The 70,665-nt window shown below is 54.0% G+C and overlaps 3 protein-coding genes and 2 long non-coding RNA genes across 5 annotated transcripts; 2 read left to right on the forward strand and 3 right to left on the reverse strand.

The window, feature by feature from the left end:
• The first annotated feature begins 10,150 nt into the window (after positions 1 to 10,150).
• On the forward strand, positions 10,151 to 11,553 carry LOC120642841. The gene is made up of 2 exons (XR_005662749.1): positions 10,151 to 10,420; positions 11,134 to 11,553. It is a non-coding gene; the product is annotated as an uncharacterized LOC120642841 (long non-coding RNA).
• A 160-nt stretch (positions 11,554 to 11,713) lies between these two features.
• Positions 11,714 to 12,415, reverse strand: LOC120642976. The gene has a single exon (XM_039919525.1). The coding sequence runs from the start codon at positions 12,413 to 12,415 to the stop codon at positions 11,714 to 11,716; it is 702 nt and encodes a 233-aa protein (XP_039775459.1).
• A 19,364-nt stretch (positions 12,416 to 31,779) lies between these two features.
• On the forward strand, positions 31,780 to 33,084 carry LOC120639488. Its single transcript, XR_005661443.1, has 2 exons — positions 31,780 to 31,960; positions 32,665 to 33,084. It is a non-coding gene; the product is annotated as an uncharacterized LOC120639488 (long non-coding RNA).
• Positions 33,085 to 33,244: 160 nt separating this feature from the next.
• LOC120642978 (protein jim lovell-like) lies at positions 33,245 to 33,946 on the reverse strand. Its single transcript, XM_039919526.1, has one exon. The coding sequence runs from the start codon at positions 33,944 to 33,946 to the stop codon at positions 33,245 to 33,247; it is 702 nt and encodes a 233-aa protein (XP_039775460.1).
• Positions 33,947 to 38,454: 4,508 nt separating this feature from the next.
• On the reverse strand, positions 38,455 to 39,054 carry LOC120642980 (predicted GPI-anchored protein 58). Its single transcript, XM_039919530.1, has one exon. It carries the CDS (start codon positions 39,052 to 39,054, stop codon positions 38,455 to 38,457), a length of 600 nt encoding a protein of 199 aa, XP_039775464.1.
• Between the last annotated feature and the right edge of the window lie 31,611 nt (positions 39,055 to 70,665).

The raw sequence follows: 70,665 nt of genomic DNA on the forward strand, positions 1-70,665 counted from the left end.
GAGCAACGTCGACGCGTTCCACCAGCTGTTGCACCACGCATCACAGGGCTTTCGCATCTTTCGTGCAACGCACGAAGATCCCATAGGAGTAGGTACCCCCATCAGGTCCGAACAGAACCCGGTAGAAGCTTCGAGAACGCGCGGACGCCCTGCGACCCCACGCGCACCTCTCCACTCGTCGATCACTACCCATAGAAAATTCAACGCTCCACTCTACTCCGCCAATCCTCCCGCGGCGGCCCAAATCCAACGCCTGAAGCTCGCGCCAACTCACTGATCCGCGCCCCGCCCCTCTCCACCAATCCCCTTCCAGCATTAAATACCTTTCGTGCGTTCCACGAAAGAGAATTTCGTAGCTACTATAAAATAAGACCAAACCCAAAAAAAAAGTCACATCACACACAAAATATCTGGGCGAAAGAGAGCGCGGCGGCGGCGGAAATGGCGGTGGCGGCGGAGAACGAGAGGACCATCGCCGGCCTCCAGGGAGCCCTCCGCCTCCTCGCGGAGCAGCCGACTCCGGTGGGCGTCAGCGTCAAGCTCGAGTCTGTCCTGGCCACCGACGCCCCTGCGCTCCACCACGTGCTTCGCAAGGGAGAGGCCGCCTTCAGCTGGAAGGTGGCCTCCATCCGGAGGCTCGAGCAGGTGTCCCAGGCATCCATCTGCCTCGATACGGTCGACGTCGCCGTCCTCCCCATGCTCGCGGCCGCCCCCGACAACCACCACGCCGCCCGCCTACTCCAGCGATGCGCCAATGACATCTACCACTTTGCGAGGAAGGTGGATGGGAAGAACGGCCCCTACAAGCTCGACGCCTGGAAGGTGCGCTAGGTCCTCGTCGACGCCAATATGGACCTCGTCAACAAGGAGCTGCCGATCGACGAGGAGAGGGTGGCAGCGATCCGCCAGGCGATGGACAGTTGGACACGCTGAAGCCCAAGGTGGTGGTCCTCGCCGACGATGAGCCTGGCAGCGGCAGCGGCGGCGGCGACATCAGCGACGCGACACCCAGCCAGAGGAACGTTGCGAGCCTCCAGGAGTGCCTGCTGATCTACGACGAGATCCCCACCACCAAGAAGGCCGTGGTCCACATCACCTCCGCCGACCTTCGCCAGGCCCCCAACCTTCTCCAGGTGCTCCGAAAGGGCGAGGGCATGCATGGCTGGGAGGTCCCGTCCATGGCAAAAGTCAACGCGCTCGCCAAGATCTCCATCGGCCTCGACATCGTCGACAACGCAATCCTACCGATGCTGGAGGTGGATCCGGTGGACCTCGTCGCCGGCCGCCTCCTCCGACGCTTCGGCCGCGACATCAGCCGCCATGCGCGTGAGATCGATGGCGACCAGGGCGCCTACCACCAGGCGGCCTCCATCGTCTCCAACATGCTGGTCCAGGCGAACGAAGACCTGAAGGGTGGAGTCGCCATCGGCGCGGAGAGCGTCGCCGCAGTACGTCACGCCATGGAGGGCCTGAGGGCGCTTCCGGTGGTCCTCCCCGTCGATGAGGCAGGCGGCGGCGGGGACGGCGGCGCGGATCTGTAGGCCAGTGGCGGCGGCCTGTTCCCGTTGTGAATGAGTAAGAATCTTTGGAAGCGCCATGGTGTAGTCGAGTAGATGAATCCGCCTGATCGAGTTCTGTGGATGAGTAGTACTAGTACTAGTTTTACTGGAGTAGTAGAAGCTGCGAATGAGAGGATCTTCCGATGGTGGTGTTGTTTCGTGCCTGATGTGAGGCAGTCATGTTTTTGCGTTTTCTGTCTTGCAAAGTTTAGTTTCCAGGGTGGCGATGATCACTGATGATCTCCTGATGAACAATTTGTAATGGCATCTGCAGTTAATGATCGATATCTATATGAGGTTGCTGTTATTCTGTTCTTTTGTATGATTGCATCTACATCTACCGTGCTTTTTCTTTATGAAATTGTGTTTATTGCCGGCTAGATCCGAAACTGATGATTGATCTTTGTGAAACGTGCTTGCTGATGATATTTAGTTCAAATTTGCATGTGTCTAGACTGGGGCAGGAAAGACTTATAGTAAATGTCCTTGAATTTATGGCATAATTACTAATCATGTCACTTCAGCTTTGCCCTTAAACATTTTTGTAATTTGGGGCCAAGCATCTTGCATTGCAATGAATAGAAAACTGGAATAGTACAGCAAGTTGTGGATGAGCTTTTTGTATGTTTGGATCATCAGCAAGCACGTGGACTGCGAATCTGTGAACGGTAACATACCGGCCTCATGCTAATTCAGAATCCACATTGCGGTTTCCCCCCCTTAAGTTGTTAGGTTTGCTGAATAGTAAAATAAGTTCATATGCAAAGTCTCAGGTGGAGATATATTTGGAAAAAGTGAGGTGAGTATTTGGTAGAGAATTTCTCATCCCTCTTTATAAATGATTTTTGAAGTGCTGCTATGGAGAGCATACACTTTTATCTGTTCTTATCTCAGGACCTTCTTGACTTGTCAAAAGACAACCTGCAGATCAACGAAAGTAAAACCCAAGGAATTTACATTTCTGGAGCAACAGAGGTCAGAATGAAGAACGCGACACCTTCCTTCCATTCTAGTTTTCTATGATATTCAGAAGGAAATACTTGTCATCAGGACCTCCATGCTTTCACTTCGATATTTGGTATATGTTCAATTACACCTGCAGATATCTATACTGAACTGTTAAGATGCATTAGAAAACCTTTCTGTAAGTCCTCTTGAGCTTACTTGGACTACCTTTCTATAAGAAAATGCTAATTTAGCTTCGTTGACTTGTCCAAATTACATCAAGGAATTGCCAACAGAGCTGTTGGGGGAACACACATCCTCTATTTGTCAATCTAGTGTCCTCAAGCAGTTATTCTAAAGTTGATATGGTATGCCAACCTTACATTTTCTCAGTACAATATTTTCTCAGATGAAAGGCACCCCAAACATTAGAGTTAATGTTTCTATGTGTGCATTTATCTATAGGACAAAAACTGATGTTCTTCCTGTTTTCTACTTGATGGTTTCCACAGACCATTGGCAACCACTTTTAACGCCATTTATAACCGTCAATATTCAGATTCCATATGCTGTTAATCAAGGCTGCATTAAGCTAGTCCCAATTCTTTGCTAAATACTTGGTCCTGTGCAAATTCAATTCTCCTTTCTTACTGGAAGGCTGATGTACTGTGCAACTGCTAATTGTCTCTAGTAGCCATTTTCCACATTCTGGAAACAGATGCTATAATGGAATAAATGGAACTGTAATTACTTATGGTCAGGTATATATTGCTTCATACACATGCACCCTGTACCCTTATTGGCCAGTTGTACACTTGTTTTACTGCACAGGATGTATATGTCTATCCACTTTTTTCCCCTCAGAGCAATGCTCATCATATTACAACTTCCTAATTTACTGTACAGTCATAATTTGCGTTGCTCCTATGATATGATCAATGTCTTAGTGATCAACTATTAAATTTCAAATTTGCTTGTGTCTAGACTAGGGCGGGAAAGACTTATAGTATGGAGGTAAATTAAATGTCCTTGAGCTTTAATTTATGGGATAATTACTGATCATGTCACTTCAGCCTTGACCTTACACATTTTTGTAATCTGGAATTGGAATGTAACATAGGGGCCAAGCATCTTCCATTGCAATGAACAGAAAACTAGCGAGTTGTGGATGAGCTTTTTGTATGTTTAGGATCATCAGCAAGCATGTGGACTGTGAAGCTGTCAATGTTAACATACCAGCCTCATGCTGATTTAGAATCCACATTGCTAGTTTTCCCCCCCTCCAGTTGTTAGGTTTGCTGAATAGTAAAATAAGTTCATTTGCCATGTCTCAGGTGGAGATATATTTGGAAAAAGTGAGGTGAGTATTTGGTAGAAAATTTCTCATGCCTCTTTAGAAATGTTTCTTGAAGTGCTGCTATGGAGAGCATACACTTTTAGCTGTTCTTATCTCAGGGACCTTCTTGACTTGTCCAAAGACAACCTGCAGATCAAGGAAAGTAAATCCCAAGTGATGCTATGGAGAGCATACACAAAAAGCTGCTCGTTTTTTATTTTTGAAGAGAAATATATTCAGGATTACAATATCATGTGTGTCGTGGTGTGCAAACCCACAGCCGGGTGGCGTATTGCACCCGCCTAAACCCAGAGGGTGAGTACTCGGGGATAGATAGGATTAGTCCAATCTAGATGCAAGAACACGATGAACACAGCAGGTTTAGAGTGGTTCGGGCCGCCGGAGCGTAATACCCTACGTCCACTGTGTGTTGTATTGCTTGTGCTCTCAAGAGATTGAGAACGGGATTGTTCGGAGTGAATCTGAGCTTGTGTTGTGTCTGACTTTCCTTGGCCTTAGAGAGTGTCGAGAGAGTCTGGAGTGTGCAGCGAGCGCCTCCCTTTTATATCTCAAAGGAGGCGCGTACATGGCTGTTGAGTACCCGACAGGTGGGCCCAACGATGTTGTATTTAATACGAATGGGCTAGCGCTATTATGGTGCTACGCCTGGGAAAGATTTTATTCCGGGATTTCCTTGCCTTGCCCGTGGGAATCTTCCGTCCGGGCATAGCCATGCCCTGTCTTGTCGAAACGGCGCCAGGGCGTAGCTTGCGGCGTAGCTTGCCGTAGCCTGCCGCGTAGCTGAACGGGCCGTGTAGCTTGCGGCATAGGCGGTATGATGAAAGGGTGTCGTGCCGTCGTATCCATTTAATGCGGCAGACGGGCTCTGCGCGGATGCGGCGCATGCGGCTGCACTGTGTACCTCGGTAATATGCGGTCTACAGTGAGGCCTGACAAAAGCTGCCCCGCGCGCCGCGGCGGCAGAGCACACCTCAACTATCCGCATTGAATGCGGTGGGTGGGCGAGTCTTCCAGCGGAAGACTCGCGCCCGCGCCTGCGCCTGCGCCTGCGGGACAAGTGGTGGGGGCGGACCCCGCCTCGGTGGTATATTGGTTCTACGCGCGTGGCAGGTCCGGACGGACGCGGGGAGGTCCCGGACCCATATGGGGGGTCCGACCCCTCGGCTGTTGGCACGGAGCTTCCCTTCCTCAGGGACACGTGACGTCACCGGACCCGTTCCCAGAGCGGGGAATGGGTCCGGGGCCGTTGGCCTGGTGAGGTAAGAGCCGTACCCCTGGGGCCCGGCTGCTCCGCCCCTGTTGGCCTGGTGAGGTAAGAGCCGTACCCCTGGGGCCCGGCTGCTCCGCCCCTTAGGGCGTAGTTATGGATGACTATGCGAGCCCTGTTTTACTACAGTAGGAGTGGGTATCCCTGCTACAGGGTACTGACAGTGGTCCCCGGGCCCACCTCGGGTGAGGCGACGAACCCGCAGTTGGGGCCACTATTGTGACCTAGCTCTGCATAACTTGAAGCCTCTAGTGTTAGACTGTGCGCGCTGCAGGAGTCTTGTCCGGCTTTGTCCATCCAATGGGTTCCTTACTGGCCCATCACGTTGCAACGGCTCACTGACTCAAGGCCCCCACGCACAGTGGTGTGCCTAGTCACGCGTATAACGCTCGGTACTACTGCCGCTGGGGTAAAAGGAATTCTTTTCCGCCAGTGCGGTTCCCAAAAGGTCTGACCCTGTCAGCGCTCGTACAGGCACGTCGGTTCGGCTTCCGCCTCGCTCCGTGTGCACGCGACGGTTCGAATCCCGCCTTTTCACACCTTCGTTTGTTACCCGCCTCTCCTGACAAGTGGGCCTGGGCCCCCTTGTCATGGACCGGGCGGCTAACACTAGGCGTGAGCGTCGCTTTGCATCCAACGACGGTTCCGGGGCGCACCATTTGGATCAAGCTTCATAAAGGGCCGAACCACATACCGCGGTTATTTTTCCGCATTCGCCTTCTTCCTTCCAAACCTTTGCGCCCCTTTGCCTTCGAGCCTCCTCGCCCCTTGCTCTTCTGCGCAGATTGTTCCTCGCCTCCATAGCAAGATGGCGTCCCTCGTTCGTCCCCGTCGTTTCCAAACCGAGGCGGAACTGAACGTGGTGCGCCGCCTGCTTGGGTGGAGTCCACAGGAGACTGCCTGGGGAATTCGAGCAGGCTCGGTTCCCCTCGGCGATCTGCGCGGCGGGGAATTTGTGCTGTTTATTTCGCACATTTCCACCGGGGTGGGGCTGCCGATATCTTCGTATTTCCTGCTGCTGCTGGAGGATTTCGGCCTCCAGCTCCAGCATCTCACGCCCCACTCCATCCTTCTGACGTCGATCTTCGTCCACCTATGCGAGATGTTCGTGGGGGTGCGGCCCTGCGTCATTCTCTTCGGCCACTTCTTCGTCCTGGTGAAGTCCGGGAAGAGCAAGGATGAAGTGGGGGCGTACTACTTCCAGACAAGGAGCGATCTGCAGATGCCCTACATCCCCGGGCTTACTGGCGGGAAGTGGGAGGATTGGCACAAGGAGTGGGTGATAGCCACCACCGAAGCCAACGAGCACCTCATCATGCCGACCGAGGGACCCGCCTCCGACCGCCAGTCCTGGAGGGCCAAGCCTTCCCTGCCGTCGGAGTTTGACCCCGTGCTGAGCAAGATCAGGACGCTGGCGGAGAGCGGCCTCACCTCGCTGCACGTGCTCGGGGACTTCTTGAAGCGCCGGATTGCCCCTCTGAAGCAGCGGCCGCGTCCTGCCTGGAGCTTCACCGGACTCCAAGACTGCAGCGATCTGACCCAGGAAGGCCTGGAGGTCGTGGTGCGGGCGGTGACAGGGGAGATCTTCGTCCCGGAGCAACTGATCCTCCCTCAGGGCGTCGTTCCCCTCTGCGAGGACTCAAGCCTAAGGGCTGCGGTGCATGCCACTCTGCCAACCCTCGACGACGGTGGGCTAGCAGCGCGCCAAACTGGGGGCGACCCGGACCGTGGGATCCGGATCCCCGGTGCGTCCGAGGAACAGGCCGTGCCGAGCACCGCAGGGTCTGGCCCTTCTGCCAAGGGCAAGCAGGCCGTGGCTGGTAGCTCCGCCGCGAGCGGTCCCAGCCAGGCCCGAAGCAGCTCCGGCGCATCGCCGGAGGAGGTGAGCCGGCGCAGGTTGCACCGTAGCGACGGGACCCCAGTTATGGAGCCCGCCGCAAAGTGTCAGAGGGCCGCTGAGGACGTGGGCCAGGGTAGCTCCCGGGCCCTCGACTCACGCGGGACCCCTGGTGTAGCTGCGCCGCCATCACCACCGCCGGGAGGTGCCTCTCCCCGGCAGCAGCAGCAGCAGCAACAACAACCTCCACCACCATCACCACCACAAGGGCAGCAGCAGCAGCCACGAGGTGCGCCTCCGCCGCTGCCACGGCAGCAGTGGTCGCCCAGCCTCCGTGGACGCTGGAGACCCGGCGCTTCGGGGTAAGTGTTCTTCTGTTCACTCCCCTTATTCCTGGTGCTTCGCTTTTTGCTGAAGAGCTTCTTCTCTTCGTTTGGCAGGGCCTCTCGCCCAGGCAGCTCTTCCGCCGCCGCTGGCTCATCAGCCTGGGTCCAGGCGACCGGTGCCTCGGCGGCAACGGCGGAAGCGACGGCGGATGTGGGGAGCTCGGGTGCGGCGACCTCCGCTAACCCGATGGTGCCCAACGCGGCGGCGGCAGATGTGCTAGTGCCAGGCGCAGCAACGTCCAACGCGGTGGCCCCCGAGGCCCCGGTTACGGTGGCAGACGCACCGACACCGGGCTTGGCGACGGCGAGCACCTCAGTACCCGAGGGACCAACGTCTGTGCCAGATGTCCCCACCCCAGCTCCCAACCTGAAGAGCTAGAGGTGGTCTCTGGTAGGCGGCTCTTACAAGGTCCCCCAGAGGAGGATGCGGTTCCCCTCCCCCGGGTGCTGGTCCGGGTCCGCAGACGATAGAAGAGGCGACCTCTACCACTGAGGCAGCATTCCGATGGGAGTGGACAGCTCTAGAGAGCGAGCGTCAGCGCCTCGGCGACTGGCACATCCGTCTGGAGGAGCGCACGAAGGTCGAGGCCTCTCGTGCTGCCTCCGCCCGGTCCGAGCTTGAGGCCGACCTTGAGTCCTACAGGAAAGGGCTCCGGAAGGTGTTCGACCGGGAGCTCGTGGTGGCGGGACGGGAGAAAGCCCTGGAGCTGCGGGAGCAGGCTATTGCCAAGAAGGAGGCCAGCCTTGCGGCTCAGGGATCCGAGCTCGAGTCTCGTAGCCAGGGACTCGAGGTCTGCAAGCAGGAGCTCGACAAACTCTCCGAGTCCCTGCATCAATGGAGCCAGGAGCTGCAGGAGACCGCCAGCCAGCAGGCTGTTGCCGAGATGGAGCTCGACGAGGAGAGGAAGTCCCTTGCACGGTGGGAATCCCTCACCATCAGCATGGAGTAGGTCCTTGCGTGCCAGCGCGAGTGTCTTAAGACCCTGAAGGAGTCAGCAGCGCGGAAGGAGGCCTCGCTCCAGGAGAAGGCCCTCCAGCTGGAGGTGGCTCAGGCGGCACTGGATGCCCAGGTACAGGAGGTGGTCTAGGAGGCAGCCCGGAAGCTGCAGGAGGACCAGTGCATGGGGGCCCAGCGAATCATCGACTGGATGGGCGAAGCAAGCTCAGCTCTGGTGCCACTTGGAATGAGTCCAATCCAAGCGGCAGAGCGGCCAGCTTCAATTGCTGACGCCCTCCCGGTGCTGAACTCTGCTTCAGAGAGATTCCGGCGCCTGGAGCCGATCCTCACTGGCCACCTTGAAGCCGAGGGCCGTGAGCTGTGCCGGATGGTGGCGGAGTATATTTTGACATGCCTCCGGAGCCACGACCCCGCCATCTCGCTAGCCCCCGTCGTCGATGGTCTAGTGGCGGAGACGGAAGCCTCCGCTCAGGAAAGCGTGCGGGAGGTCGTCGACTTTGTAGCTGCTTATTTCAAGCGGGAGCCTGCAGATTCTTGAGCTGGACCATCACAGCAGTAGAACTTTTGTTTTTTGTGTTATGTAAAAACATTGTACTTGTTGAAATTTTAATAGAAGAAATTTCAACTTAGCTGTTTGTCAGTTGCTCTGGTTGTGGTATGCAGCACCCCGGCGCCCTGGCTCCCTGGTAGATAGGTTTAGTTGTTAGAACATATCTGCCATCCGAGCCGAGAAGACGCTCCGGACCCCCCCCCCCCTATGAGGTTGAACAAGTGTTCTTGGGCATAAGTGTAGCACAGATTGTAAGTCAAACGAGCGACTTATTCCCTGAATAGCAGAAAAAACTACAGAGAGGAAAATCAAACTCGCTGGGATGGTAGTAACGATACTGCAACTTAGCTGTAGAATTCATTGGGTCCAAATTGTAGTTTACTTTGACTTTTTTGGTATATGCATTTTGCTATGTGTCTAGACATTATGTCTAGACACATAGCAAAATGTATGCACAAAAAAAGGTAAAGGAAATTACAATTTGAAACGGAGGGAGTAGAATTCAACTACAACATTACATAGTTTTTGCAGGATTGAAACTACAGGAAAACTGACTGTATCTTCATGCATCCAGGCCTTGTTTAGATTGCAAATATTTACAACTTCAGTTACTGTAGCACTTTCGTTTATATTTGGTAATTAGTGTCCAATTATGGACTAATTAAGCTCAAAAGCTTCGTCTCTTAAATTACAGACAAACTGTGCAATTAGTTAATTTTTTTACCTATATTTAATGCTCCATGCATGCTTCTATAAATTGATGTGATGGAGAGAGTGTGAAAAAATTTAGAATTTGGAACGGCGTGGGCCGCTCGAGAGCCGTTACGGCGTTCCTCGCGGGCCAGCTTGGACGCCCTGGACGCTGCGCCGCGGGGCCGTGCTGAGCAACGTCGACGCGTTCCACCAGCTGTTGCACCACGCATCACAGGGCTTTCGCATCTTTCGTGCAATGCACGAAGATCCCATAGGAGTAGGTACCCCCATCGGGTCCGAACAGAACCCGGTAGAAGCTTCGAGAACGCGCGGACGCCCCGCGGCCCCACGCGCACCTCTCCACTCGTCGATCACTACCCATAGAAAATTCAATGCTCCACTCTACTCCGTCAATCCTCCCGCGGCGGCCCAAATCACGCCTGAAGCTCGCGCCAACTCACTGATCCGCGCCTCGCCCCTCTCCACCAATCCCCTTCCAGCATTAGATACCTTTCGTGCGTTCCACGAAAGAGAATTTCGTGTAGCTACTATAAGATAAGACCAAACCCAAAAAGAAAGGTCACATCACACACAAAATATCTGGGCGAAAGAGAGCGGGAGGGTTCCACTTCAGAGAGAGAAAGAGCGAGAGAGAGAGCACGGCGGCGGCGGAAATGGCGGTGGCGGCGGAGAACGAGAGGACCATCGCCGGCCTCCAGGGAGCCCTCCGCCTCCTCGCGGAGCAGCCGACTCCGGTGGGCGTCAGCGTCAAGCTCGAGTCCGTCCTGGCCACCAACTTGCAGTAGTAGTTCAAACTGCACCTGATCCGGGTCCTGCACTATTGCTATCGCTAGAACACGAAGAGGAGGTACCGAGTGTTTTACTGTTTTAGCATTACGATTTGCCTTCTTAGTTTATTAGTTATTATCCTTCCTCTCCTGGGTCAACATATTATACTAGCTAGACGTCTAGACCTATTTTTTACAACAAATTTGCAGGCCACATTTGGCCTTTTCAACATTATGTCTTGTACTTAGCTTGATCCCAGCACAAGAACAGCAAAATTCACATTACTCATGACCTGTCCTTATCTTACACACACATAGTGGGATGCAGTGGCGGAGCGGTGAGCCAAAACCAAGGGGGGGGGGGGGGGGGGGGGGGGGGGGGGGGTGGTAGTTCGATCAGACTTCAGCCTTGATACCTATAGAGTTGTTCATCTAGAAAGGTTTGAACAAGTGCTGCTGCTTGTAGATAAATGGAGCAGGGGGGAGCTTATGTCGTATGTATGCATACAACCATGCAGCTGCGGCTTGGCAAGCAAGCATGTAGAAGCAAATCTTGAGAAAATTTCATGGGGCAAGGGAGGGCCGGAGCCCAGTTTAGCCTCCACTAGGCTCCGCCCCTGGTGGGATGATTGCAGCAGATCGAGCACCAAGTTTTGCTGACACTGCCAGTAGCAATATAACGTGATGGATTACAGCACATCAGATTTATTGCGAAGCGGGATTGTCCAGATGTAGTGTTTATAATCATCAAGAAAAATAACGTAATACTTGTATCCTGAATAACTGTACACAGGTGATGTCCACACATCGGAATGATCTAATTGGAAAGGGAAAAATGTTTGAGAAACTGAAGGAGCAAATGGCAGGCGAGGATGTTTTCGACATGAAGAACATGAATGCTTTTCAGATTTATTACAGCTAAAACCAAAAGTGTGCAGAACTTGAGAAGTGACTGGGTGGCCGGGGTGTCCCAGTCGCTGATGCCACAGGGACGTTGCCGAGGACGCATGAAGAGCTTCAGGATGTGGAAGACGGAGAGGGTAAAGATCGCCGTTGCTTTCACATCAGAGCATCTCCGCCATGGTAGGAAGAGCCTTGATGGAAAAACCAGAAGGGTCAAACTCGATTAAAACATTATTATCACGAGTTAAACGACGAACAGAAATCAAGTTCTTAATGAGAGAGGGTGAAACAAGAACGTCATTTAGATGAAGAGGATTGGTGGCAGTAGGAATGAGTGTTTGTGCTTGATGTGTGACAGGCATTTGAGCACCATTACCTACTGTGATGACTGAAGAAGATGGTTGAAGGTTGGAGAGAAGGAGGTTACCAGGAGAGGAAGACATATGCGACGTCGCGCCGGTGTCGAGGTACTAGTCGGAGGCGGTGGGAGGTTGGTGCGGGACGCCGGAGGATGGCAGCGCCGCGTAGAAGGCACTGGTGTCGAAGACATTGGAGGGGTGGGAGGCGGCCACCATCGCCTGCTGCGGCTGGAACGGTGGGCGAGCCCCCAGAACGCCGGCACCCGGGGCACGGAAAGGCATGGGCCAGGTCTGCACCATGCCTTGCCACGGATTGTAGCCCGCGGCCCACGGCGCGGACTGGGTGTTGGGGGTGTTGCCGTTGGCATTGGAGGGCGAGTTGCCGCCGCCGTTGTTCCGGTCGTGACGACGATCCGAGCGGTTGTTGGAGCGAGGGTTCCCGCCACCGTTGCCGTGGCCGGATCGGTTGTTGGAGCGCTGGGCGGGCGGGGCGGAGGACCCGTCCTTGGCACCGGAGGAGACCGAGCTGGAGGAGCCGCCGGAGTGGTCGCTGTGGGACGCGGTGAAGGCCTGCCCAGCCTCGTCATTGGAGTCGTGCTGGAAGCTAAGCTCCTCAAGGATGAGGAAGGAGCGGGTGCTTTGGAAGGTGTGCGGCGGGAACTTGGAGGTGATCACCGGCTTGACGTAGCGGTACCGGGGGTTGAGGCCGCGGAGAAGATTCAGCACCTGGCTCGGCTCGGAGACGGCGTAGCTGATGTCACGCAGCTGGTCAGCGATGCGCTTCAACTTGGTACAGTAGTCGTTCATCGACATGTTGCCTTGTTGGAGAGAGCGTAGCTCGGTTTCGAGGAAGCCGGCACGCTACAACTCATTGTCATGGAAGAGGGCCTCGACGGCGTGCCAGAGGGAGAAAGCGTCATGGTTGTCACGGCGCACGACGTCGTAGACGCCCTTGGAGACCGTTGTGAGGATCCAGTTGACGACGCAGGAATCAATCCGGCGCCACTCGCGATCGCGGACGTCGTTCGGCGTAGTGGTGTTGATGTGGTCCTCCAGCCCGAGCTTGCCGAGGGCGGACTCGAAGAAATGACGCCACTGACCGAAGTTGCCGTCGTCCATCTCAAGAATGATGGGAACATGGTGGCAGATGGAGATCCCTTGGATCTGGGAGGAGGTGGATGGAGCGACGGAGAAGCCGTCGTCGAAAGTAGAATCAGAGGCCGCGTGAGAAGAGGGAGCCATGGGAGCGGAAGCTGCATGTGCCGGAGAGAGGGTAGGATCGGCGGAGTCTGATACCATGTAGAATAGAATTGCTCAACTGGATGCTTGTATTGATCATATGAGTGTACATATATAGTATTACAACACAGGCCTTTGGCCAAGGCCGTTCAGGCGAGAACGAGCGAGTGCGCCTACGGAATGCTGAGTTTCCGGATGACCGCACGCAAGGAAAGTTACGGTCGACATGGCCCACCACGTGATCCCCCTCCCCCACCTGCTCCCTTCCTCCTCTATTTTTTTTTCTCTTTCTCATTCTGGATCTGGATCCAGGCGAGGTGCCCGGCGCCCGCCATCCAGCCCCACCTCCCGGCTGCCATCCTTTTCCACTGCACATGGTCTCCCCCGGATCTCGAGCATGGCGCCCCCTCCCACTTTTTCCTTTCTGCTCCTTCCTTTTCTGCTCCATGGCGAGTCGGCGGTGGGGCCGGGGCGGGAGGCGCGGCGAGAGCGCAGCTGTTGCGGACGCGTGGGCGCGGCGCGTACACACGGGTTGTTGAGATCCTACATGCCCGGGCGTTAGACTTGCTGCACTGGGTCCTGGATACACATCCGGTACCCATCCTGCAGGAGACGGATCCAGGAAAAATCGCGGCAGCGGTTCCTGGATGTCTGCCCCGGACGTACGGCAGCTCCGGTACGCGCCTCCCTGGGGCCCGCGCTCGTCCAGCTCCACCGCTCGAGGGAAAAGGCGAGGAGAGAGGAGGAGGTCCAGCCCCGGAGCTCCATGGCCGCCGCCTGCCCGTTGCCGTCGTCCAGCCCGCGCCCCTGTTCCAGCCACGACCGTCCCGGCGGCCTCGCTGCGCTCGGGAGCAGGACGACGTGCGGCCACGCGGATCCGGGAAGCCGCACGTGAGGGCGCCGCCGGACGAGGCCACCTCGGCCGGACGCGGCCACCTCCGCCGGAGCAAGGAGAGGCCGTGCGGTGGTGCTCCGGCCTTGTCCTTGAGCCCGGACTTGATGGCGCGCAGGAGGTCCGCGAGAAGCGCCGGGGAGATCTCGCCGATGAGGGACCGTCCTCGGTGACCACCTCGCCGGCCGCCGGCTGCGATTTGATTTGTGGGAGGACGCCGCCGGACCACCTCGAGCAGTCCACACTGTGGCCGTCCTCGCCTGCCGGTGGAGAGGAGGCGCTGGGGCGCCGTCGCGCGGGCCTCTGCCGCCGCGCCCGAGGCCGGCGACCTTGGAGGCGGAGCACCAGCGAGCTTGGAGGCGGAGGAGGTGGAGAAGAGGTCGTCCTCGGACCGCCGCGCGCACGCGACCCGTCGCCGCCACGGCCACGCGCAGGGAGGGGGAGGCGCCGGTGGAGAGCCGCCGTCGCGCTGCCCTGCCGCGGCCGCCGGTGGGGGAGAGAAGAGGGAGCTTCTCGCGCGGAGTCGTCGGCGTGGAGCGAGGAGGCAGGGAGAGGTGGTGCGGTCGAATGGATGGAGAGAGGGGGAAAAGTAAAAGAAAAAATGAAAAAAAATGACAAGTGGGCCCCATAGTTAATAGAGGATGAATATAAAAAATTGATGAGTGTGAAAGAATTAGATATAGGGAAGGGGATCTTGCTGACTAGGATGTATAAAAAATGGCGGATAGTCTTAGCCGTTGCGGAGCTATGTCCGCTGACAATGCAGCATAGAATATGCGAACGAATGACCATATGAACTTGGTTGCAGCACAACACTAGCGACATAGACACATAGCACAGATTAATAATCCTTGAGTTCATGGCCTAGTTTGACTGTATACAATTATACAAAGCTGACCTCTGGCCATCATTTTTTCCCTATAATAGTTCAGTAATACTCCTAGTTGGGAATCATAAAGGTTAGCAAGTGCTAAAAACATCCCATACATGATATCTTTTTTTTTTCTCCGACACATGTTAAGTTACCTCAGGAAGGTCTGGGATTGAACTCCTCATTATTTTACCAGCTCGAGATATTCCATCGCCATCTTGTTGACAGGGTGATCCCTTTCTTTTACCCCTTGATGAGGTATACCTGCAACAGAAACAAAAAAATGATGATAATGGTAGCCCAGATGGACACATGAACGAAATGTAAGGGGGAAAACAGCAGGAAAAGGCACACAAGCACTTTGGAGATCGACCAAAGAAACTAGAAAGTGAACAAAACATTGACCGAAGTAACCTAACGTTGAGGGCGAGCAGGCTGTTAGGAGGAAGAGGCTCACCCCGAGACCGGGCTCGGAGTTGCTGGCGACGCCGCTGCTGGTCGCGGAGGGCGGAGGTCAATGTTTCCTTGGAGCCGGGCGGAGGGCGGCGGCGCGTCGTATCTACTCCGGTGGTGTGGTGATGTGGGTGGCTGGCGTCTGCGGGCGATGGGCCGGGCCAAGTTGTGTTTTCCTCTTCCTTTCTTAAAACAAGATTTCTGAGCTCTAGATTCTAAAAATCCATGATTAGCCATTCTTTAAAATAATTTCTTTCTATAAATTTCTAGTTTTATAATATTCGAAAAAGTTCTCACGTCATTTAGCACTCCAACCGGTTGCAGCAGCCAGCAGGTCGGGAGGTAAAATAAGCATTGTTGCGATCTCGTGTTTCTAGTGACAACCAATCGTGGCCATTGATAAATTTGGGGACGGGCTTGGATTGGAGAGTCATGCGAGAGTGATAGTCGCCTCGCCTTGCCTCACTAATTTCTGTTTGTATATATATAGAAGGGGAGAGGTCGGCAAGACGGTTAGTTGGAAATTGGGATCCTGTCTTTCGTAGTTTTGTGCATGTGCTTATCGGTAGCATCAGCTACACGAGCAACTAGTTCTTGCAGAAGCTAACAGAGGAAAAGCCGAAAAGGGACAGAAGAAGAATCCCAACAAGAACGCAATTTGGGCTTTCGGCTTTAGGAAGAATCATCATTTCTTTTAGCTCCTGTCTCGCAAAAAGCAGAAATTAGCACGTGTGGTTTCTGGGATACCATGTGCAAACCGAGCTGAAAAAGGTATGTAAAAGGTATTTTCGTTTGAATCCATACAAAAAAGATATTATTTCTATAATGTGACAAGCGCTAATACACGATCATTTTGGTATTGAAACTTTACATAATTTTTTTTGAACCTTTTAACTTCTTCAAATGAAAAAACTCAAAACTAGAGAGTTGTAGATCTCGTCGAGAGCTATAATTTTCACATAGAAATCATCTTCATCCGACGTAGTATTGAGGAGTTATGATTTTTGGAAAATTCAGTCTTGTCGCGCCAAATAATTTGGCGCGACAAGACTTTTCCACGTCGCGACCAGAATGTGGTATCTTGCCTCGCCAATGTATGTGGCGCGACAATATGGTTTGGTCGCGCCATAGGACTCGGCGCTACCAAAAGGGATATGAGGTGCAAATATTTTTTGAGTGCGGTTATTTTTGACATATTGATTAAATAAGGATTAAAATTTAGAAAAAATCCAAGACCGGGCAGTGTCACTAGTAGTGTGTGTGTTTTTAAAAGAAATTTCCTTACTAATCCTTTCATCGCCGTTCACGTTATTCTTTGGTTGCCATTCTGTCAAATTTTCGTAGTCATGGTGTGCCACGACGGACGACCCCCGCACCCGCATGAATTGGCCAGCCAAATGATTATGTAATTCACAGAAAATAGAAGGGCTGACGTGCAAAAAGTCACAATCTTATCCCCAAACTCACGGACGTACTATTTTCCTTTGGGGGAAAAAAAATCGTTCGACGCCCCAGCGAGCGTCCGTAACCGCTCAAGCCGTCCCTTACAAGCGCCGCCGCCTGGGGGGGGGGGGGGGGGGGGGGGGGGGGGGGCCGCTGCCGCCCCTCTGGGCGCCGCGCGTAGCGCCGCCGCCCCTCCAGCCCTTTGCGCCGCCGCCTGGGCCGTGTGCAGCCGCCGTCGTCGAGGCCTCCTTCCTGCTGCACCGCGGCCGTCCATTGTGCGCCGTCGCCGGCCATCTCCAGGTCCTGGCGCCGCCGCCGGCCCCTTGGGCGCGCCACCGCCTAGCCACGGTGCCGGAGAGTGCCGCCACCTGCGCGCGTCCGCCGTTCGCCGCTATGGAGGGCCCAGGGGCGCGTGCTTTGCGTCCCCGTCGAGCACCGCCGTCGTGCGTCGTCGTGCGGTGTCGTGTGCCTCCATCCGTGCACCCCCGCTCTTCCCTGTCTCTCCCTTGGGGTGGCGATGCCGCCCCAGCGAGCGCCGGTCCAGGACCGGCCGCCGGGCACCACCGGCCGGAGGAGAGCCCTGCGCGGCGGTGTGCCGCGGGTGGGGTAGCGTCGGCCGTCTCCTGGTGCGCCGGCGTTGCGTGGACGGGCGGTGCCGAGGATGCCACCACTGATGGCGGTGGAGCGGCGGGCGCCGCCGCCAATGGCGTTCATGTGTGTGCACTGCGCCGCCGATGGTGGCCAAGCGAGCGTCGGCGAGGATCCGTTGTCGGCGGCCACCAACCAGAAGGGCGAAATCCTGTGTCCAATTGGAAGAATCGTAAGTTACTGGGTTAATTCTTACTCGTCGAAAGTGTAATCCTTCTTCCCGTTGCTCTTGCCGTGGTCCATTTCCGGCGGCCATCGTGTCTCTGTCTTCTCGGTGAGTTCACGTGGTCATCGAGTTCCCTTTGTCGCAGGAAATCGTGAGTTCTCCTTGCCCAGGGAGCGAGTTCGCCCCCGTTCCTATGTCGCTCAGCGTTCGTTGAGTGAATGCGTGCGTGATAACTTGTTGGAAGTGGAAGTGAATGGAATGGTTCAATTATCTTATTAATAGAGATCACTCTTTACATATAAGATCAAATGAGGTCAAAGGTACATGCCCCTTTGGTAAGGCCCTTCGTGAGTTGGTCTTTTCGAGGATTGGCCCTTTCGTGAAAGATAATCGCCCACCGACTAATTTTATTAACTATTACAGAAATTGATCACTAATTCTAATTTCTTCATAACAGTGTTTTCCTCTTCCTTTCTTAAAACAAGATTTCTGAGCTCTAGATTCTAAAAATCCATGATTAGCCATTCTTTTAAATAATTTCTTTCTATAAATTTCTAGTTTTATAATATTCAAAAAAGTTCTCACGTCATTTAGCATTCCAACCGGTTGCAGTAAGCCAGCAGGTCGGGAGGTAAAATAAGCATTGTTGCGATCTCGTGTTTCTAGTGACAACCAATCGTGGCCATTGATAAATTTGGGGACGGGCTTGGATTGGAGAGTCAAGCGAGAGTGATAGTCGCCTCGCCTTGCCTCCCTAATTTCTGTTTGTATATATATAGAAGGGGAGAGGTCGGCAAGGCGGTTAGTTGGGATCCTGTCTTTCGTAGTTTTGTGCATGTGCTTACCGGTAGCATCAGCTACACGAGCAACTAGCGCTTGCAGAAGCTAACAGAGGAAAAGCCGAAAAGGGGCAGAAGAAGAATCCCAACAAGAACGCAATTTGGGCTTTCGGCTTTAGGAAGAATCATCATTTCTTTTAGCTCCTGTCTCGCAAAAAGCAGAAATTAGCACGTGTGGTTTCTGGGATACCATGTGCAAACCGAGCTGAAAAAGGTATGTAAAAGGTATTTTCGTTTGAATCCATACAAAAAGGATATTATTTTTATAATGTGACAAGCGCTAATACACGATCATTTTGGTATTGAAACTTTACATAATTTTTTTGAACCTTTTAACTTCTTCAATAGAAAAAACTCAAAACTAGAGAGTTGTCGATCTCGTCGAGAGCTATAATTTTCACATAGAAATCATCTTCATCCGACGTAGTATTGAGGAGTTATGATTTTTGGAAAATTCAGTCTTGTCGCGCCAAATAATTTGACGCGACAAGACTTTTCCACATTGGAAACGACAACTAGAATGTCGTATCTTGCCGCGACAATGCATGTGGCACGACAATATGGTTTGGTCGTGCCATAGGACTTGGCGCGACCAAAGGGATATGAGGTGCAAATATTTTTTGAGTGCGGTTATTTTTGACATATTGATTAAATAAGGATTAAAATTTAGAAAAAAATCCTAGACCGGGCACCGGGCAGTGTCACTAGTAGTGTGTATGTTTTTAAAAGAAATTTCCTTACTAATCCTTTCATTGCCGTTCACGTTATTCTTTGGTTGCCATTCTGTCAAATTTTTGTAGTCATGGTGTGCCACGACTGATGACCCCCCGCACCCGCATGAATCGGCCGGCCAAATGAGCCCCCCCCCCCGGCTCCGCGAGCAAGATCAAGTCTGTGTCGTACTGTTGTCATAAAAAAAAGGCCAATTGTGCAACTGCCCCCTATTTTGAAGTCTAATTGCTCGTTTGCTCTTGTTTTTTTAACTTTGTTTGCCCTGTTTTTTCAAAACGAAGCTCCCGTATGCCTCTATTTCGGCACACCGTCACCTTTTAGTGATTAATGGATTAAAAAAATGTTTGAAAAAAAAGGAAAAACGAAAAAAAGACCATCCTACCCCTTATCCTCCCTGTTCTCTCTGTTACTCTCTCCCCAGACCCGACTCAGACGTTCTCGGTCGATTCCGTGCGGCGCACCCGTTACGGCGGCGCGGCTCCGCGCGTCGGGCGTGGAGGTCCGGGCGGCGCGGCTCCGCGTCGGGCAGGGCGGTCCGGGCGGCGTCGAGGCGCGCGACGGCGGCGCGTCGGGCGCGTGGCCGGTGCGGGCAAGGCAGTCCGGGAGTCGGGCGGCCCGGTCCGGGTGGCGCGGCTGCGGCAGCGCGGCGGGCCGGGCGCGCCAGGCGGCGTGAGTGGAATCGCGGCGGGCGGCGCCAAGCCCCGGGAAAAGCAGCTCCGGGATGGCGGCCAGTAGATTTGGAGGTAGGCCAGCGGGGATGCCAGGCAACGGAGGTGTCGTCGATGGGCGTGCCACGCCGCCGGCGCCTGCTGCTGCTTGGTCGGCCACCTTTTCTGCTGCTTCTTGGCTTGCGGCCACGGGCTTGGATGCTTGCTGGACGACTTGGAGCCTCGCCGCTTCCGAGGGATGCAGCGCCGCCGCTGCCATGGCGAAGGCGAACAACAGCGCGATGAGCTTGGACGAAGCCATGTCGAGTTGGAGGGCGATGCTATGGCGCTTTGCCTGGTTTGTGTGTTGGATTAGATGCATGATCACGTGGGTTTGCTCTTCAATTTATAGGCTGGATGGATAGCGTTGAGATAAAGAATCCAAACATTTATTGTAACGAGATTGGATTCTTAATAGCGCTTCTGATTAATCTGTCCTTCAATCAAAGGAGTCCAAGCAGTTTTGAGGATCTGTCTTTGTTTATCTTGTCTATCTAAGAGAAGAGAAACGATGTGCGGCAGCCGGCGTGGGCAGAAGGGGAATGACCTGCGCTTACTCCATGGTTGGATCGGCTCAGCGACAGACTGCTGCGACAAAGGTAGAGGAAGGGACTGACGAGCGGGGTCCACTTAGCAGTGAGAAAGGGTGAGAGTTTAGTGGGCATGACACATAGGGTCCACTTGATAGTGAGAGAGGGCATTTATGTCTTTTCAGCCAGTACTTAATACCGTTAAGTACGCTTCACAGAACAGGGGCAACTGGAGCTTTCGGTTTCAAAAAATAGGGGCAAACGTGTAAAATTTTTTAAAAAAAGGGCAAATGAGCAATTGGACTCTAGAACAGGGGCAGTTGCACAATTAGCCCCAAAAAAAACTCAGTGTCACGCAGAGATGCAAAACACTAGCAACATTAACTGATTTTGTGTCACACAGATGCTAGTGTAGCACTAGTAGTACGAACAACGGATACGTGAATCGAGCTTTGTTGCTTCTGCCACCAGCGGCAGGGAGTAGCAGCTAGCATCTCCATCCACCAGCAGGTGGTGGGCATGAAGAGGACCGGCTTGCCTTGCCGGTGTTCAAGTCCAGATCGTAGAACGACGAACGGCAAGCCCAGCCCAGAGGTACGTTGATTGATGTTCTCGCCACCGACCGGACCAGCCTTCCGCACAAGCCACCGCACCGTGTGCCGCAGCCTGCAGCCTTGTTTTGTTGTCCTTCATCCAGGTCGCGTACGGTGGTGGCCAGATCATGCACCGGGAACAGGACAGGGTCCAAGCCTCCTCCGCAGGTGCCCGAGCTCGCGGAGCGGGGCCACACGGCCCCAAGGCCGCAAGGCGACGGAGCCTGCCCCACTGTTGCAGGGCAGGTAGTACGGAGTACTAGTACTACAAGCTGGCCCTCTACGAGGAACGCCCACGTACGTTGCGGCGAGCAGCCCTCGATGATGGACAACACATGGGCTACAAGACCTCCTCCAAACGTCGTTACTGACGGGTTGCAATTAATAAGGAAGATAAATGGCCATGCACTCCGTGTAAGTTTTCTTTACTGCTGCTACTGGCGGGCAGTGCCGGCCCTAAGTTTTCACGCCCTCGGGCAACCTCATCTCGACGGCCCCTCTAAACTATACATAAAATCTTATAATATATGTTGGAGCTACTTTTTTATACAAAACAAAAAAATAATTCAGTGATATATATTTTAGATTTAACAGGTTTGATGATAATTATCATGGAACAATGTACACTCGTCGTGCGTCTGGCCTAGTCGTCGTCGTTGTGTGCAATCTAGCCGTGAACGTCACCGCAACCACCTCGTCGTCGGCCATCTTGAGCTCCGTCTCATGATCTCCGGTCACGATCTTGCGTTAGGGCATAAGGTATTGGGGCACGAGCGTGACTCCTTGCCTCCTGATCCTGGGAAAGAAAGAGACAACGTTTGGTTGCCTCCTTGATCTAGCCGCTGCCATCCCTGGTCCTCATTCGCTTCCTAATGGGCTGTCTTCATTAAGCATAATGACTATATGGTATGAGGGTTTATATACATAGTCTTGGGCCCCCTTGCCGCCTGGGCCCTCGGCCGTCGCCCCTCCTGGCCGGCGTTTTTTTATTTTTGTATTTTTCAAAATTGTTTTTTATATAAATATATTTTCGATTTCATAATTTACAGATTTATACCCCTACTGTCCGGCTGCGGGGCGGCCGGCCCCCTGCCGCCCTCCTGCCGAGCGGTAGGGACCTTGATAAAAATAAAATTTATTTTTAATCGCATTTTGACCCCTGGGGGAGGCTGCCGCCCGGCAGCCGGTACCCGCCGCCCGGTGGCGGGGCGGTAGGCCAGGCAGCCGCCCGGCAGGGGGCGGCAGGCCCCTCCCGCAGGTTAAACCTTGACTGTCAGTGCGACATTAGATGTGGTTTTAAATATTTTGGATAGAAATAAAAACCACGTCCATACACCTGTGGCCACCGGACGTCCAGGTAGAGACGTAGGGCCTCCAGACCGACACACCACCCTACAGACCACGTCCACGCACAGCGTAAAAGAGGTCGACAAGGCCGGGGTGGTTAGGAGGTGCTTCTAGTTGTTTCTGTATTTTTGTTATGTCGTCATGTTATACTTATTTCGTTCTCAAACATCACCTATTTCGTTCTCAGTTGCGTATGTGTATGAATTGCTAAGTTATACTTTTCATATTCATTTACTTTACTAACGGTTTTTATTTCTATCAAAAATATTTAAAACCACATCTAATGCCGCACTGCCGCACTGCCGGTCAAGGTTTAACCTGCGGGAAGGGCCTGCCGCCCCCTGCCGGGCGGCGGGTAGGCCTACCGCCCCGCCACCGGGCGGCGGGTACCTACCGCCTGGCTGCCGGGCGGCAGCCTCCCTCAGGGGCTAAAATACGATTAAAAATAAATTTTATTTACATTAAAGTCACTACCGCCCAGCAGGAGGGCGGCAGGGGGGCGGCCGCCCCGCAGCCAGGCGGTAGGGCTATAAATCTGTAAATTATGAAACCGAAAATATATTTCTGTAAAAAACGATTTTGAAAAATATAAAAAAAACGCCTCCTGGCCTCCCCTTAGGGCCGGCACTGCTGGCTGGGTCCATCTACCCACATGGCCACACGTCCACACAAGTGATATCGGATGATGGATGCTCGGTCAATCACGCGCGCGCTGGCGCAAGGCACGGCAAGCCACGCAAGTCCATAGCCCGACTTGTGCTTCACCGAAAGACCTGCCTTTGCTCGCTCTAAATATGTTTCTACCTCGACCTCTAAAATGCTCTTATTATCATTTGATTCTACATCAATTATATTTTCATAATATGTGTCACAAATCTTATCTGTATAGTTTTGGCCAAACTTAATTAAGATATTGAATTCTCCAAAATTCTTGAAAATGGCTTATAATGTAGAACGAAGGGAGTATTAAATTAAGTAGAGTGGTGTAGCATTAGGATTTGTCGTGTATCTTTCTCCTCTGGAGTCTGGATTAACCTGTTATACTTGGAACTATGTGTCCCATCGCATTTGTCGCCCGATCATGGTTCTGTGCTTTTATCAAGTTATTCCGAGCCTGCTTGGTTCTTGGCCACGGTTGGCCACGCCACGGTGTGGCGATAGCGGCAAGAAACCCCGCCACACTCGCCACGACCTCGCTACAATTACTACGTGCTACACGACAAACATCAGGAGCAAACGACAAGCAAAATAAAGTTTGTGACGGTCGGTACTTAGATGCCCGCAGTCATGTTCCTCTATTCTAATAGATATAGTAGCAAGATTCCCTCCTCTATATCTAATTCTTCCGCACTCATCCATCTTTTATATCATCTTCTATCCACTATGGGACCTACATGTCAAGATTTTTTTTTCTTTTTTTCCCCTTCTCCACCTTATCCATTCGCTGGCTCACCTTTTTCCCCTGCCTCCCTCTACGGCGGCGGAGGAGGCCCGGCCCCGGCCGCGGAGGAGGCCCGACCGAGTGGAGGCCGAGCTCGCGCGCGACCGCACGAAGGCGGAGCAACGACGCCTGCGATGGCAGCTCCAACGGCCGGCGGAGCCCCGCGCCCAGAGCAGAGGCGGCGACGTGGCTCGATTCACGGAGCAGCGGTGGTGCGGCGGCGTTTCGGCGAGCCTAGGCCGGTGGTGCCACGGCTGCAGCACTCGCGGCGGTGGAGCTTCGAGGCAGAGTGGCAATGGCATCCGCGCGCGCGGCGAGGCGCGAAGAAGAAGAAGAGGCCAGCGCGCAGAGGAGGAACGGGTAGCGCGGCAACGGCGTCCGTGCCGTCCACCGCGCTCACGCGCTCGCGGCCTGCGCCCGTGCGCCCGCGCGCCCATGTGGAGAGGCGGCTCGCGCGCGGAGGAGGAAGGGGTAGCGGGCGGGCCTGGCGATGGCGCGCTTGGCGGCCCCGACCACCTCCTCGACGAGTTCCTCCCCGGTGTGGTTGCGGCGTGGCGGGCGGGCCGGCGCCTGTCTCCTCCTCTGCTTAGATGAGAACTAAGCGACAACCTCCACGTGTGTGGTAGCTGAACTTGAGGCGTGACGTTGTGGTTGCAAGCCAAACACGCCCTACATGCCATGTTAGAACCTTTGAACATTATTCCTTGCGCAAAATACACCAACTTCGATCTTTAAGTGTTTCTTATGACTAAGACATGCAAATCATTGTCCCTGACATTAACCCTGGGCAAAATACCCGATACCCATTACCCGTACCCGAATTACCCGAACCCGGACCCGAATTACCGAACTCGAGGTACCCGAATTATACACAAATTACAGGTCAAATTATGTATAAATTGCTACTAAAATCGTGAATAGTATATTGGGTAGCTACTACAGGATAAGACCAAATCCAAAAAGAAAGGTCACATCACACACAAAATATCTGGGCGAAAGAGAGCGCGGCGGCAGCGGAAATGGCGGTGGCGGCGGAGAACGAGAGGACCATCGCCGGCCTCCAGGGAGCCCTCCGCCTCCTCGCGGAGCAGCCGACTCCGGTGGGCGTCAGCGTCAAGCTCGAGTCCGTCCTGGCCACCGACGCCCCTGCGCTCCACCACGTGCTTCGCAAGGGAGAGGCCGCCTTCAGCTGGAAGGTGGCCTCCATCCGGAGGCTCGAGCAGGTGTCCCAGGCATCCATCTGCCTCGATACGGTCGACGTCGCCGTCCTCCCCATGCTCGCGGCCGCCCCCGACAACCACCGCGCCGCCCGCCTACTCCAGCGATGCGCCAATGACATCTACCACTTTGCGAGGAAGGTGGATGGGAAGAACGGCCCCTACAAGCTCGACGCCTGGAAGGTGCGCAAGGTCCTCGTCGACGCCAATATGGACCTCGTCAACAAGGAGCTGCCGATCGACGAGGAGAGGGTGGCAGAGATCCGCCAGGCGATGGACAGTTGGACACGCTGAAGCCCAAGGTGGTGGTCCTCGCCGACGATGAGCTTGGCAGCGGCAGCGGCGGCGGCGACATCAGCGACGCGACACCCAGCCAGAGGAACGTTGCGAGCCTCCAGGAGTGCCTGCTGATCTACGACGAGATCCCCACCACCAAGAAGGCCGTGGTCCACATCACCTCCGCCGACCTTCGCCAGGCCCCCAACCTTCTCCAGGTGCTCCGAAAGGGCGAGGGCATGCATGGCTGGGAGGTCCCGTCCATGGCAAAGGTCAACGCGCTCGCCAAGATCTCCATCGGCCTCGACATCGTCGACAACGCAATCCTACCGATGCTCGAGGTGGATCCGGTGGACCTCGTCGCCGGCCGCCTCCTCCGACGCTTCGGCCGCGACATCAGCCGCCATGCGCGTGAGATCGATGGCGACCAGGGCGCCTACCACCAGGCGGCCTCCATCGTCTCCAACATGCTGGTCCAGGCGAACGAAGACCTGAAGGGTGGAGTCGCCATCGGCGGGGAGAGCGTCGCCGCAGTACGTCACGCCATGGAGGGCCTGAGGGCGCTTCCGGTGGTCCTCCCCGTCGACGAGGCAGGCGGCGGCGGGGACGGCGGCGCGGATCTGTAGGCCAGTGGCGGCGGCCTGTTCCCGTTGTGAATGAGTAAGAATCTTTGGAAGCGCCATGGTGTAGTCGAGTAGATGAATCCGCCTGATCGAGTTCTGTGGATGAGTAGTACTAGTACTAGTTTTACTGGAGTAGTAGAAGCTGCGAATGAGAGGATCTTCCGATGGTGGTGTTGTTTCGTGCCTGATGTGAGGCAGTCATGTTTTTGCGTTTTCTGTCTTGCAAAGTTTAGTTTCCAGGGTGGCGATGATCACTGATGATCTCCTGATGAACAATTTGTAATGGCATCTGCAGTTAATGATCGATATCTATATGAGGTTGCTGTTATTCTGTTCTTTTGTATGATTGCATCTACATCTACCGTGCTTTTTCTTTATGAAATTGTGTTTATTGCCGGCTAGATCCGAAACTGATGATTGATCTTTGTGAAACGTGCTTGCTGATGATATTTAGTTCAAATTTGCATGTGTCTAGACTGGGGCAGGAAAGACTTATAGTAAATGTCCTTGAATTTATGGCATAATTACTAATCATGTCACTTCAGCTTTGCCCTTAAACATTTTTGTAATTTGGGGCCAAGCATCTTGCATTGCAATGAATAGAAAACTGGAATAGTACAGCAAGTTGTGGATGAGCTTTTTGTATGTTTGGATCATCAGCAAGCACGTGGACTGCGAATCTGTGAACGGTAACATACCGGCCTCATGCTAATTCAGAATCCACATTGCGGTTTCCCCCCCTTAAGTTGTTAGGTTTGCTGAATAGTAAAATAAGTTCATATGCAAAGTCTCAGGTAATATGCGGTCTACAGTGAGGCCTGACAAAAGCTGCCCCGCGCACCGCGGCGGCAGAGCACACCTCAACTATCCGCATTGAATGCGGTGGGTGGGCGAGTCTTCCAGCTGCGGGACAAGTGGTGCCCCCGGACCCCGCCTCGGTGGTATATTGGTTCTACGCGCGTGGCAGGTCCGGACGGACGCGGGGAGGTCCCGGACCCATATGGGGGGTCCGACCCCTCGGCTGTTGGCACGGAGCTTCCCTTTCTCAGGGACACGTGACGTCACCGGACCCGTTCCCAGAGCGGGGAATGGGTCCGGGGCCGTTGGCCTGGTGAGGTAAGAGCCGTACCCCTGGGGCCCGGCTGCTCCGCCCCTGTTGGCCTGGTGAGGTAAGAGCCGTACCCCTGGGGCCCGGCTGCTCCGCCCCTTAGGGCGTAGTTATGGATGACTATGCGAGCCCTGTTTTACTACAGTAGGAGTGGGTATCCCTGCTACAGGGTACTGACAGTGGCCCCCGGGCCCACCTCGGGTGAGGCGACGAACCCGCAGTTGGGGCCACTATTGTGACCTAGCTCTGCATAACTTGATGCCTCTAGTGTTAGACTGTGCGCGCTGCAGGAGTCTTGTCCGGCTTTGTCCATCCACTGGGTTCCTTACTGGCCCATCACGTCGCAACGGCTCACTGACTCAAGGCCCCCACGCACAGTGGTGTGCCTAGTCACGCGTATAACGCTCGGTACTACTGCCGCTGGGGTAAAAGGAATTCTTTTCCGCCAGCGCGGTTCCCAAAAGGTCTGACCCTGTCAGCGCTCGTACAGGCACGTCGGTTCGGCTTCCGCCTCGCTCCGTGTGCACGCGACGGTTCGAATCCCGCCTTTTCACACCTTCGTTTGTTACCCGCCTCTCCTGACAGGTGGGCCTGGGCCCCCTTGTCATGGACCGGGCGGCTAACACTAGGCGTGAGCGTCGCTTTGCATCCAGCGACGGTTCCGGGGCGCACCTTTTGGATCAAGCTTCATAAAGGGCCGAACCACATACCGCGGTTATTTTTCCGCATTCGCCTTCTTCCTTCCAAACCTTTGCGCCCCTTTGCCTTCGAGCCTCCTCGCCCCTTGCTCTTCTGCGCAGATTGTTCCTCGCCTCCATAGCAAGATGGCGTCCCTCGTTCGTCCCCGTCGTTTCCAAACCGAGGCGGAACTGAACGTGGTGCGCCGCCTGCTTGGGTGGAGTCCACAGGAGACTGCCTGGGGAATTCGAGCAGGCTCGGTTCCCCTCGGCGATCTGCGCGGCGGGGAATTTGTGCTGTTTATTTCGCACATTTCCACCGGGGTGGGGCTGCCGATATCTTCGTATTTCCTGCTGCTGCTGGAGGAGGATTTCGGCCTCCAGCTCCAGCATCTCACGCCCCACTCCATCCTTCTGACGTCGATCTTCGTCCACCTATGCGAGATGTTCGTGGGGGTGCGGCCCTGCGTCATTCTCTTCGGCCACTTCTTCGTCCTGGTGAAGTCCGAGAAGAGCAAGGATGAAGTGGGGGCGTACTACTTCCAGACAAGGAGCGATCTGCAGATGCCCTACATCCCCGGGCTTACTGGCGGGAAGTGGGAGGATTGGCACAAGGAGTGGGTGATCGCCACCACCGAAGCCAACGAGCACCTCATCATGCCGACCGAGGGACCCGCCTCCGACCGCCAGTCCTGGAGGGCCAAGCCTTCCCTGCCGTCGGAGTTTGACCCCGTGCTGAGCAAGATCAGGACGCTAGCGGAGAGCGGCCTCACCTCGCTGCACGTGCTCGGGGACTTCTTGAAGCGCCGGATCGCCCCTCTGAAGCAGCGGCCGCGTCCTGCCTGGAGCTTCACCGGACTCCAAGACTGCAGCGATCTGACCCAGGAAGGCCTGGAGGTCGTGGTGCGGGCGGTGACAGGGGAGATCTTCGTCTCGGAGCAACTGATCCTCCCTCAGGGCGTCGTTCCCCTCTGCGAGGACTCAAGCCTAAGGGCTGCGGTGCAGGCCACTCTGCCAACCCTCGACGACGGTGGGCTAGCAGCGCGCCAAACTGGGGGCGACCCGGACCGTGGGATCCGGATCCCCGGTGCGTCCGAGGAACAGGCCGTGTCGAGCACCGCAGGGTCTGGCCCTTCTGCCAAGGGCAAGCAGGCCGTGGCTGGTAGCTCCGCCGCGAGCGGTCCCAGCCAGGCCCGAAGCAGCTCCGGCGCATCGCCGGAGGAGGTGAGCCGGCGCAGGTTGCACCGTAGCGACGGGACCCCAGTTATGGAGCCCGCCGCAAAGCGTCAGAGGGCCGCTGAGGACGTGGGCCAGGGTAGCTCCCGGGCCCTCGGCTCACGCGGGACCCCTGGTGTAGCTGCGCCGCCATCACCACCGCCGGGAGGTGCCTCTCCCCGACAGCAGCAGCAGCAGCAACAACAACCTCCACCACCATCACCACCACAAGGGCAGCAGCAGCCACGAGGTGCGCCTCCGCCGCTGCCACGGCAGCAGTGGTCGCCCAGCCTCCGTGGACGCTGGAGACCCGGCGCTTCGGGGTAAGTGTTCTTCTGTTCACTCCCCTTATTCCTGGTGCTTCGCTTTTTGCTGAAGAGCTTCTTCTCTTCGTTTGGCAGGGCCTCTCGCCCAGGCAGCTCTTCCGCCGCCGCTGGCTCATCAGCCTGGGTCCAGGCGACCGGTGCCTCGGCGGCAACGGCGGAAGCGACGGCGGATGTGGGGAGCTCGGGTGCGGCGACCTCCGCTAACCCGATGGTGCCCAACGCGGCGGCGGCAGATGCGCTAGTGCCAGGCGCAGCAACGTCCAACGCGGTGGCCCCCGAGGCCCCGGTTACGGTGGCAGACGCACCGACACTGGGCTTGGCGACGGCGAGCACCTCAGTACCCGAGGGACCAACGTCTGTGCCAGATGTCTCCACCCCAGCTCCCAACCTGAAGAGCTAGAGGTGGTCTCTGGTAGGCGGCTCTTACAAGGTCCCCCAGAGGAGGATGCGGTTCCCCTCCCCCGGGTGCTGGTCCGGGTCCGCAGACGATAGAAGAGGCGACCTCTACCACTGAGGCAGCATTCCGATGGGAGTGGACAGCTCTAGAGAGCGAGCGTCAGCGCCTCGGCGACTGGCACATCCGTCTGGAGGAGCGCACGAAGGTCGAGGCCTCCCGTGCTGCCTCCGCCCGGTCCGAGCTTGAGGCCGACCTTGAGTCCTACAGGAAAGGGCTCCGGAAGGTGTTCGACCGGGAGCTCGTGGTGGCGGGACGGGAGAAAGCCCTGGAGCTGCGGGAGCAGGCTATTGCCAAGAAGGAGGCCAGCCTTGCGGCTCAGGGATCCGAGCTCGAGTCTCGCAGCCAGGGACTCGAGGTCTGCAAGCAGGAGCTCGACAAACTCTCCGAGTCCCTGCATCAATGGAGCCAGGAGCTGCAGGAGACCGCCAGCCAGCAGGCTGTTGCCGAGATGGAGCTCGACGAGGAGAGGAAGTCCCTTGCACGGCGGGAATCCCTCACCATCAGCATGGAGTAGGCCCTTGCGTGCCAGCGCGAGTGTCTTAAGACCCTGAAGGAGTCAGCGGCGCGGAAGGAGGCCTCGCTCCAGGAGAAGCCCCTCCAGCTGGAGGTGGCTCAGGCGGCACTGGATGCCCAGGTACAGGAGGTGGTCTAGGAGGCAGCCCGGAAGCTGCAGGAGGACCAGTGCATGGGGGCCCAGCGAATCATCGACTGGATGGGCGAAGCAAGCTCAGCTCTGGTGCCACTTGGAATGAGTCCAATCCAAGCGGCGGAGCGGCCAGCTTCAATTGCTGACGCCCTCCCGGTGCTGAACTCTGCTTCAGAGAGATTCCGGCGCCTGGAGCCGATCCTCACTGGCCACCTTGAAGCCGAGGGCCGTGAGCTGTGCCGGATGGTGGCGGAGTATATTTTGACATGCCTCCGGAGCCATGACCCCGCCATCTCGCTAGCCCCCGTCGTCGATGGTCCAGTGGCGGAGACGGAAGCCTCCGCTCAGGAAAGCGTGCGGGAGGTCGTCGACTTTGTAGCTGCTTATTTCAAGCGGGAGCCTGCAGATTCCTGAGCTGGACCATCACAGCAGTAGAACTTTTGTTTTTTGTTGAAACATTGTATGCAGCACCCCGGCGCCCTGGCTCCCTGGTAGATAGGTTTAGTTGTTAGAACCTATCTGCCATCCAAGCCGAGAAGACACTCCGGACCCCCCTATGAGGTTGAACAAGTGTTCTTGGGCATAAGTGTAGCACAGATTGTAAGTCAAACGAGCGACTTATTCCCTGAATAGCAGAAAAAACTACAGAGAGGAAAATCAAACTCGCTGGGATGGTAGTAACGATACTGCAATTTAGCTGTAGAATTCATTGGGTCCAAATTGTAGTTTACTTTGACTTTTTTGGTATATGCATTTTGCTATGTGTCTAGACATTATGTCTAGACACATAGCAAAATGTATGCACAAAAAAAGGTAAAGGAAATTACAATTTGAAACGGAGGGAGTAGAATTCAACTACAACATTACATAGTTTTTGCAGGATTGAAACTACAGGAAAACTGACTGTATCTTCATGCATCCAGGCCTTGTTTAGATTGCAAATATTTACAACTTCAGTTACTGTAGCACTTTCGTTTATATTTGGTAATTAGTGTCCAATTATGGACTAATTAAGCTCAAAAGCTTCGTCTCTTAAATTACAGACAAACTGTGCAATTAGTTAATTTTTTTACCTATATTTAATGCTCCATGCATGCTTCTATAAATTGATGTGATGGAGAGAGTGTGAAAAAATTTAGAATTTGGAACGGCGTGGCCCGCTCGAGAGCCGTTACGGCGTTCCTCGCGGGCCAGCTTGGACGCCCTGGACGCTGCGCCGCGGGGCCGTGCTGAGCAACGTCGACGCATTCCACCAGCTCTTGCACCACGCATCACAGGGCTTTCGCATCTTTCGTGCAACGCACGAAGATCCCATAGGAGTAGGTACCCCCATCGGGTCCGAACAGAACCCGGTAGAAGCTTCGAGAACGCGCGGACGCCCCGCGGCCCCACGCGCACCTCTCCACTCGTCGATCACTACCCATAGAAAATTCAATGCTCCACTCTACTCCGTCAATCCTCCCGCGGCGGCCCAAATCCAACGCCTGAAGCTCGCGCCAACTCACTGATCCGCGCCTCGCCCCTCTCCACCAATCCCCTTCCAGCATTAGATACCTTTCGTGCGTTCCACGAAAGAGAATTTTGTGTAGCTACTATAAGATAAGACCAAACCCAAAACGAAAGGTCACATCACACACAAAATATCTGGGCGAAAGAGAGCGGGAGGGTTCCACTTCAGAGAGAGAAAGAGCGAGAGAGAGAGCACGGCGGCGGCGGAAATCGCGGTGGCGGCGGAGAACGAGAGGACCATCGCCGGCCTCCAGGGAGCCCTCCGCCTCCTCGCGGAGCAGCCGACTCCGGTGGGCGTCAGCGTCAAGCTCGAGTCCGTCCTGGCCACCAACTTGCAGTAGTAGTTCAAACTGCACCTGATCCGGGTCCTGCACTATTGCTATCGCTAGAACACGAAGAGGAGGTACCGAGTGTTTTACTGTTTTAGCATTACGATTTGCCTTCTTAGTTTATTAGTTATTATCCTTCCTCTCCTGGGTCAACATATTATACTAGCTAGACGTCTAGACCTATTTTTTACAACAAATTTGCAGGCCACATTTGGCCTTTTCAACATTATGTCTTGTGCTTAGCTTGATCCCAGCACAAGAACAGCAAAATTCACATTACTCATGACCTGTCCTTATCTTACACACACATAGTGGGATGCAGTGGCGGAGCGGTGAGCCAAAACCAAGGGGAGGGGGGGGGGGGGGGGGGGGGCAGTTCGATCAGACTTCAGCCTTGATACCTATAGAGTTGTTCATCTAGAAAGGTTTGAACAAGTGCTGCTGCTTGTAGATAAATGGAGCAGGGGGGAGCTTATGTCGTATGTATGCATACAACCATGCAGCTGCGGCTTGGCAAGCAAGCATGTAGAAGCAAATCTTGAGAAAATTTCATGGGGCAAGGGAGGGCCGGAGCCCAGTTTAGCCTCCACTAGGCTCCGCCCCTGGTGGGATGATTGCAGCAGATCGAGCACCAAGTTTTGCTGACACTGCCAGTAGCAATATAACGTGATGGATTACAGCACATCAGATTTATTGCGAAGCGGGATTGTCCAGATGTAGTGTTTATAATCATCAAGAAAAATAACGTAATACTTGTATCCTGAATAACTGTACACAGGTGATGTCCACACATCGGAATGATCTAATTGGAAAGGGAAAAATGTTTGAGAAACTGAAGGAGCAAATGGCAGGCGAGGATGTTTTCGACATGAAGAACATGAATGCTTTTCAGATTTATTACAGCTAAAACCAAAAGTGTGCAGAACTTGAGAAGTGACTGGGTGGCCGGGGTGTCCCAGTCGCTGATGCCACAGGGACGTTGCCGAGGACGCATGAAGAGCTTCAGGATGTGGAAGACGGAGAGGGTAAAGATCGCCGTTGCTTTCACATCAGAGCATCTCCGCCATGGTAGGAAGAGCCTTGATGGAAAAACCAGAAGGGTCAAACTCGATTAAAACATTATTATCACGAGTTAAACGACGAACAGAAATCAAGTTCTTAATGAGAGAGGGTGAAACAAGAACGTCATTTAGATGAAGAGGATTGGTGGCAGTAGGAATGAGTGTTTGTGCTTGATGTGTGACAGGCATTTGAGCACCATTACCTACTGTGATGACTGAAGAAGATGGTTGAAGGTTGGAGAGAAGGAGGTTACCAGGAGAGGAAGACATATGCGACGTCGCGCCGGTGTCGAGGTACTAGTCGGAGGCGGTGGGAGGTTGGTGCGGGACGCCGGAGGATGGCAGCGCCGCGTAGAAGGCACTGGTGTCGAAGACATTGGAGGGGTGGGAGGCGGCCACCATCGCCTGCTGCGGCTGGAACGGTGGGCGAGCCCCCAGAACGCCGGCACCCGGGGCACGGAAAGGCATGGGCCAGGTCTGCACCATGCCTTGCCACGGATTGTAGCCCGCGGCCCACGGCGCGGACTGGGTGTTGGGGGTGTTGCCGCTGGCGTTGGAGGGCGAGTTGCCGCCGCCGTTGTTCCGGTCGCGACGACGATCCGAGCGGTTGTTGGAGCGAGGGTTCCCGCCACCGTTGCCGTGGCCGGATCGGTTGTTGGAGCGCTGGGCGGGCGGGGCGGAGGACCTGTCCTTGGCACCGGAGGAGACCGAGCTGGAGGAGCCGCCGGAGTGGTCGCTGTGGGACGCGGTGAAGGCCTGCCCAGCCTCGGCGTTGGAGTTGTGCTGGAAGCTGAGCTCCTCAAGGATGAGGAAGGAGCGGGTGCTTTGGAAGGTGTGCGGCGGGAACTTGGAGGTGATCACCGGCTTGACGTAGCGGTACCGGGGGTTGAGGCCGCGGAGAAGATTCAGCACCTGGCTCGGCTCGGAGACGGCGTAGCTGATGTCACGCAGCTGGTCAGCGATGCGCTTCAACTTGGTACAGTAGTCGTTCATCGACATGTTGCCTTGTTGGAGAGAGCGTAGCTCGGTTTCGAGGAAGCCGGCACGCTACAACTCATTGTCATGGAAGAGGGCCTCGACGGCGTGCCAGAGGGAGAAAGCGTCATGGTTGTCACGGCGCACGACGTCGTAGACGCCCTTGGAGACCGTTGTGAGGATCCAGTTGACGACGCAGGAATCAATCCGGCGCCACTCGCGATCGCGGACGTCGTTCGGCGTAGTGGTGTTGATGTGGTCCTCCAGCCCGAGCTTGCCGAGGGCGGACTCGAAGAAATGACGCCACTGACCGAAGTTGCCGTCGTCCATCTCAAGAATGATGGGAACATGGTGGCAGATGGAGATCCCTTGGATCTGGGAGGAGGTGGATGGAGCGACGGAGAAGCCGTCGTCGAAAGAAGAATCAGAGGCCGCGTGAGAAGAGGGAGCCATGGGAGCGGAAGCTGCATGTGCCGGAGAGAGGGTAGGATCAGCGGAGTCTGATACCATGTAGAATAGAATTGCTCAACTGGATGCTTGTATTGATCATATGAGTGTACATATATAGTATTACAACACAGGCCTTTGGCCAAGGCCGTTCAGGCGAGAACGGGCGAGTGCGCCTACGGAATGCTGAGTTTCCGGATGACCGCACGCAAGGAAAGTTACAGTCGACATGGCCCACCACGTGATCCCCCTCCCCCACCTGCTCCCTTCCTCCTCTATCCTTTTTTTTCTCTTTCTCATTCTGGATCTGGATCCAGGCGAGGTGCCCCGCGCCCGCCATCCAGCCCCACCTCCCGGCTGCCATCCTTTCCCACTGCACATGGTCTCCCCCAGATCTCGAGCATGGCGCCCCCTCCCACTTTTTCCTTTCTGCTCCTTCCTTTTCTGCTCCATGGCGAGTCGGCGGTGGGGCCGGGGCGGGAGGCGCGGCGAGAGCGCAGCTGTTGCGGACGCGTGGGCGCGGCGCGTACACACGGGTTGTTGAGATCCTACATGCCCGGGCGTTAGACTTGCTGCACTGGGTCCTGGATACACATCCGGTACCCATCCTGCAGGAGACGGATCCAGGAAAAATCGCGGCAGCGGTTCCTGGATGTCTGCCCCGGACGTACGGCAGCTCCGGTACGCGCCTCCCTGGGGCCCGCGCTCGTCCAGCTCCACCGCTCGAGGGAAAAGGCGAGGAGAGAGGAGGAGGTCCAGCCCCGGAGCTCCATGGCCGCCGCCTGCCCGTTGCCGTCGTCCAGCCCGCGCCCCTGTTCCAGCCACGACCGTCCCGGCGGCCTCGCTGCGCTCGGGAGCAGGACGACGTGCGGCCACGCGGATCCGGGAAGCCGCACGTGAGGGCGCCGCCGGACGAGGCCACCTCGGCCGGACGCGGCCACCTCCGCCGGAGCAAGGAGAGGGCGTGCGGTGGTGCTCCGGCCTTGTCCTTGAGCCCGGACTTGATGGCGCGCAGGAGGTCCGCGAGAAGCGCCGGGGAGATCTCGCCGACGAGGGACCGTCCTCGGTGACCACCTCGCCGGCCGCCGGCTGCGATTTGGTTTGTGGGAGGACGCCGCCGGACCACCTCGAGCAGTCCACACTGTGGCCGTCCTCGCTTGCCGGTGGAGAGGACGCGCTGGGGCGCCGTCGCGCGGGCCTCTGCCGCCGCGCCCGAGGCCGGCGACCTTGGAGGCGGAGCACCAGCGAGCTTGGAGGCGGAGGAGGTGGAGAAGAGGTCGTCCTCGGACCGCCGCGCGCACGCGACCCGTCGCCGCCACGGCCACGCGCAGGGAGGGGGAGGCGCCGGTGGAGAGCCGCCGTCGCGCTGCCCTGCCGCGGCCGCCGGTGGGGGAGAGAAGAGGGAGCTTCTCGCGCGGAGTCGTCGGCGTGGAGCGAGGAGGCAGGGAGAGGTGGTGCGGTCGAATGGATGGAGAGAGGGGGAAAAGTAAAAGAAAAAATGAAAAAAAATGACAAGTGGGCCCCATAGTTAATAGAGGATGAATATAAAAAATTGATGAGTGTGAAAGAATTAGATATAGGGAAGGGGATCTTGCTGACTAGGATGTATAAAAAATGGCGGATAGTCTTAGCCGTTGCGGAGCTATGTCCGCTGACAATGCAGCATAGAATATGCGAACGAATGACCATATGAACTTGGTTGCAGCACAACACTAGCGACATAGACACATAGCACAGATTAATAATCCTTGAGTTCATGGCCTAGTTTGACTGTATACAATTATACAAAGCTGACCTCTGGCCATCATTTTTTCCCTATAATAGTTCAGTAATACTCCTAGTTGGGAATCATAAAGGTTAGCAAGTGCTAAAAACATCCCATACATGATATCTTTTTTTTTTCTCCGACACATGTTAAGTTACCTCAGGAAGGTCTGGGATTGAACTCCTCATTATTTTACCAGCTCGAGATATTCCATCGCCATCTTGTTGACAGGGTGATCCCTTTCTTTTACCCCTTGATGAGGTATACCTGCAACAGAAACAAAAAAATGATGATAATGGTAGCCCAGATGGACACATGAACGAAATGTAAGGGGGAAAACAGCAGGAAAAGGCACACAAGCACTTTGGAGATCGACCAAAGAAACTAGAAAGTGAACAAAACATTGACCGAAGTAACCTAACGTTGAGGGCGAGCAGGCTGTTAGGAGGAAGAGGCTCACCCCGAGACCGGGCTCGGAGTTGCTGGCGACGCCGCTGCTGGTCGCGGAGGGCGGAGGTCAATGTTTCCTTGGAGCCGGGCGGAGGGCGGCGGCGCGTCGTATCTACTCCGGTGGTGTGGTGATGTGGGTGGCTGGCGTCTGCGGGCGATGGGCCGGGCCAAGTTGTGTTTTCCTCTTCCTTTCTTAAAACAAGATTTCTGAGCTCTAGATTCTAAAAATCCATGATTAGCCATTCTTTAAAATAATTTCTTTCTATAAATTTCTAGTTTTATAATATTCGAAAAAGTTCTCACGTCATTTAGCATTCCAACCGGTTGCAGCAGCCAGCAGGTCGGGAGGTAAAATAAGCATTGTTGCGATCTCGTGTTTCTAGTGACAACCAATCGTGGCCATTGATAAATTTGGGGACGGGCTTGGATTGGAGAGTCATGCGAGAGTGATAGTCGCCTCGCCTTGCCTCACTAATTTCTGTTTGTATATATATAGAAGGGGAGAGGTCGGCAAGACGGTTAGTTGGAATCAGTGGCGGAGCTCTCGGTATGGCTAAATATGGCCGCCGCCATACCTTGTTTTACTGGTAGTATTTTGTTATATACCACATGCAGTTTTCTATCTGTATATTTTTACTTCACTGCCACCGTCAATTGAGATTTGAAGCTTGATTGGTATAGCTCAGCCATACCTTAGCTTTGATTTGTCCTCCGCCACTGGTTGGGATCCTGTCTTTCGTAGTTTTGTGCATGTGCTTATCGGTAGCATCAGCTACACGAGCAACTAGTTCTTGCAGAAGCTAACAGAGGAAAAGCCGAAAAGGGACAGAAGAAGAATCCCAACAAGAACGCAATTTGGGCTTTCGGCTTTAGGAAGAATCATCATTTCTTTTAGCTCCTGTCTCGCAAAAAGCAGAAATTAGCACGTGTGGTTTCTGGGATACCATGTGCAAACCGAGCTGAAAAAGGTATGTAAAAGGTATTTTCGTTTGAATCCATACAAAAAAGATATTATTTCTATAATGTGACAAGCGCTAATACACGATCATTTTGGTATTGAAACTTTACATATTTTTTTTGAACCTTTTAACTTCTTCAAATGAAAAAACTCAAAACTAGAGAGTTGTAGATCTCGTCGAGAGCTACAATTTTCACATAGAAATCATCTTCATCCGACGTAGTATTGAGGAGTTATGATTTTTGGAAAATTCAGTCTTGTCGCGCCAAATAATTTGGCGAGACAAGACTTTTCCACGTCGCGACCAGAATGTGGTATCTTGCCGCGCCAATTTATGTGGCGCGACAATATGGTTTGGTCGCGCCATAGGACTCGGCGCTACCAAAAGGGATATGAGGTGCAAATATTTTTTGAGTGCAGTTATTTTTGACATATTGATTAAATAAGGATTAAAATTTAGAAAAAATCCTAGACCGGGCAGTGTCACTAGTAGTGTGTGTGTTTTTAAAAGAAATTTCCTTACTAATCCTTTCATTGCCGTTCACGTTATTCTTTGGTTGCCATTTGACAAGGTGTGCCACGACTGACGACCCCCGCACCCGCATGAATCGGCCGGCCAAATGAGCCCCCCCCCCGCTCCGCGAGCACGGCCCATCGCGCCGTCGGACCAACCAGTTGAGCAAGATCAAGTCTGTGTCATGTTGTTGTCATAAAAAAAAGGCTAATTGCACAACTGTCCTTATTCTGAAGTTTAATTTTTTGTTTGCCCTCGTTTTTTTAACTTTACTTGTTTGCCCCCTGTTTTTTCAAAACGAAGCTCCCGCGTGCCCCTATTTCGGCACACCGTCACCTTTTAGGGATTAATGGATTAAAAAAATGTTTGAAAAAAGGAAAAACGAAAAAAAGACTATCCTACCCCTTATCCTGCCTGTTCTCTCTGTTACTCTCTCCCCAGACCCGACTCAGACGTTCTCGGTCGATTCCGTACGGCGCACCCGTTACGGCGGCGCGGCTCCGCGCGTCGGGCGTGGAGGTCCGAGCGGCGCGGCTCCGCGTCGGGCAGGGCGGTCCGGGCGGCGTCGAGGCGCGCGACGGCGGCGCGTCGGGCGCGTGGCCGGTGCGGGCAAGGCAGTCCGGGAGTCGGGCGGCCCGGTCCGGGTGGCGCGGCTGCGGCAGCGCGGCGGGCGCGGCGGGCCGGGCGCGCCAGGCGGCGTGAGCGGAATCGCGGCGGGCGGCGCCCAGCCCCGGGAAAAGCAGCTCCGGGATGGCGGCCAGTAGATTTGGAGGTAGGCCAGCGGGGATGCCAGGCAACGGAGGTGTCGTCGATGGGCGTGCCACGCCGCCGGCGCCTGCTGCTGCTTGGTCGGCCACCTTTTCTGCTGCTTCTTGGCTTGCGGCCACGGGCTTGGATGCTTGCTGGACGACTTGGAGCCTCGCCGCTTCCGAGGGATGCAGCGCCGCCGCTGCCATGGCGAAGGCGAACAACAGCGCGATGAGCTTGGACGAAGCCATGTCGAGTTGGAGGGCGATGCTATGGCGCTTTGCCTGGTTTGTGTGTTGGATTAGATGCATGATCACGTGGGTTTGCTCTTCAATTTATAGGCTGGATGGATAGCGTTGAGATAAAGAATCCAAACATTTATTGTAACGAGATTGGATTCTTAATAGCGCTTCTGATTAATCTGTCCTTCAATCAAAGGAGTCCAAGCAGTTTTGAGGATCTGTCTTTGTTTATCTTGTCTATCTAAGAGAAGAGAAACGATGTGCGGCAGCCGGCGTGGGCAGAAGGGGAATGACCTGCGCTTACTCCATGGCTGGATCGGCTCAGCGACAGACTGCTGCGACAAAGGTAGAGGAAGAGACTGACGAGCGGGGTCCACTTAGCAGTGAGAAAGGGAGAGAGTTTGTGTCACACAGATGCTAGTGTAGCACTAGTAGTACATCTATCTAGAACAGGGGCAGTTGCACAATTAGCCAAAAAAAAACTCAGTGTCACGCAGAGATGCAAAACACTAGCAACATTAACTGATTTTGTGTCACACAGATGCTAGTGTAGCACTAGTAGTACGAACAACGGATACGTGAATCGAGCTTTGTTGCTTCTGCCACCAGCAGCAGGGAGTGGCAGTTAGCATCTCCATCCACCGGCAGGTGGTGGGCATGAAGAGGACTGGCTTGCCTTGCCGGTGTTCAAGTCCAGATCGTAGAACGACGAACGGCAAGCCCAGCCCAGAGGTACGTTGATTGATGTTCTCGCCACCGACCGGACCAGCCTTCCGCACAAGCCACCGCACCGTGTGCCGCAGCCTGCAGCCTTGTTTTGTTGTCCTTCATCCAGGTCGCGTACGGTGGTGGCCAGATCATGCACCGGGAACAGGACAGGGTCCAAGCCTCCTCCGCAGGTGCCCGAGCTCGCGGAGCGGGGCCACACGGCCCCAAGGCCGCAAGGCGACGGAGCCTGCCCGACTGTTGCAGGGCAGGTAGTACGGAGTACTAGTACTACAAGCTGGCCCTCTACGAGGAACGCCCACGTTGCGGCGAGCAGCCCTCGATGATGGACAACACATGGGCTACAAGACCTCCTCCAAACGTCGTTACTGACGGGTTGCAATTAATAAGGAAGATAAATGGCCATGCACTCCGTGTAAGTTTTCTATACTGCTGCTACTGGCGGGCAGTGCCGGCCCTAAGTTTTCACGCCCTCGGGCAACCTCATCTCGACGGCCCCTCTAAACTATACATAAAATCTTATAATATATGTTGAAGCTACTTTTTTATACAAAACAAAAAAATAATTCAGTGATATATATTTTAGATTTAACAGGTTTGATGATAATTATCATGGAACAATGTACACTCGTCGTGCGTCTGGCCTAGTCGTCGTCGTTGTGTGCAATCTAGCCGTGAACGTCACCGCAACCACCTCGTCGTCGGCCATCTTGAGCTCCGTCTCATGATCTCCGGTCACGATCTTGCGTTAGGGCATAAGGTATTGGGGCACGAGCGTGACTCCTTGCCTCCTGATCCTGGGAAAGAAAGAGAAAACGTTTGGTTGCCTCCTTGAGCTAGCCGCTGCCATCCCTGGTCCTCATTCGCTTCCTAATGGGCTGTCTTCATTAAGCATAATGACTATATGGTATGAGAGTTTATATACATAGTCTTGGGCCCCCTTGCCGCCTGGGCCCTCGGCCGTCGCCCCTCCTGGCCGGCGTTTTTTTTATTTTTATATTTTTCAAAATCATTTTTTTGCAGAAATATATTTTCGATTTCATAATTTACAGATTTATACCCCTACCGCCCGGCTGCGGGGCGGCCGGCCCCCTGCCGCCCTCCTGCTGAGCGGTAGGGACCTTGATATAAATAAAATTTATTTTTAATCGCATTTTGGCCCCTAGGGGGAGGCTGCCGCCCGGCAGCCGGTACCCGCCGCCCGGTGGCGGGGCGGTAGGCCAGGTAGCCGCCCGGCAGGGGGCGGCAGGCCCCTCCCGCAGGTTAAACCTTGACCGTCAGTGCGGCATTAGATGTGGTTTTAAATATTTTGGATAGAAATAAAAACCACGTCCATACACCTGTGGCCACCGGACGTCCAGGTAGAGACGAGGGCCTCCAGACCGACACACCACCTACAGACCACGTCCACGCACAGCGTAAAAGAGGTCAACATGGCCGGGGGTGGTTAGGAGATGCTTCTAGTTGTTTCTGTATTTTTGTTATGTCGTCATGTTATACTTATTTCGTTCTCTTACATCACCTATTTCGTTCTCAGTTGCGTATGTGTATGAATTGCTAAGTTTTACTTTTCATATTCATTTACTTTACTAACAGTTTTTATTTCTATCAAAAATATTTAAAACCACATCTAATGCCGCACTGCCGCACTGACGGTCAAGGTTTAACCTGCGGGAAGGGCCTGCCGCCCCCCTGCCGGGCGGCGGGTAGGCCTACCGCCCCGCCACCGGGCGGCGGGTACCTACCGCCTGGCTGCCGGGCGGCAGCCTCCCACAGGGGCTAAAATGCGATTAAAAATAAATTTATTTATATTAAAGTCACTACCGCCCAGCAGGAGGGCGGCAGGGGGGCGGCCGCCCCGCAGCCAGGCGGTAGGGCTATAGATCTGTAAATTATGAAACCAAAAATATATTTTTGTAAAAAACGATTTTGAAAAATATAAAAAAAAACGCCTCCTAGCCTCCCCTTAGGGCCGGCACTGCTGGCTGGGTCCATCTACCCACATGGCCACACGTCCACACAAGTGATATCGGATGATGGATGCTCGGTCAATCACGCGCGCGCTGGCGCAAGGCACGGCAAGCCACGCAAGTCCATAGCCCGACTTGTGCTTCACCGAAAGACCTGCCTTTGCTCGCTCTAAATATGTTTCTACCTCGACCTCTAAAATGCTCTTATTATCATTTGATTCTACATCAATTATATTTCCATAATATGTGTCACAAATCTTATCTGTATAGTTTTGGCCAAACTTAATTAAGATATTGAATTCTCCAAAATTCTTGAAAATGGCTTATAATGTAGAACGAAGGGAGTATTAAATTAAGTAGAGTGGTGTAGCATTAGGATTTGTCGTGTATCTTTCTCCTCTGGAGTCTGGATTAACCTGTTATACTTGGAACTATGTGTCCCGTCGCATTTGTCGCCCGATCATGGTTCTGTGCTTTTATCAAGTTATTCCGAGAGCCTGCTTGGTTCTTGGCCACGGTTGGCCACGCCACGGTGTGGCGATAGCGGCAAGAAACCCCGCCACACTCGCCACGACCTCGCTACAATTACTACGTGCTACACGACAAACATCAGGAGCAAACGACAAGCAAAAAAAAGTTTGTGACGGTCGGTACTTAGATGCTTGCAGTCATGTTCCTCTATTCTAATAGATATAGTAACAAGATTCCCTCCTCTATATTCAATTCTTCCGCACTCATCCATCTTTTATATCATCTTCTATCCACTATGGGACCTACATGTCAAGATTTTTTTTTCTTTTTTTCCCCTTCCCCACCTTATCCATTCGCTGGCTCACCTTTTTCCCCTGCCTCCCTCTACGGCGGCGGAGGAGGCCCGGCCCTAGCCGCGGAGGAGGCCCGACCGAGTGGAGGCCGAGCTCGCGCGCGACCGCACGAAGGTGGAGCGACGACGCCCGCGATGGCAGCTCCAGCGGCCGGCGGAGCCCCGCGCCCAGAGCAGAGGCGGCGGCGTGGCTCGATTCACGGAGCAGCGGTGGTGCGGCGGCGTTTCGGCGAGCCTAGGCCGGTGGTGCCGCGGCTGCAGCACTCGCGGCGGTGGAGCTTCGAGGCGGAGTGGCAGTGGCGTCCACGCGCGCGGCGAGGCGCGAAGAAGAAGAAGAAGCGGCCAGCGCGCAGAGGAGGAACGGGTAGCGCGGCAATGGCGTCCGTGCCGTCATGCGCTCACGCGCTCGCGGCCTGCGCCCGTGCGCCCGCGCGCCCATGTGGAGAGGCGGCTCGCGCGCGGAGGAGGAAGGGGTAGCGGGCGGGCCCGGCGATGGCACGCTCGGCGGCCCCGGCCACCTCCTCGACGAGTTCCTCCCCGGTGTGGTTGCGGCGTGGCGGGCGGGCCGGCGCCCGTCTCCTCCTCTGCTCGCTCCCATGGCGCGGCGTGGACGGGCAAGGACAAGCGCGGGCCCGGAGGAGCTCCCATGGCGCGGCGTGCACGGGCTGCGCCTCCTCTGCTCCCTCCCTTTCTCCCTTCTCCTTTCGGCCATGGCGTGCGGAGCGACGAGCATGGAGGGCGAGGACGCGCAGGCCCCGCCTGGCACGTACAGGATGCTCGTACGTCCGGTGAAAGCACCGGATGCGAGCGTGTCCTGCACTTTCTAGGAGGTTTTCTAGGACCCCGCTACAGCCCTTGGGTCCGGTAAAGGCTCCTGCAGGATGTCTTTACCGGCCCCGGTGCAGGTAGTCTTAGATGAGAACTAAGCGACAACCTCCACGTGTGTGGTAGCTGAACTTGAGGCGTGACGTTGTGGTTGCAAGCCAAACACGCCCTACATGCCATGTTAGAACCTTTGAACATTATTCCTTGCGCAAAATACACCAACTTCGATCTTTAAGTGTTTCTTATGACTAAGACATGCAAATCATTGTCCCTGACATTAACCCTGGGCAAAATACCCGATACCCATTACCCGTACCCGAATTACCCGAACCAGGACCCGAATTACCGAACCCGAGGGTACCCGAATTATACACAAATTACAGGTCAAATTATGTATAAATTGCTACTAAAATCGTGAATAGTATATTGTTTTATGTAAATTCAGGTAGATTGGGTATACCCGAACCCGAATTATCGGGTACCCGAAATTTCAGGTAGTGTTTTTTCAGGACTAAAATCAGGTAGTAGTTTTCATTACCCGAACTACCTGACTCGAAAAAATCGGGTAACCCGAACGCCCAGGCTGACCTGACATGGTGAGGGACTCCTTTTAAAACTCCTTGAAGACACCATTTGCATTTTGTAATGTTAACCACTGCATGTGTATCCAAATTCAAACCGAGGCACATGTGTAGTCCAAATTCAACACAAGCATGCATGCATGCATCTCAAAGTTGCCTTGCTTTTATATTTTTCACATGCTTTCATTGGGTCCAAATTGTAGTTTACTTTGACTTTTTTGGTATATGCATTTTGCTATGTGTCTAGACATTATGTCTAGACACATAGCAAAATGTATGCACAAAGAAAGGTAAAGAAAATTACAATTTGAAACGGAGGGAGTAGAATTCAACTACAACATTACATAGTTTTTGCAGAATTGAAACTACAGGAAAACTGACTGTGTCAGGCCTTGTTTAGATTGCAAATATTTACAACTTCAGTTACTGTAGCACTTTCGTTTGTATTTGGTAATTAGTGTCCAATTATGGACTAATTAGGCTCAAAAACTTCGTCTCTTAAATTACAGACAAACTATGCAATTAGTTAATTTTTTTACCTATATTTAATGCTCCATGCATGCTTCTATAAATTGATGTGATCGAGAGAGTGTGAAAAAATTTAGAATTTGGAATGGCGTGGGCCGCTCGAGAGCCGTTACGGTGTTCCTCGCGGGCCAGCTTGGACGCCCTGGATGCTGCGCCGCGGGGCCATGCTGAGCAACGTCGACGCGTTCCACCAGCTCTTGCACCACGCATCACAGGGCTTTCGCATCTTTCGTGCAACGCACGAAGATCCCATAGGAGTAGGTAGCCCCATCGGGTCCGAACAGAACCCGGTAGAAGCTTCGAGAACGCGCGGACGCCCCGCGGCCCCACACGCACCTCTCCACTCGTCGATCACTACCCATAGAAAATTCAACGCTCCACTCTACTCCGTCAATCCTCCCGCGGCGGCCCAAATCCAACGCCTGAAGCTCGCGCCAACTCACTGATCCACGCCCCGCCCCTCTCCACCAATCCCCTTCCAGCATTAGATACCTTTTGTGCGTTCCACGAAAGAGAATTTCGTGTAACTACTATAAAATAAGACCAAACCCAAAAAGAAAGGTCACATCACACACAAAATATCTGGGCGAAAGAGAGCGGGAGGGTTCCACTATAAAATAAGACCAAACCCAAAAAGAAAGGTTACATCACACACAAAATATCTGGGCGAAAGAGAGCGGGAGGGTTCCACTTCAGACAGAGAAAGAGCGAGAGAGAGAGCGCGGCGGCGGCGGAAATGGCGGTGGCGGCGGAGAACGAGAGGACCATCGCCGGCCTCCAGGGAGCCCTCCGCCTCCTCACGGAGCAGCCGACTCCGGTGGGCGTCAGCGTCAAGCTCGAGTCCGTCCTGGCCACCGACGCCCCTGCGCTCCACCATGTGCTTCGCAAGGGAGAGGCCGCCTTCAGCTGGAAGGTGGCCTCCATCCGGAGGCTCGAGCAGGTGTCCCAGGCATCCATCTGCCTCGATACGGTCGACGTCGCCGTCCTCCCCATGCTCGCGGCCGCCCCCGACAACCACCGCGCCGCCCGCCTACTCCAGCGATGCGCCAATGACATCTACCACTTTGCGAGGAAGGTGGATGGGAAGAACGGCCCCTACAAGCTCGACGCCTGGAAGGTGCGCAAGGTCCTCGTCGACGCCAATATGGACCTCGTCAACAAGGAGCTTCCGATCGACGAGGAGAGGGTGGCAGCGATCCGCCAGGCGATGGACAGTTGGACACGCTGAAGCCCAAGGTGGTGGTCCTCGCCGACGATGAGCCTGGCAGCGGCAGCGGCGACGGCGACATCAGCGACACGACACCCAGGCAGAGGAACGTTGCGAGCCTCCAGGAGTGCCTGCTGATCTACCACGAGATCCCCACCACCAAGAAGGCCGTGGTCCACATCACCTCCGCCGACCTTCGCCAGGCCCCCAACCTTCTCCAGGTGCTCCGAAAGGGCGAGGGCATGCATGGCTGGGAGGTCCCGTCCATGGCAAAAGTCAACGCGCTCGCCAAGATCTCCATCGGCCTCGACATCGTCGACAACGCAATCCTACCGATGCTCGAGGTGGATCCGGTGGACCTCGTCGCCGGCCGCCTCCTCCGACGCTTCGGCCGCAACATCAGCCGCCATGCGCGTGAGATCGATGGCGACCAGGGCGCCTATCACCAGGCGGCCTCCATCGTCTCCAACATGCTGGTCCAGGCGAACGAAGACCTGAAGGGTGGAGTCGCCATCGGCGGGGAGAGCGTCGCCGCAGTACGTCACGCCATGGAGGGCCTGAGGGCGCTTCCGGTGGTCCTCCCCGTCGACGAGGCAGGCGGCGGCGGGGACGGCGGCGCGGATCTGTAGGCCAGTGGCGGCGGCCTGTTCCCGTTGTGAATGAGTAAGAATCTTTGGAAGCGCCATGGTGTAGTCGAGTAGATGAATCCGCCTGATCGAGTTCTGTGGATGAGTAGTACTAGTACTAGTTTTACTGGAGTAGTAGAAGCTGCGAATGAGAGGATCTTCCGATGGTGGTGTTGTTTCGTGCCTGATGTGAGGCAGTCATGTTTTTGCGTTTTCTGTCTTGCAAAGTTTAGTTTCCAGGGTGGCGATGATCACTGATGATCTCCTGATGAACAATTTGTAATGGCATATGCAGTTAATGATCGATATCTATATGAGGTTGCTGTTATTCTGTTCTTTTGTATGATTGCATCTACATCTACCGTGCTTTTTCTTTATGAAATTGTGTTTATTGCCGGCTAGATCCGAAACTGATGATTGATCTTTGTGAAACGTGCTTGCTGATGATATTTAGTTCAAATTTGCTTGTGTCTAGACTGGGACAGGAAAGACTTATAGTAAATGTCCTTGAATTTATGGCATAATTACTAATCATGTCACTTCAGCTTTGCCCTTAAACATTTTTGTAATTTGGGGCCAAGCATCTTGCATTGCAATGAATAGAAAACTGGAATAGTACAGCAAGTTGTGGATGAGCTTTTTGTATGTTTGGATCATCAGCAAGCACGTGGACTGCGAATCTGTGAACGGTAACATACCGGCCTCATGCTAATTCAGAATCCACATTGCGGTTGCCCCCCCCCCCCCCCTTAAGTTGTTAGGTTTGCTGAATAGTAAAATAAGTTCATATGCAAAGTCTCAGGTGGAGATATATTTGGAAAAAGTGAGGTGAGTATTTGGTAGAGAATTTCTCATCCCTCTTTATAAATGATTTTTGAAGTGCTGCTATGGAGAGCATACACTTTTATCTGTTCTTATCTCAGGACCTTCTTGACTTGTCAAAAGACAACCTGCAGATCAACGAAAGTAAAACCCAAGGAATTTACATTTCTGGAGCAACAGAGGTCAGAATGAAGAACGCGACACCTTCCTTCCATTCTAGTTTTCTATGATATTCAGAAGGAAATACTTGTCATCAGGACCTCCATGCTTTCACTTCGATATTTGGTATATGTTCAATTACACCTGCAGATATCTATACTGAACTGTTAAGATGCATTAGAAAACCTTTCTGTAAGTCCTCTTGAGCTTACTTGGACTACCTTTCTATAAGAAAATGCTAATTTAGCTTCGTTGACTTGTCCAAATTACATCAAGGAATTGCCAACAGAGCTGTTGGGGGAACACACATCCTCTATTTGTCAATCTAGTGTCCTCAAGCAGTTATTCTAAAGTTGATATGGTATGCCAACCTTACATTTTCTCAGTACAATATTTTCTCAGATGAAAGGTACCCCAAACATTAGAGTTAATGTTTCTATGTGTGCATTTATCTATAGGACAAAAACTGATGTTCTTCCTGTTTTCTACTTGATGGTTTCCACAGACCATTGGCAACCACTTTTAACGCCATTTATAACCGTCAATATTCAGATTCCATATGCTGTTAATCAAGGCTGCATTAAGCTAGTCCCAATTCTTTGCTAAATACTTGGTCCTGTGCAAATTCAATTCTCCTTTCTTACTGGAAGGCTGATGTACTGTGCAACTGCTAATTGTCTCTAGTAGCCATTTTCCACATTCTGGAAACAGATGCTATAATGGAATAAATGGAACTGTAATTACTTATGGTCAGGTATATATTGCTTCATACACATGCACCCTGTACCCTTATTGGCCAGTTGTACACTTGTTTTACTGCACAGGATGTATATGTCTATCCACTTTTTCCCCCTCAGAGCAATGCTCATCATATTACAACTTCCTAATTTACTGTACAGTCATAATTTGCGTTGCTCCTATGATATGATCAATGTCTTAGTGATCAACTATTAAATTTCAAATTTGCTTGTGTCTAGACTAGGGTGGGAAAGACTTATAGTATGGAGGTAAATTAAATGTCCTTGAGCTTTAATTTATGGGATAATTACTGATCATGTCACTTCAGCCTTGACCTTACACATTTTTGTAATCTGGAATTGGAATGTAACATAGGGGCCAAGCATCTTCCATTGCAATGAACAGAAAACTAGCGAGTTGTGGATGAGCTTTTTGTATGTTTAGGATCATCAGCAAGCATGTGGACTGTGAAGCTGTCAATGTTAACATACCAGCCTCATGCTGATTTAGAATCCACATTGCTAGTTTTCCCCCCCTCCAGTTGTTAGGTTTGCTGAATAGTAAAATAAGTTCATTTGCCATGTCTCAGGTGGAGATATATTTGGAAAAAGTGAGGTGAGTATTTGGTAAAGAATTTCTCATGCCTCTTTAGAAATGTTTCTTGAAGTGCTGCTATGGAGAGCATACACTTTTAGCTGTTCTTATCTCAGGGACCTTCTTGACTTGTCCAAAGACAACCTGCAGATCAAGGAAAGTAAATCCCAAGTGATGCTATGGAGAGCATACACTTTTAACTGCTCGTTTTTTATTTTTGAAGAGAAATATATTCAGGATTACAATATCATGTGTGTCGTGGTGTGCAAACCCACAGCCGGGTGGCGTAGTGCACCTGCCTAAACCCAGAGGGTGAGTACTCGGGGATAGATAGGATTAGTCCAATCTAGATGCAAGAACACGATGAACACAGCATGTTAGAGTGGTTCGGGCCGCCGGAGCGTAATACCCTACGTCCACTGTGTGTTGTATTGCTTGTGCTCTCAAGAGGTTGAGAACGGGATTGTTCGGAGTGAATCTGAGCTTGTGTTGTGTCTGGCTTTCCTTGGCCTTAGAGAGTGTCGAGAGAGTCTGGAGTGTGCAGCGAGCGCCTCCCTTTTATATCTCAAAGGAGGCGCGTACATGACTGTTGAGTACCCGACAGGTGGGCCCAACGATGTTGTATTTAATACGAATGGCCTAGCGCTATTATGGTGCTACGCCTAGGAAAGATCTTATTCCGGGATTTCCTTGCCTTGCCCGTGGGAATCTTCCATCCGGCATAGCCATGCCCTGTCTTGTCGAAACGGCGCTAGGGCGTAGCTTGCGGCGTAGCTTGCTGTAGCCTGCCGCGTAGCTGAACGGGTCGTGTAGCTTGCGGCATAGGCGGTATGATGAAAGGGTGTCGTGCCGTCGTATCCATTTAATGCGGTAGACGGGCTCTGCGCGGATGCGGCGCATGCGGCTGCACTGTGTACCTCGGCAATATGCGGTCTACAGTGAGGCCTGACAAAAGCTGCCCCGCGCGTCGCGGCGGCAGAGCACACCTCAACTATCCGCATTGAATGCGGTGGGTGGGCGAGTCTTCCAGCGGAAGACTCGCGCCCGCGCCTGCGCCTGCGGGACAAGTGGTGCCCCCGGACCCCGCCCCGGTGGTATATTGGTTCTACGCGCGTGGCAGGTTCGGACGGACGCGGGGAGGTCCCGGACCCATATGGGGGGTCCGACCCCTCGGCTGTTGGCACGGAGCTTCCCTTCCTCAGGGACACGTGGCGTCACCGGACCCGTTCCCAGAGCGGGGAATGGGTCCGGGGCCGTTAGCCTGGTGAGGTAAGAGCCGTACCCCTGGGGCCCGGCTGCTCCGCCTCTTAGGGCGTAGTTATGGATGACTACGCGAGCCCTGTTTTACTACAGTAGGAGTAGGTATTCCTGCTACAGGGTACTGACAGTGGCCCCCGGGCCCACCTTGGGTGAGGCGACGAACCCGCAGTTGGGGCCACTATTGTGACCTAGCTCTGCATAACTTGAAGCCTCTAGTGTTAGACTGTGCACGCTGCAGGAGTCTTGTCCGGCTTTGTCCATCCACTGGGTTCCTTACTGGCCCATCACGTCGCAACGGCTCACTGAATCAAGGCCCCCACGCACAGTGGTGTGCCTAGTCACGCATATAATGCTCGGTACTATTGCCGCTGGGGTAAAAGGAATTCTTTTCCGCCAGCGCGGTTCCCGAAAGGTCGGTTCGGCTTCTGCCTCGCTCCGTGTGCACACGACAGTTCGAATCCCGCCTTTTCACACCTTCGTTTGTTACCCGCCTCTCCTGACAGGTGGGCCTGGGCCCCCTTGTCATGGACCGGGCGGTTAACACCAGGCGTGAGTGTCGCTTTACATCCAGCGACGGTTCCGGGGCGCACCGTTTGGATCAGGCTTCATAAAGGGCCGAACCACATACCGCGGTTATTTTTCCGCATTCGCCTTCTTCCTTCCAAACCTTTGCGCACCTTTGCCTTCGAGCCTCCTCGCCCCTTGCTCTTCTACGCAGATTGTTCCTCGCCTCCATAGCAAGATGGCGTCCCTCGTTCGTCCCCGTTGTTTCCAAACCGAGGCGGAACTGAACGTGGTGTGCCGCCTGCTTGGGTGGAGTCCACAGGAGACTGCCTGGGGAATTTGAGCAGGCTCGGTTCCCCTCGGCGATCTGCGCGGCGGGGAATTTGTGCTGTTTTTTCGCACATTTTCACCGGGGTGGGGCTGCCGATATCTTCGTACTTCCTGCTGCTGCTGGAGGATTTCGGCCTCCAGCTCCAGCATCTCACGCCCCACTCCATCCTTCTGACGTCGATCTTCGTCCACCTATGCGAGATGTTCATGGGGGTGCGGCCTTGCGTCATTCTCTTCCGCCACTTCTTCGTCCTGGTGAAGTCCGGGAAGAGCAAGGATGAAGTGGGGGCGTACTACTTCCAGACAAGGAGCGATCTGTAGATGCCCTACATCCCCGAGCTTACTAGCGGGAAGTGGGAGGATTGGCGCAAGGAGTGGGTGATCGCCAGCACCGAAGCCAACGAGCACCTCATCATGCCGACCGAGGGACCCGCCTCCGACCGCCAGTCCTGGAGGGCCAAGCCGTCCCTGCCGTCGGAGTTTGACCCCGTGCTGAGCAAGATCAGGACGCTGGCGGAGAGCGGCCTCACCTTGCTGCACGTGCTCGGGGACTTCCTGAAGCGCCGGATTGCCCCTCTGAAGCAGCGGCCGCGTCCTGCCTGGAGTTTCACCGGACTCCAAGACTGCAGCAGGACCCACCGCGGGGAGGGCAGCAATCTGACCCAGGAAGGCCTGGAGGTCGTGGTGCGGCCGGTGACAGGGGAGATCTTCGTCCCGGAGCACCTGATCCTCCCTCAAGGCATCGTTCCCCTCTGCGAGGACTCGAGCCTGAGGGCTGTGGTGCTGGCCACTCTGCCGACCCTCGATGACGGTGGGCTAGCAGCGCGCCAAACTGGGGGCGACCCGGACCGTGGGATCCGGATCCCCGGTGCGTCCGAGGAACAGGCCGTGCCGAGCACCGCAGGGTCTGGCCCTTCTGCCAAGGGCAAGCAGGCCGTGGCTGGTAGCTCCACTGCGAGCAGTCCCAGCCACGCCCGAAGCAGCTCCGGCGCATCGCCGGAGGAGGTGAGCCGGCGCAGGTTGCACCGTAGCGACGGGACCCCAGTTATGGAGCCCGCCGCAAAGCGTCAGAGGGCCGCTGAGGACGTGGGCCAGGGTAGGTCCTGGGCCCTCGGCTCACGCGGGACCCCTGGTGTAGCTGCGCCGCCATCACCACCGCCGGGAGGTGCCTCTCCCCGGCAGCAGCAGCAGCAGCAACAACCTCCACCACCATCGCCACCACAAGGGCAGCAGCAGCAGCCACGGCAGCAGCGGTCGCCCAGCCTCCGTGGACGCTGGAGACCCGGCGCTTCGAGGTAAGTGTTCTTCCGTTCACTCCCCTTATTCCTGGTGCTTTGCTTTTTGCCGAAGAGCTTCTTCTCTTCGTTTGGCAGGGCCTCTCGCCCAGGCAGCTCTTCCGCCGCCGCTGGCTCATCAGCCTGGGTCCAGGCGACCGGTACCCTCGGCGGCAACGGTGGAAGCGACGGCGGATGTGGGGAGCTCGGGTGCGGCAACCTCCGCTAACCCGATGGTGCCCAACGCGGCGGCGGCAGATGCGCCAGTGCCAGGCGCAGCAATGTCCAACGCGGTGGCCCCCGAGGCCCCGGCTACGGCGGCAGACGCACCGACACCGGGCTTGGCGACGGCGAGCACAGTGGCAGCGGATGCAGCAACGGCGTGCACCTCAGTACCCGAGGGACCGACGTTTGTGCCAGATGTCCCCACCCCAGCTCCCAACCTGAAGAGCTAGAGGTGGTCTCTGGTAGGCGGCTCTTACAAGGTCCCCCAGAGGAGGATGCGGTTCCCCTCCCCCGGGTGTTGGTCCGGGTCTGCGGACGATAGAAGAGGCGACCTCTACCACTGAGGCAGCATTCCGATGGGAGTGGACAGCTCTAGAGAGCGAGCGTCAGCGCCTCGGCGACTGGCACATCCGTCTAGAGGAGCGCACGAAGGTCGAGGCCTCCCATGATGCCGCCGCCCGGTCCGAGCTTGGGGCCGACCTTGAGTCCTACAGGAAAGGGCTCCGGAAGGTGTTCGACCGGGAGCTCGTGGTGGCGGGACGGGAGAAAGCCCTGGAGCTGCGGGAGCAGGCTATTGCCAAGAAGGAGGCCAGCCTTGCGGCCCAGGGATCCGAGCTCGAGTCTCGCAGCCAGGGACTCGAGGTCCGCAAGCAGGAGCTCGACAAACTCTCCGAGTCCCTGCATCAATGGAGCCAGGAGCTGCAGGAGACCGCCAGCCAACAGGCTATTGCCGAGATGGAGCTCGAGGAGGAGAGGAAGTCCCTTGCACGGCGGGAATCCCTCACCACCAGCATGGAGAAGGCCCTTGCGTGCCAGCGCGAGTGTCTTAAGACCCTGAAGGAGTCAGTGGCGCGGAAGGAGGCCTCGCTCCAGGAGAAGACCCTCCAGCTGGAGGTGGCTCAGGCGGCACTAGATGCCCAGGTACAGGAGGTGGTCCAGGAGGCAGCCCGGAAGCTGCAGGAGGACCAGTGCATGGGGGCCCAGCGAATCATCGACTGGGCGGGCGAAGAAAGCTCAGCTCTGGTGCCACTTGGAATGAGTCCAATCCAAGTGGCGGAGCGGCCAGCTTCAATTGCTGACACCCTCCCGGTGTTGAACTCTGCTTCAGAGAGATTTCGGCGCCTGGAGCCGATCCTCACTGGCCACCTTGAAGCCGAGGGCCTTGAGCTGTGCCGGATGGTGGCGGAGTACATTTTGATCTGCCTCCGGAGCCACGACCCCGCCATCTCGCTAGCCCCCGTCGTCGATGGTCCAGTGGCGGAGACGGAAGCCTCCGCTCAGGAAAGCGTGCGGGAGGTCGTCGACTTTGTAGCTGCTTATTTCAAGCGGGAGCCTGCAGATTCCTGAGCTGGACCATCACAGCAGTAGAACTTTTGTTTTTTGTGTTATGTAAAAACATTGTACTTGTTGAAATTTTAATAGATGAAATTTCAACTTAGCTGTTTGTCAGTTGCTCTGGTTGTGGTATGCAGCACTCCGGCGCCCTGGCTCCCTGGTAGATAGGTTCAGTTGTTAGAACCTATCTGCCATCCGAGCCGAGAAGACGCTCCGGACCCCCCTATGAGGTTGAACAAGTGTTCTTGGGCATAAGTGTAGCACAGATTGTAAGTCAAACGGGCGACTTATTCCCTGAATAGTAGAAAAAACTACAGAGATGAAAATCAAACTCGCTGGGATGGTAGTAATGATACTACAACTTAGCTGTTTAACGCATGCAGAATCGATCCTTAGTATCTGGCTCAAAGAGAATGCTCCGGGCCCTCTGGGAGACAGGCTCAGTTGTTTAAGTCTGTCTACCATCGAGACTGGACCTCGATCTGCATGAAGCCTTAAAGCAGATGCCGGGGCCCCTTGGTAGGTAGGCTCAATGGTTTGAGGCTAGCTACCACCAGTCAAGGCTTAACCTGCATAACACTCAAAGTCAAAGCTTAGTAGCAGGCCCGCGGGACCTATTCTGAACCGGCCCCCAGGCCAGTATGATGTCTGGAGCTTCGGATACGCGGGTCCAGGCAGCACGATGCTTGTTACAGAGTGGTGGAGTGTGTAGGCTTAGGGTACGGAACCAGGCTAAGACGCTACACAGGGCTCCGGACCACTCCAGGAAACAATCACGACTTTACTGGACCTGGCTCTGACGTTCCGGACCCCTCCCTAGCAGTGGGTGAGGCCATTCTGTCGTACTCGATCCTTTGAGATATGGAGCTGGACCTGCCGTGTAGGACTTAGGAAGCCAACCCTTGAGCTAGAATGAGGTCCGGGCCCCTAATTACCCAGCTCCGGGTACTAGAGCACTCGTTACAGGGTGGTGGAGCGTGTAGGCTTTGGGTACGGAACCAGCTAAGCGGCTACATAGGACTCCGGACCACTCCAGAAAACAAGCACCCCCTCTCCAGAGCAGGTCCCTAGGGGTCCAGACCCCTCTCCCAGCAACAAGGGGGTTCCGAACCTGTACGGCAGTCCGGCAACTCAATACCGATCTTAGCCGTAGCGACAAAAGTGGAAGTCTGCGCGGCGGTTAGAAAGGGAAAAGCTCGAGAATCGAAATGCGAAATAAAAATTTGACACAAAGACAGAACTGGGAGCAAATCTTTCCTTTGCAACTTGATATACATGGCTTGCGCGATGGATGCCAGAGGCCGGGTTTATGAGGGCTGACCTCTACCGCTCTGGGCCGCGCGTTAATGCTAGCCGATGGTGCGATGGATGCCAAAGGTCAGGTTTACGAGGACGGACCCCCACTACTCTGGACCGCATGCTGATCCTATCTTATTACAAAGGAAAAATTCATTTCCTATTCTGTCTAAGCGTAAAACTTACGCAGATGCTCTATGTTCCATGGGTTGGGTAGCGGCACCCCTTCTTCTGTGGCAAGGCAAACGCATCCGGACCGGCATACTTCTGTAATCTTAAAGGGACCCTCCCAGCTTTGGGAGAGTTTGTGGAGCCCTGCTCAGTTCAGGATCCGCCTTAGGACGAGGTCCCCAGCCCAGAGCTCCCTACTGTGCACGAACCATTGATGATAACGCCTGAGCGCCTGGTTGTAGTGTGCATTTCGGATTGCTGCTCGCCACCTTCGTTCGTCAATGAAGTCCACATCGTCACGCCGCAGTTGTTCCTGCATGGATTCGTCAAAAGCCTAGACCCGTGGTGAGCCCAGGTGAATTTCCGGGGGAAGGCATGCTTCAGCCCCGTAGACCAGGAAGAATGGGGTCTCCCCGGTGGCTCGGCTGAGTGTGGTCCGGTTGCCCCATAGCACGCACGGAAGCTCATCAATCTATTTTGCACCATGCTTCTTCAAGCAGTTATAGGTGCGGGTCTTGAGTCCCCTAAGGACCTCTGCATTTGCTCTCTCGACCTGCCCATTGCTGCGGGGATGTGCCACGGAAGCAAAGCATAGCTGGATGCCGATGTCCTTGCAGTACTCTTGAAAGAGTCTGCTTTTGAATTTGGTCCCGTTGTCCGCGATGATGCGGTTTGGGACGCCAAATCTGCACACAATGGACTTGAGGAATGCGACTGCTGATTTTTTGGTGATGTTCACCACAGGGGTAACCTCCGACCATTTTGTGAATTTTTCAATGGCGATGTAGAGGAACCGGTACCCGGCGACGGCCCGGTGGAACGGGCCCAGGATATCCACGCCCCATATGGCAAATGGCCATGAGGGCGGGATCATTTGCAGAGCTTGAGCCGGTGTGTGTATTTGCTTTGCATGGAACTGGAATGCTTTGCAGGACCTTACCAGCTCAGCTGCATCCTGGAGTGCTGTTGACCAGTAGAAGCCATGCCGAAAGGCCTTACCAACAAGCGTGCGAGATGAGGGATGACTTCCACACTCGCCTCCATGGTTCTCCGCGAGCAACTCACAACCTTTTTCCTGGAAAATGCACCGCATGAGGATACCATTGGTGCCACGGCAGTAGAGATCCCCTTCTACCACCGCGTAGTGTTTAGCCAATCGTACTATGCGCTCAGCGGACACATCATCATCAGGAAGGATATTGTCTTTCAGGTAATCCCAGATCTCAGAGATCCATGCATCGGGACCTCCCTGAGCAAGTGGGAGTGGCTCTATGAGGTCTCCAGGATCCTCAACAGCGCACACAACCCTGGGCGGGCACCACAGATGGAATGCCGCTGGGAACGCTAGCTTCGAGGTGCTAGCTTGATCCCCTTCACCCAGTTCGGCAGGCTAGGTGGTAGGTCTCAGCAACCGTCTTTCGAAGACGCCCTCGGGCATGGGTGCCTAGGTAGATGCTCTCGCGGAGGGATCATCTGCTGCTGAGTTGAATTCACGGGAAACATGTTGTAGTTCCAAGGCATCGAAGTCCTTCTCGAGCTTCCTCACGTGAATGAGGTATGCCGCGAGATGGGGATTGTTGCAGCTGCAATCCCCCCGGACCTGCTTGATGATCACCTGAGAATCTCCCTTCACCAGGAGCTGCCGAACCCCAGAGACAGGGCTTGTGTCAGGCCAAAGATCAAAGCTTCGTACTCTGCCATGTTGTTGGTGGCCTTGAACTCAAGGTGCACCATGTACTTCAGCTGATCTCCATTTGGGTCGATGAGGACCACACCAGCTCCAGCCCACTGCTTGCGGACGGACCCGTTGAAGAAGAGTGTCCAGTGGGGCTTGGTGAAGACTGGTGTCCTGACTTCCGGCTCCGCGGGTCCGGCGTTGAGGTCCGGACCCCCAGAATTGCTTGGGGAGGGGGTCCATTCTGCTATGAAATCAGCCAGAATTTGGCTTTTGACTGCATGGCAGGGCTGGAAGTCCAGCTGGAACTCAGCCAACTCTGCTGCCCACTTGGCGATGTTGCCCGTGGCGTTGGAGTTGTGCAGGATCGCTCTCAGCGGATAAGAGGTCACTACAACAACTCTGTGTGCCTGAAAATAGTGGCGCAATTTTCTGGACGCAATAAGTATGGCATAGATAAGCTTATGCATCTCAAGATAGCTGGCCTTTACCTCATGGAGGACTTCGCTGACATAGTAGACTGGCTTCTGGATGGTCCGGACCCTGGCCACCGGGTCCGGCTCGCCCTTGTCCACCACGTCAGGTCCTTGGGCCCCCAGCGGTTCTGGGTTCCCACTGGGTCGAGGCTCCTTCGGACCCCCTTGTCCGGGGTCCGGACCTTCAGACAGAGGAGTGGCTGCCGGACCCCCATGTCCGTGGTCCGGCTCACTATCCTTGGCCGGGGGGACCCTGGTGTCCCCCTGGCGAGCTTGCTCCGTCCTCTCGGTCACCAGCACCATGCTGACCGCCTCTGCAGACGCAGCAAGATACAAAAACAACGTCTCACCTGGCTCTAGAGCCACCAACACTGGCAGTGAGGTGAGGTGCTACTTCAGTTCTTGGAAGGCTTGTTCAGCCTCTTCAGTCCAAGAGAATGGACCGGACTTCCTCAATAGCTTGAAGAAGGGGAGGGCCCTCTCAGCTAGCCTCGAAATGAAGCGGCTAAGAGCGGCCAGAGATCTAGTAAGCTTCTGGACGTCCTTGATGCAGCCAGGAGGCCTCATAATCGCCTTGATCTTGGATGGGTTTGCCTCGATGCCTTGATTCGAGACCAGGAAACCCAGCAGCTTCCCTGCCGAGATGCCGAAAACGCACTTCTCGGGATTCAGATTTGTGTGCGTGGCGCGCAGTCGGTCGAAGACGAGGGACAAGTCCTCAACTAGTGTTGACCCTACCTTAGTCTTGACTACAATGTCATCGACATATACCTCAACTATATCTCTAATTAAATTACAGAAAGTTTTGTTCATAGCTCGCACAAACGTGGGTAAGGCATTCCGTAGACCATATGGCATGACAATATAGCAATAAAGTCCATCCACTGTTACAAAAGCAGTATGTTTCCTATCCTCTCTAGACATCTGAATCTGGAGGAAACCAGAGTATGCATCTAGGAAAAACAAAAGGTCACACCCGGAGGTGGAGTCCACAATCTGATCGATACGTGGAAGATGATAGGGGTCTCTAGGACATGCCTTGTTGAGGCTGGTGTAGTCGATGCACATCCGAAGCTTCCCGTTGGCCTTTGGGACGACGATCGGGTCGGCCAACCACTTGGGGTGGTGGATCTTCTAGATGAAGCCAGCGTGTAGCAGTTTGCGGACTTCTTCACGGATGAAGTTCTGCCGCTCCACGGACTGCTTCCGAGGTTTCTGGCGTACCGGCGTGGCGTCGGGGTAGATCCTCAGATGGTGCTCGATCACTTCCCTAGTGATCCCGGGCATCTGTGACGGTTCCCAGGCGAACACGTCCACATTTGCCCGGAGGAAAGTGATGAGCACGTCTTCCTATTTCTCCTCCAGGTTTTCCGCGATGCGGGTGGTCCTGGAGGAGTCCGCTCCGATCTGCACGGTCTTCACGGGAACATTGTCCGGGTCGGACGGTTGAACCTTATGTGCTCTGGCAGGCACCTTGGCTCGCGAGGTGGATGGGTCCTCCTCGGAACGTGCAGCCTTCGTCGCCAGAGCATGTAGTTTCTCAACTGCAGCGATGGCAGCGGTGCGGTCACCCCGCACGGTGAGGACACCGGTAGGGGAAGGCATCTTCAGGACCAAATACCCGTAATGGGCAATGGCCATGAAGCGGTAGAGAGCCGGCCTGCCAATGATGGCATTGAACGGGAGGTTCACCTCCGCAACATTGAACTGGACGCTCTCTGTGCAGAAGTTCTCCTTGGTCCCGAACATGACCGGCAGAGTGATGCTCCCCAGAGGGAACACCGGATGTGGGCCCACTCCGGAGAATGGGCGAGAGGGAGCCAGCTTGGACTCCGGGATCTACAGCTGCTTGAACGCTGCATAGCTTATGACATTGAGGCCAGCCCCACCGTCAATCAGCACGTGATAGAGCCTGATGTTGGCTATGACAGGGGCGGTGACTAGAGGTAGTACACCAGCCCCGGCCATGTTCTCCGGGTAGTCAGATGGCCCGAAGGAGATGGTGGTGTTCCTCCACCTGTGGTGCGGCGCCGCCTTCGGGACCCCCGGCTTCGCCGAAAGGACCTCTCGGCGAAGGGTCTTCACATCCCGCTGGGAGACAAGCTCCTAGCTTCTGCCATACATTACGTACAGCTTCTTGCGGTGCTCCTCGTTGTTAGAGTCGGAGTTGTCGTGGCTGTAAACGCCCTTCAGCTCCCGAGTGGGGGATTGGTACCCCAGCTCCTTCTCCCCAGCAGCGGCCTCACTGTCGGAGGCTTTGTCCTTGCCAGACCGCTGGCGAGGAGGGGGTGAGCCGTCCTTGGAGGCCTGCTCACGCCACCCACTGACCCGCTTCATGAGTTTCTGGATCTCGCGGCAGTCAGTGGCGCTGTGGCGAGCAGTGGGATCAACTGGGCATGAACCTCCATTGCTAGCTTGCGGGCGCGGATGCTTGCCATGCGCATTCTGGCCCCTAGCCGATGCTGTACCAGCTGGTGTCGCTGCTGCAGCGACCGGACTGCCAACTTGTGGCTCCCCGCGACCCCGATTCTTGTTCTTCTTTTTCTTGCCACCGCCCTGGACTGTAGCTCCGGAGCCACCAGCCTTGGCATCTCCGTCTTGGGGAGCTGAGTGCCATGCGCGGCCCTCAGCGGCCCTGGCACGCTTGTCAGCCAGGGAGAAAAGTGTGGTAATACTTTCCACCTCGTGCGTCGCCAGTTTCTCGAGCATCTTCTCATCACGTACCCCCTGACGGAAAGCAGTAATGATAGATGCGTCAGAGATACGAGGAATGGTACCCCGTACCTTGGTGAAGCGCAAGATGAATGCCTGGAGCGTCTCTCCAGGTTTCTGCGTCACGGCGTGGAGGTGAGCCTCCACACCATACTGCTGGTACGCACTGGCGAAGTTCGCAGTGAACCTCGCACAGAGCTCCTCCCAGGACTGAATCGTCCCAGGAGTGAGGTTCATGAGCCAAGTCCGGGCTGGTCCAGTCAAGGCTACATGAAAGTAGCTCGCCATGACAGCGTCGTTGCCACCAGATGCTGTGATGGCGGTCACGTACACCTGTAGGAATTCCGACGGATTTGTGGTACCGTCGTACTTCTCCGGCAGGTACGGGCGGAACTTGGACGGCCATGCCACAGCACGGAGGTGATCTGCCAGCGCAGCGCAACCCACCCCAGCCACCAGGATGCCCGCCTGTATCCGGGCGTTTCCCGGAGGCTTGGGTGCCGCTGCATCCAAGTCGGCGTTGAGGTTGCGGCCCTCGATGTTGTGGCGGCGTTCTCGCGCCCTTTCGACGGAGATGCGGGTGTCCTCACCCGCGCGCCTGCGGTTGAGCTCCGCCCGCAGGTCTTCTGTTCGCGTACCCCTCACCGTGGGGGAGCGCACGGACGCCGACACACCGCCCTGGCACTGGTGGTAGGGTACCACCGCATTGCCAGGCAGAGGTCGTTGCCCAGTCCTTGCAGAACTGGGGGAGGCCTGAGCCAGATGGAGGAGATGGTCGACGTCGTCTCGCCACTGCCTCAGGCGTCTGGCGAGGCAGCAGCAGCCGGAGCACGGGCGTCCGCCGCTCACAGCTTGTGAGGGGGCCCTTGACGGGCGCCCTGACTCTAGCAGACGTGAGGCGCGCACCGCTGTCGACGGTGGCTGCTCCACGGGCACAGTTACCCCCTGGAGTAGTAAGGCGAGAGGCGCTTGGCGCGGATGACGCCACACCCTCCGTCATCTCCACGTCATCATCGTGGTGGGAGTGCTCAACCACCCGAACCATGGAGATGAGCAAGAGATGAGCTAAAACTAGCTAAAGCTGCCCCTACCTGGCGCGCCAAATGTCGTGGTGTGCAAACCCACAGCCGGGTGGCATAGTGCACCCGCTTAAACCCAGATGGTGAGTACTCGGGGGTAGCTAGGATTAGTCCAATCTAGGTGCAAGGACACGATGAACACAACAGGTTTAGAGTGATTTGGGCCGCCGGAGCGTAATACCCTACGTCCACTGTGTGTTGTATTGCTTGTGCTCTCAAGAGGTTGAGAACGGGATTGTTCGGAGTGAATCCGAGCTTGTGTTGTGTCTGGCTTTCCTTGGCCTTAGAGAGTGTCGAGAGAGTCTGGAGTGTGCAGCGAGCGCCTCCCTTTTATATCTCAAAGGAGACGCGTACATGACTGTTGAGTCCCCGACAGGTGAACCCAATGATGTTGTATTTAATACGAATGGCCTAGCGCTATTATGGTGCTACGCCTGGAAAATATCTTATTCCGGGATTTCCTGTCTTGCCCGTGGAAATCTTCCGTCCGGCATAGCCATGCCCTGTCTTGTCGAAATGGCGCCAGGACGTAGCTTGCCGTAGCTTGTCGCGTAGCTGAACGGACCGTGTAGCTTGCGGCGTAGGCGTTATAATGAAAGGGTGCCGTGCCGTCGTATCCATTTAATGTGACAGACGGGCTCTGCGCGGATACGGCGCATGTGGCTGCACTGTTTACCTCGGTAATATGCGGTCTACAGTGAGGCCAGACAAAAACTGCCCCGCGCGCCGCGGCGGCAGAACACGCCTCAACTACTCGCATTGAATGTGGTGGGTGGGCGAGTCTTCCAGCGGAAGACTCGCGCCCGCGCCAGCGCCTGCGGGACATGTGGCGCACCCGGACCCGCCCCGGTGGTATATTGGTTCTATGCGCGTGGGAGGTCCGGACGGACGCGGGGAGGTCCCGGACCCATATGGGGGTCCGAGCCCTCGGCTGTTGGCGCGGAGCTTCCCTTCCTCAGGGACACGTGGTGAGGTAAGAGCCGTACTCCTGGGGCCCGGCTGCTCCGCCCTTTAGGGCGTAGTTATGGATGACTACGCGAGTCCTGTCTTGCTGTAGTAGGAGTGAGTATCTCTACTACAAGGTACTAACAATGTGGTTTTGCCTACTGCTTGCTTGCAGGGTGGCAACTCAAGAGCGGCATTGCTGTGCTGCTGTTCTCCCAGCCCATCGAATGCACCAGAGTATATCTACACTTCGCTTTGGAATCAGGCATGCCAGTCAATCAGTCTCACACCTGTACTGTGCTGCCCCGTAATTCATTGCTCTCTATGATAAATACCCTTGCAGGACAAAGCTCATAAAGGCTTCTCCCAATCTGATTCCTGAGGTGGTGGATAACACTAAGAAGTCCACCATCGCGACCCATGATCAAGATGATCTGTGTGACATGATACTGAGCAAGGTCTGTAGCAACGAACCTGAGGCGATTGATTTTATTTTAGCCTGTATTTCCCGTCTGTCAGCATCTCACTCTGAAACGAACTTGTGTTCAGCTAAGGTTGAGCAGAGCTTGAGGGAGGAGGATGTGGATTTGCTGGACCGGAACTGTTCGATGATGCCCAGTTCTGTCACAGACATTGACTCGGCGTGACGGGACACTGCAAGCGAGGAGATCTCGTTTGCTGATGCAAGCCGTGGAGGAGCTCAAAGAAACCGTGGAGGAGCTCAAAGAAACCGTGGAAGAGGTAGCGTCAAAACGTCCAAATTAAACCCGTTTTCTGTCCATCCTTGCTGTTTCTCGAACCTTGAGCTTTGCCCGCCTTGTGATAATCAGGCTGCCTGCCGGGACACCAATATTCTAACTCTGACTACACGTTGCAGCTCACGGACGCGAACGAAAAAGCTAAGAGCCCGTTTAGTTCCCAAACGTGAAAATTTTTGGGTGTCATGTCAATGTTTGACTAGATGTCGGGAGGGCTTTTCAAACACTAATTAAAAAGCTAATTTCAGAACTCACTTGAAAACCGTGAGACGAATCTTTTGAGGCATTTGACCGCATCATTAGCACATGTTAGTTATTGTAGCACTTATGGCTAATCATGTACTAATTAGGCTCAAAAGATTCGTCTCGTCGTGTACATCCAAACTGTGTAATTAATTTTATTATTTAATTACATTTAATGCTTCATACATGTGTTCAAAAGGGAGGTGGAAATTTTTGGATGAAAATTTTTGGTAACTAAACGGGCTCTAAAGTGCAGCCTCCAAGTCGCGCAGGAGATGACCGCTCAGGCCCAGCGGAGCGCCCGGAGCACTCTCTATGATAAATACCCTTTCAGGACAATGCTCATAAAGGCCTCTCCCAAATTGATTCCTGAGGCAGTGGATAACACCAAGAAGCCCCCACCATGGAGACTCATGAGCAAGACGATCTGCGTGAAAGGATACTGAGCAAGGTCTGTAGCAATGAACCCGAGGCGAATGATTTTATATTTAGCCTGCATTTCCCGTTTGTCAGCATTTTACTCTGAACCAAACTTGTGTTCAGCTCAGGGTTAAAAAACCGCTCGGAACCGGACCGGTTACCGCGGTTACCGGTCTAACCGGCCCGGCCCGGTTCCGGATCCGGGCGGTTAGAAACCGGGCCAAATTCAAATTTTAAATTTGAATTCCAAAAAATGGAAAAATCCCAAAAAAATTCTTAAAAATACTTCAAGTTGCGACGAATCTAATGTTGTCAAATTTTTTCAAATATTCGTTCATTTAGTATACTCTGCGAGCATTTGAAGTTAAACAAAAAACATGCATACAAATACAATGTAAAAATAGTACAAAGAGGGTTGGAGGGTTCATTAAGGCTAAAACATATTATACAAACATTCATTTATTATACTTTGCCGGCATTTGAATTTAAACTAAAAAAGGAAAAAAATTTGAATTTGGTCAGTTACCGATCAAACCGACCGATTACCAGTTTACCACTCAAAACCGACCGGTTACCAGTTTTACCACTCAAACCGACCGGTAACCGGTCAAACCGGACCGGGTAAACCGGTCTAACCGGCCGGTTTAGCCGTTCGAAAACCGGTATAACTGCGGGGTTCTGAATTCAAATTTGAGTTTGACCGGTTTTTACCGGTAACCGGTCAAAACCGAACCGGTTAGCCGGAAACCAGACGCCGACGATTCGAACGGAACGGTCGGTAAAAAAATCCCTGGTTCAGCTAAGGTGAGCCTGAAGGAGGAGGATGTGGATTTGCTGGAGGAACTTTTCGTGATGAAAGGCATCATCTTCGATCCCAGTTCCGTCGCAGACATCGACTCAGCGTGCCCGGAGCCGGGACACTGCAACCGAGGAGATCTCGTTGCTGACGCAAGCTGTGGAGGAGTTCAAATAAACCGTGGAACAGGTAGCGCCAAAACGCCCAAACCTCCATTCTGTCCATCCTTGCTGTTCCCGAATATGAGCAAGTTGCCGGCCTTGTGATAATCAGGCTGCCTGGTGGTCCACTGATGTTCTAACTCTGACTACTTGTTGCAGCTCACGGACGAGAACGAAAAGCTGAAGCACAGCCTCCAAGTCGCGCAGGAGATGACCGCTCAGGCGCCCAGCTTACCGCCGCCGGCGGAGCTGCCCGGAGCCGTACTCTGCTTGATCTCGTGCCGGCAATCCTCCTCCGGCCCTTTGGGTTTGTACCAGACTGACGAGTGACGACAGAGCCAATGCCCATTGTCCTGTGAAGACTGTCATACATAGATCATGGATACCATGGTGATATACAGTAGTATACTTGCAGTACAGATGCTGATTTTGCTATGTCATGTGTATCAGATATTTCTCGGGGGATCTAAATTTTTATGCTGGAAATGCCTAGGAGTAGTTATCTTTTAGTATTTTTTAAAAAACTTTATTGTATAGAGGCTTTTTTCTGGAATGTTAATCGGATCGTCTGCTAGGCAGGATGCACACGTGTCTCATCAACGAGCCGTTCGTCTCCTCCCTGGCACGAAGCTCACAGCCCGCAGCCAGTCCCGCCTCCGGTCCTCTCCGGGTCTCCCACCTCCGCTCCTCCTCCCTATCCACCATCACCATGGCCACTGCCACCGCCCATCATTGCAACGCCATCCTCCAACTCCCCGGACCCCAGCACTACCGCCGACTCTCCCCGCCCTCGTCACTCGCAGAGCCGCGGGCATCGGTCTGGGTGCCGGTGCCGCCCAGTCCTCAGCCCGAGGCGCGGGCCCTCGCTTGATGTCAGACTCACACGTACACATCAGACACTCAGACTACCAGCTCGTGGTTCCTGGGGTTGGAACGGCTGACGGGTGGGCCCCGCTCAACAGAGGGAAGGAGGGGACACGCGTGAAGTTGCTTCTCCACTCAGCGCCGCTGAGCAGGCCGGCCTAAGCAAAACCAAGATGGGCCTAAGCGGGCCGGAGCTGGGCTTGCGGGGAAGAGTGAAGGGAGTGACCGAGTGGGCGTCTTTTTTTTTTATATTTAAAAAAAATAAAAATTTCAAAAATATATGTCTGTTTTGAAAATTTTCGAAAATACCCTCCTGTCGCCTCTTGGCCGGGCGACCGGGGTCCTGTCGCCCAAGCAATGGGCGACAGGACCCTAATGTAATTTTTTTTTGAATTTGCAAAGAGGTCCCTGGCCGGGGGGAGGGGACCTGTTGCCCCCCCCCACGGGCGACGGGGGTCTCCCACACTATATAAGCCCTAGCCTCCATTCCCTTATCATTTGAGCCCAAAAATTGCACCAAAAAATTCAGGAAAAAAGATAGGGGTGAGGAGAAGAAAAGTGACAAAGCTCTGCCGAATTCCGCACTTGTGATCTACCGGTAACTTCCGTATGAATCCGTTGATATTATGTAACAATTTAATTTAATTAGCGGATTAACTGAATTAGATTTGGTGCTTATGAACACTCGTTTAGTATTACAATTTCAGTACTATTACAGACTTGTTTTTAAATTTATTATGAATTAGAATAGAATTATGACAGTACCTTATTGATATTGCATCATAAGGCAATAGAATTATGACAGTACCTATATTTTCACGCATCGATTTGGTATACGATAGGTGCATTATTGAAATCATTGTTCGTCATTTGACGCACCACACTATAGCGCCAATGTCTTCGTCAGGATCAACCTATATTTCGTGGAGCAAGTGTGAAGCCACCGTACCCGAAGGAATTGATGTGCCAATGTGCTTCTACGGTTCGTTATGCAAGTTCATGCAATCTGAGGTTTTAGGAGATGACTACGGCATGATGTTCTTTATGTGTGAGAACTACGAATATGATCCACCTAAGCGATACGGCAAAGATCGGGCCAAGGTAGCAGGACAACATACGCTATTTTTCTTTGTGACCTAACATTGAGTTATGATTCCAACTTTTGTTGGACAAAGTCTCCTCCGCCTCTTTGTGATTTTATGCAGTGGTTCGACACCATGCAGTCACAGTAGGCAAATGACTTTGTGGAACAACAAGCAAGGTGGGCTGCAGAACGTTGGCGCCGAATGAAGTACGAGGAACAGCAAGAGGAGAACCACAAGAAAGAGCAAGAAGAGATCTGCAAGAGGATGGAGGAGGTGGATCGTAAGGCGGCGGGAACGTGAAGCTGACAGGGAGAGAAAGCGAGAGAGGGCACGCCGTGCGAAGGAAGCCGGGCCCGAAGCAATTAGGAAGGGCAAATATTCTCGGTGCACTCAGTAGAGTAGTATCATGTAATCCCGGCATTTTACATTCCATAAGGCATGGTAGATTTAGATGCAACAAGAAATTAACTTGTCGCGTGCACATGACACTGCAATTAGTTGTTTATGTTTTTCAGTTGAGAGCTTGACTCTGTGTGTTGTAACTTTTACCATTAATTTGCAGTTGTAGCCGGGAATCTATGAAATCTTTGAACTTGTCCTTAATATTTTCGGAGCTTTTCATGTCACTAGAATACTAAAAAGCACACATTTAATTAATATAAAGATAAGAAATAAGAACTAAGAAATGCATTACATAATGTGAACCATCAAGTTTACATCATAATATAATGGTAATGAAACACAAATCACACATACAGTGGCATGGCAGAACCCGTTGCAAACTACGGTAAATAGATTCTAGACTAACCTAACATGCCTTAGGTAATTTAAAAAAACACAATAAATACAACGATACAGCATGTCACTAGCACTTGGGTAGTCCTAGTAGCCGTACCCCCACGTAGCGAACTGCGTTGAGCCTTCTTCGCAGTATCCACCCATTACAGGTGGTGCAGGCGGTGGTGCCGGAGGCGCAGGGCCCTTCTTCTTGTGACAAGGCCAGTTGCAGTAAGGAATAGTGCATGGTTCATCCTGTGAACCGGCAGCATTGCTGGTATCATCATCTTCCCTCGCTCATTTCCTCATAATGGTTCACCTTGCATTCCAGATCAAAGATCTTTATCTGGAGGTACTCGATGAACTCCTGAACTGAATCAATTGGTGCAGGATCGACCCACCTAGTAAAACCACAGTTTTCTGGAGCATCGGAAGACTGCAAAACAAATTTCATGTAAGGTGTCTCATTGAAGATAAAGAAATGAAACAACCGAGAATTACCCATGCGTGTGGACATTTAAAGAAACGCCGACCGCCATCCATCCGTCGGTGCACATCTGCACTAAGTAGTCCTCACCATGTCTGCATTTTGGCCACGGTTCTCTACGGTTATCGTATTGTCGAAGAGGAGTTTCATTGGTAAATTCACTCTTGTGTTGTGGCGGAAACTCAAACACTGATTCCGGAAAGAAATCAGGTCCAAGAGGCCCCTCCCATATTATGGGGTCTCCCTTTCTCCCCCTTTTCCTTTCCGAAAACCGTAGTAATTCTTCCCGCTAGACCCACCTCCAAACATTGGGTATATAATGAGTTTTGGTGTTTGAGTGCTGCTGGGAGTTCACAAACTTCGGGGTATTTATAGGCGCACACAGGTCTGATACCCGGAGTGTGGAGTGTAAATGCACCTGAAAAAGCCTACATGACAACACAGTGAAGAGGCTAGCTGACCTAACACTGAAAAGGCTAGATTCGATTCTCAAACTGACTACTCGATGCATCTCTGTGCATGTAGAGCATCTAAGTGCATGCAGACTCGCAGCACTGCATTGTTGCCGCTCGGTCGATCGCGCCTAGATGCCGCCTTCCCCACTACACGCCACAGACCTTCGCTGTAGAATGATAGGTCCGTCGTCCTCGCCAGAGAGACTGTTTTGAAGGTGAGCTGGTGTGCTTGCCGTTGTCACATCTTTTGTCACGTATGTCTGGGCAAACAATGCGACATGTGGGAAACCCGTGATCGCCATGGTGAGCAGTGGCAACTTGTGATCTCGTACTCGCAGCTAGATACACTATGGTCTCTATTTTGAGCTATTCGAGCGTGTCACGAAGTTTACACTGTATGCAGTAGTCGTCATCATCGTCGGCGGGATCTCGGTCGCTAACTCCTACCGTACCTAACTTGTCCTTCATTAAATCACGGAAAATTTTTGCAAGAACTTCCCTTATTTCACGAGCATTATGGAACCCACAAAAATAACAAGTTCACATCAATAGTATCTATAGAAACAAATGACAAGTAAACTACCACAATCATAAACATCGGATACAAATAAGCGGTCCACAGCTATCTCATTACAAATAAACATCAGAGATATAAACATCGGATATATCTAACCAACCCTAGGGTGTCGGACCCTCTTATTCCTCTGCTGGGCATGGACATAGCCCTCGGAGTAGGTGTGACGATCCGGAGACCTCACCTGTCGCTCAGGATGCAAAAGGGGCTGCGGTTCTGCTGCTGAGAGATCCCAAGTGGTGCTCCTCCTAGCTGTGAATAGCCCAAGTCATCGGGGTCACCGTGCGCACCAGGTGAGTCTGGAGTCAAGCTGTCGAGTTCGTCTAAGGTGAAGCCCTCGTTATCTAGAACGAACGTACTCGAAACAAAACCCTGCGTAACATATAAACGTAAACCAACATATATTGCGTGGTAAATTAGTGAGTGTATTGAAAGAGTGTTTTGTACCAGGTCGAAAGGAGGAAGAAGAAGGTCTGGTGCCCGCATCGGGGTAGAATCCTACGTATAAAATGCGGATGTTAGCGTACGCTCGTGTCTTTCGTCATGACATGTAGAAACCGAAATACGAAACGTAAACTAACCTGTGTAGGCCGGTATCTGTGGCCCCGGTACCATCCCTGGATACGGTCCGCCAACTGGTGGTGTCCCTTTAAACATTCCAGTATGGCCGAACGCAGTAGCTGGATCGTATCATGTTTGTGATATTAGTAAATATGTAGCAACACTTGATCTAATTTTAAAGAGATATCTACGTTACCTGGAGTTGTGTAGTACTGCGATGTTGGCCCGTGCACGGTCGCCGGACACGGGAACGACGACGAGACCTGGGACGACCCGTGGCTGTCTTCGTACTACACACGGCTTCCCAAGTTGTGCACTACCTGACGCAACTGGTCACGCTGCCTTGACCATGCCTCTGTCTGCTCAAACTGGGTCATTGGGGATCCGGCACGTACCCTCGTCAGGTAAGTCGAACAGTCCGTCTCCATCATATTGCAAAGGCGAAACTACATCCATTCAGTAAAGGAACAGTTTAGAAACACATGAATTATCTTATGAATATTAATATATATACGCAAAAATGATCAAGAGACTCACCGCGCCAGCTTGTGCCTCCACGTGGTGCCCGGCATAGCCATCCTTAGGCCTCGCCTGTGTGGCTGCGGGTGAGTGTCAACATAAACCAGACGAGCCCGAGTCCGAGGTAAGTACCAGGCGAGGTAAGCCCTAAAGGAGTTGTCTGTGTGTGGTCCTGTTGGATGGACCAAGTGCTCGTCTGCATGTTCCCATTGGTCCACCCACGGCTGCATCTTGGTGAGCCAATCATCAGAGCACGGCAAGCCTCTCCTTGACAACCTACAAAAGTGGAACACGAAGAATCGTTAGATTCGACACGAATGTATGAGCCAAGTTCATTCATAATTACCTGTGGTCCTGGCGACTGACACGCTCCAACGTGGTGGGCACCGGAAACTCCTGGCGCTGCCCAAATTGTCTCCCTGACTCTCCAGGGGCAATATGCCTCAACCGCGATGTCGTAAACCAGGATGGCTGTAGTAAACCATAGGCTCGCATTCGCGGAGAAGTGCGAAAACAGTCCTGCTGGTGCACGGGTACCCACAGCATCAGGGCTGTAAGGCTCCCAGACAACGTCCTCGGGCGTCAGCATGTCGAGCTCCGAAACAAACTCAGGATATGCACATCTAACCTGCGCATGCGCCCAGGACCTCTGCAGTCCGAATAAGTAAAATTAAAAGTGCACTCATGCATCATGTAACAATGAATAACAAAATTAGATTTGTTGCGAACGTACCTGACGCCAGATCCAGAGAGTTCCCATAATGGGCCTATCGTCCTCCTCGTCGCCGTACATGGTCTCGTGGTAAGGCTCGTGGCTGACGATGGGCCGACCAACGGCTAGCCTCTTGTATGATCAAAGTTGTAGCAGTAGTGGGCACCCCGCCAGGATAGCGTTTCCCATGTGTCTTCATGCAGCCGTCGCAGAGTCCACGGTAAGTGGCTGCAAGTACCGCCTTACCCCAGTTGTAGGACGGTACGTCCTCGTCCCCATCCGCAATCTCTCGTGCGTACGGAAGGAGAATCCTATCGACCGAGTTGC

Source organism: Panicum virgatum, chromosome 7K, assembly GCF_016808335.1.
Source record: "Panicum virgatum strain AP13 chromosome 7K, P.virgatum_v5, whole genome shotgun sequence".
Classification (NCBI taxonomy): Eukaryota; Viridiplantae; Streptophyta; class Magnoliopsida; order Poales; family Poaceae; genus Panicum; species Panicum virgatum.

What these genes read in the sequence shown, in the direction of transcription:
- LOC120642976 (XM_039919525.1), bottom strand. Translation starts at nt 12,415, where the DNA reads ATGTCGATGAACGACTACTGTACCAAGTTGAAGCGCATCGCTGACCAG.
- LOC120642978 (XM_039919526.1), bottom strand. Translation starts at nt 33,946, where the DNA reads ATGTCGATGAACGACTACTGTACCAAGTTGAAGCGCATCGCTGACCAG.
- LOC120642980 (XM_039919530.1), bottom strand. Translation starts at nt 39,054, where the DNA reads ATGGCTTCGTCCAAGCTCATCGCGCTGTTGTTCGCCTTCGCCATGGCA.